This window comes from Eptatretus burgeri, chromosome 4 (genome assembly GCF_056783735.1).
Source record: "Eptatretus burgeri isolate ZD-2024b chromosome 4, Ebu_testis_v1, whole genome shotgun sequence".
NCBI classification, from domain to species: Eukaryota; Metazoa; Chordata; class Myxini; order Myxiniformes; family Myxinidae; genus Eptatretus; species Eptatretus burgeri.
Genome location: NC_140964.1, coordinates 53,276,291 through 53,348,379, shown reverse-complemented (window position 1 = coordinate 53,348,379; position 72,089 = coordinate 53,276,291). Strand labels below are relative to the sequence as shown.

Below are 72,089 nucleotides of genomic sequence, written 5' to 3'. Positions count from 1 at the left end.
GTACTCCGAGTCAGCAGAACCCCAGAGCCAACCAAGGTGAGGCACGAGGCTCAGCAAGGCTCCAAGACACAATGAAAAACAGGATCGAATCCATGCAACAACAAGCACGCTTCCAGCACAACAACCTCCACCCCCAAAAAAACACGATCTTTTTGTCCCGATCTTCTTCCTCTCCTTTTTCGACCCCGAACAGAACCTTTTTATCCTCCCGTCCTCGTCACTTCCAATCGAGCCGTTTATTGGCCCACCGCCGTCGCCTTCCGCCAATCGTGATCACGGGGCGGAGCCATCCGCAGCACTGTCCTGTGACGTCACGGCCAGCCTCCAGGGACTACTAAAAGGGGTTTACGCAGACACACTTACCCTATCCCGTGTCCCTATCTAATTACGTGACAATTATCATTTCCCCCTTGAAGAAATGGACATTTACAAGACAACTTATCACCACTGAATTGCTACTTATTACATCGAGATCCTGGTAAACTCGAACAGCATGGCATACCTAATTAAACATCCTAATTACCCTTTGAATGCATACCCCCCCCCTCAAACATAACAATATGATGGATCGGCAATCGCTTGCCAAGCCAGCCGTTAAATACAATTTGAGTTTTGAGGATCAGATAATGTGGCTTAAATAATTTGAAATTTGTCGTGAAATATGAAAACATTAAGAAATCGGTGGTTTAGTTTTTTTGTGGGTGTGCCATTACCCATCAGCTTGCTATCACTTGTCAAGCCAGCCATATCTCATCAACCATTTAATTGGAGTGCTTAATATGCTTGCCGAGCGCCCTACAGTTGCTCGAGGTACAGTTAATGTCCCGATCAGGATATGCAGTCGGCAGTTGCTACAAGGTCGAGAGAGGTACGTAGGTGTAGATTTGGATATGTAAAGGGATTCTCCACGGGTGTGTGTTCATGTCTGCATGCTTGGTTATGGGTACAGTGGTGGCAAAGTTTCATCCTGTCTTATGATGATGGGTGGAGGTTTTAACTTTTTAACCTCAGCAGTGTACGAACGATCACGTTTTCCTTTGTCCTGTTTCAAAAGCAATTTGTTTATATGAACTGGGTGTGCTTTACAAAGGTTATATCTTTTTCTCTTTGTGAGTTTCAAAGCAAAAATACATTTTATAACACCCAATGTCTGAGCTGTTAGCCGTATGAACATATTTTCAAAATTACTGAGCCAATTTTTTTTTTCGGCGCTGATCACGATGATTCACCATCTCCTTGAGATGCCGATCAACCTGCTGCAACCACTGGGCAAGTGTTTGGCCCCTTGGCCTCCTCCACTCATGAGCCTCCCTCACTGAGAGAATGACTGAAAAAGCAGGATCAGTGTCGGGAAAATGAGCCACATGTCTGCAGCCGCAGCTGATGCTCACGGACTATGCAGGTAACAAATCTCATCCGAGTCTCAGCAACCGCTCGTTTGACATGGTCTGACCAGCGATAGCCAAGGAATCTTCGAAAAGACCTGGTCCCAAAGGAGTTGTCTCTGTCTCAGATCCCTGGGCAGGGTCCAAGTCTCCCATCCGTAGAGCAAGACTGGACTCAGACTTTTGTCGTCCTGCACAGGCACCGACAGCTCCACACCCCATGATCCAGTAAATCCATGACTCCCCAGGCCTGACCCAGATATCTATTGACCTCTGGCTCACAGCCAGCGGAGACATGGATGTCACTACTAAGGTAAGTGAATCTCTCTGTGACTGAAACATCCTCACCACAAACTGGTACAGACAAGATACGAACAGGAGAGCCAGGAAAGAACATCTTTCTAATCTCGAGTTTGAACTCTCAAACTTGTAGCCCCCTCCCTCCCCCCTCCAAATCCTAGTGGCATCTCATTAAGTCTGTTTCTGGCTCCTGCCTCTTCCCTCAAACGGCTTCACAGCTGACACTGCACGTGAAAAAGCTGAATGCCGAATCTCTGTGTTTGCTTCAAAATATTGTCCCAAACCACTTTTTGTGCTCACCTTACCCAGTCGCATTCAGCTGTTCCTTGACTGTCCTTTTCTCCTGAGAAGGTGGAGCACTTGCTGTCAAACCTTGGCTCTGATTCTGAAACTGGTCCAGGTGGTATCAGCCCACGTGTCCTAAAATCCTGCTCTGTTCCTCTTGCTCACCCTCTCTTTTATTCACCCTCTCATTTGTGCAAGGTCATCTGCCTTCTTCTTGGAAATCAGCAAACATTACCGCTCTACATAAATAAGGTGCAAAAACAGATCCCTGCACCCAATCATCAGCAAGGTCATGGAATCCATCATCTCTTCCAACATTAAATCCTTCCTCTTCTCCAATGGCTTGATTTCTGATCATCAATTTGGATTCAGACCAGGTCAAAATACCCTGGATATGCTGCTTCTGTTCTCCCAACAATGGATGGAGATCCTCAATGCCAGACATGAGATCAGAGCCATCTCCCTCGACACATCACAAGCTTTCAATATGGTCTGGCACCCTGCCCTGCCCTCTTCTAATGGTATCCAATGCAATCTCCACTCATGGCTCGCAGACTTCCTTTCCTGTTGCAGTCAATGCATGGCTCTTAATGGAATTCTCTCATCCCTTCTTCCTATCCAGGCTGGAGTTCCTCAAGGCAAGGTTCTGGGCCCTGTTCTTTTTCTGGTTTTCATCAATGATCTCTCTGACTCTGGAAAATCCTCTTTATCTCTTTAACGACTCCACCATCTGCTGTACCATCTGCCATCCCTCATATTGGCAAGCAGCAGCCTCTTCACTTTGTGGACCTGAATAAAATCACCTGCTGGTCAAACACATGGGACATGTTGTTCAATGCTGACAAATCTCACGATATTTTTCCGAAAGGACCGTCTGGAAAACCCCTCCCATCTACTTTCTCACCAATCCTCTTGAAGTCCTTTCATTCAAGCTTTTGGATCTCTCTATCTGCCATGATGTTTCCTGGAAAAGTCACATTTCCAATCTGGCCTCCAAAGCTCGTTGCTGACTGGGTATCCTCCGTCGTGCAAAGTCCTTTCTTAGCACACCTGAGCTTCTGACCACATACAAAGCTTTTATCCACAGCCTGATGGAGTCCTGCTCTTCCCTCCAGGCTAGTGCTCCCGCTTCACATCTTTCTCAGCTTCACGCTGTGGAAACCAAGGCTTTTAGGATCGTTGGTATCTCCCGTGATGAAGCTGAGCCTTTGGGTCTCTCACTCTCTCAACCACAGGCAGGTTGGTGGTCTGTCTGTCTTCTACCGCCTCCTCTCCGATCTCACCCCCTCCCCTCACTGTCGGTGATCTCTCACACCTCCCCCCATATTTCCGTAGGGCGTTCAAGGTCAGTCAGCACCCCCCCCCCTGGTGAAATGACCAGAATCAAGAATCACTCTTTCATTCCTCTTTTTTTCCCACCTCTGGAACAAACTCTGACACTCTTCCTTCCAGGTATTCAAAACAGCTGTTCATCACCATCTCTTATCTTCCCCGATCCAAAACCACAATCTTTTCTACCCCTATTAATCCACCCCAAACTCACCTCCTGAAAATTCCCTACTTTCCTTCCTGAAAGTCCTTTTAGTGTCCATCTTGTTTACCCTACCCCATCCCTCTCCCTTCCACAGGTCTCCTAATGTCTGCTCACTACTGTTTTGTGCTTCCCTCTCCCACCCATCTTGTCTCCTGCTACCCTTTGTTATACGTTCTGTGTGTTCGCTCTTATACGAACCTCAACAATGTTTTCAAAAAATGCGCAGAAACCACAAGGGATAGTGAACGCTCTGGTTTTGCACCGAAAGCGAGGGTGATTCCGGTAAACAGCTCCAGTACATGACCGATAAATTCATCGGTGAGAGGAAATGTAACCACCCTCCACATAAAACAAGGGTTTACTGGAACTTATGCAACATTTCCAGGTTGTTAAATAGTTTTAATCAAAAAAAAATGACAAATCATTACCAACAGAAGGCAGATGTATGTTTTACAGAAATAAAATGTACCAGAATACATGGTTAATCATGTTTACCATGGAATCCTCTCGACTGCAGCATTTTACTGAAGTTTACGTGATATTTTATAAGTGAGGAACAATGTCTTTATTCACACCAATTACAAATGCTTAAATAGGAAATCTTTGACAACATCAACACTCGCTGATTCTGTTCTCTGGTCCTCGAGCCACAAAATGAAAGGTTTTTCCATCTCAGCGATCACACCACTCCTATTCTTGATAATTATCATCGGTGCAGATCCTTTCACATGTTCGAGCATTCTCACCCTGTGCTCGCGTATCTTATGATCGTAGACCGGTTAAGAGCATAGCGAACGTACAATCTGAAGGAGTTCCCTCTCTCAGACTGTTTTATAATGTCTAATTTCATTTCCGACTTGAGGTGTTTTTTTTTTATGCACAAACATCACTTGTTCTTTTTAATGGTGTCTTGTGTTTCTCTGACATTCCGAGGGTAACGAAAATGTGAGCAGAGAGGTTCCGGCACAGAATATTTCTGGGGAGAAGGTTAAAAACCAAATTCGCCCCCATGAAAAAGCGTTAACCCCAAAACGACGATGCGTTCACTGAAAACTGGTGTAAAGGCCCGGTCACACCTTGACGTTTTAGCCAACGTATGCCGATTTTTGAATTTTTTTTCTAAAACGCTGGCACACGTTGAATACGTTATGGGTAAGTTTTGATAACATTGAGAGCACGCTGAAAAACACTGCCATATGTCGTTGTACGCTGGCTTTAAACGTTGTACTTTTCGGTTGTCCTCAAATTTTTTCATGCTTGAAATTTCACGACGTATGCTGGCGTATGACTCACACGTTCCGCTACGCTGGCCACAAGTTGTATGCACGGTCTGCGATCGTTGACAGACGTCAACACATGCTACTTGTAAGTTAATCATAAGTTGAGACACGCCGAGGTAATGTTTAGCGTACCCGAAACTTATTTCTAACCTATGATTAACGTGTTGTTGGCACGTTACGCGATCGTTGCCACACATCGACAGACGTTACTTTTAAGTTACTCATAGGCTGAAAGACGTCGGTATAACGGATCGTCCTTGCGTCAGCGTCCACGGCCACGGCCAGGACACTTATTTGCAGCATTCTTCAAACTTTTCTTCGGCATGACGAGGATGTTCACACTTCGATGTCTAGCTTGGCTATGATTGATTCCAATTGTCCATCGGCAGCGTCTATTTAAAGTAGTCGAGTTTGAGCGTTTTAACACGTTCAGAAGAAACGCTTCAAATTTCCAAACCCCAGCGTCAAAAAACAAAGGCGAGTGACAGCAATTTAAATCGTTCATTGTAAACAATGAAAATAGTTGAGTGGTACCGTTTAAAAGTCGTTGAGTGTAAAAAAAAATCCAATTGTTGAGCGCAAGCGTCTACTTTCAATAGTGGGGTTTGAGCGATTTAGCACGTTCAATAGAAACGATTAAAATTTCCGAGCGCCAGCGCCAAAAAACAAAGGTGAGTGACAGCAATTTAAATCGTTCATTGTAAACAATGAAAATAGCTGAGTGGTACCGTTTAAAAGTCGTTGAGTGTAAAAAAAAATACAATTGTTGAGCGCAAGCGTCTACTTTCAATAGTGGAGATGCAGCCATTTAAATCGTTGAGTGGCAGCCTATGAACCTACCCGTGGACACGCGGGCGCAAGGAGGATCCATCATAACCCACACCCTCCCCCTCACACTCACCTACTACTGCCAACATGAACAAACTAATACTAATACTGATACTGATACTGATACTGCTGACATGGACATCGACTCAAAAAGGACTCGAAAACACTGTTGGGTTCCCCTTTTATGAACAGCATTTTTATATACCAATTCCCAAAACCGCTGGGAACGCGTCTTTATATGGCAGTTGTAAGCTAGAAACACGTTCATTTATTTTTTTTGTCGACCGGAAGACGTCATTGGAATACGTCTACATACGTCGATGTGTGTTGGGACTACGTAAAGAATTGGTTCAAAGCACGTCAAACATAAGTTAGAAATAAGTTTCGCGTAAAAAAGACATTACCGCGACGTGTTTCAACTTATGAGTAGCTTATAAGTAGCCTTTGTGGACGTGTGTAAGCGTCCACATATCGTGTGTAAAACTTATCCCCATCGCATGCGGAACGTGTGTCATACGCCGAGTACGTCGTAAAATTTTGAACATGTTTAAAATTTCTTGAGGTACTCTACTTACTACGACGTATGATAGCGTACTTTAGCGTTGTACTCACGTATACCAAACTTACTCATACCGTATTTGACGTGCCCCAACGTTTTAGACACATTTTTCTTAGGTCGGCATACGCTGGCAAGATCGCCAAGGTGTGACCGCGATGTTGACACTTCCATTTCTACGGCAGTTATGATTCGAATCGTTGTGCGTCAGCCTTTTAATAGGCTACGTCACGACATCGTCGGCGATGCGTGCAATGCGCTATGCCGAAGTTAGACTATCGTTGGGCATCGGTTGTGTAGGCCGACAACAGGTTCAGCATTCGTTGGTATAAGTTATCTATAACACAACAAAACGTTCTGTGTCCATTACTAATATGTTATGCATACGACCAATTCGTTATGAATACGTCCGAATCTTAAAAAAAAAAAAAACATCAAAAGTTCAACGTCAGCCAGCGTTTTACATACATTTTAATACGTTGCCATCGCTGGCTAAAACGTCAAGGTGTGACCGGGCCTTAAGTTCTCGTTAAGCGCTAATGTGAGAAAGCTTTGGTCGATTGAGCGTACGTATAAAGAAGACTCCCTGTATATTTTGTCTGTGGGCATACATGTGTAGTATTACTGAAATATTCAATGGAATACCAGAAAACGATCAAGGTTTCATTCTTATTCTCGTGATTTATGCCAATGTCACTCGTTGCAGAAAACATCTATAATCTTTTTTTTAAAAAGCATCTCTGTCTCAGCGTGCCTGCATCTGTTCCTCCCTGTCTGCCTGCCCACGTGCATTCGGCCCACAGCAATTGTCCTTTAGATTACTACTAAACAAGCCCAATCTGCAAACAATATGATATAGTTGAGTAAAGTGAGGATAGATGGGCCAGTTTCAATTCTATTAAAACAAAAAATGCTTCTAACTTCTTCCTTCTTCTTCCTCTTTCCTCCTTTCTTCTTCCTCCGTCCTTCCTTATTTCTTCTTCCCTTATAATAATGGTGAGTCTCATTCAATCCCATTCATCATATCGATTAGATTCAGAAAATGCTTGCTATATTCAATACTTTTTTTTTCTTCAACATTTCCATTTTATTCATATAACAGTATAAATATATCAACACAGTGTGTCTGGTTATACACTGCCTTTCGGTCTACTTGCAACACAGGTGAGAAAAGGATACGAAAAAACAGCTGATATTTCAATGATTTATTTGCACAATTTTTAAAGGGTGAAAGTTGATTTTTCGGCAGGTACCCCTTCTAGTTTATATTATAAGTCCTGGAAAACCAGAAAGTTAATCTTTCATGTCTGCGCCAACTCTGTATGCCATGTACGTGTGTGTACATGTGCAGCACATCAACGTTCACGGCCTGTGGGTTTCATGCCGTTCACCACTAAGGTTAAAGGGAGTGTCCACTCTCCAGAATAGCTCACCACGTTCAAGCAGCAAGCACCAGTCTTACCAACGTGGGAAACTGCTTCATTCAAACCATGAACATTTGTGCCAAGTCAGGGAAACAGCCCATGATCGGTAACCCTGTGCATGACCCAACCCAATAATATTTTGATATATATATATATATATATTTGTATACATTGTCAAGGCTCAAATGAGAGCGAACAAACAATGCACAAACAAGGGGGGAAGGAGACAAGAGAGGTGGGAGAGAGAAAGACAAAACAGTGGGGAACAGAGACATTAGGAGATCGATGGAAGGGAGAGGGATGGGGTGGGGTACACAGGGCTAACAAGATGTACAATACTTTCAGGAAGGAAAGAAGGGAATTCGAAGGAGGTAGGTTTGGGGTGGATTAATGGGGGTAGAAAAGATAGAGGTTTGAATGGGGAAGGATAAGAGGTGGTGGTGAACAGCTGTTTTGAAGGCCTGGAGGGAAGAATGGGATTGAATGAAGAGAGTGTGAGAGTTTATTCCAAATGTGGGGGGAAAAAGTGATGATTGGAACATGTTAGATGATTTGGATTATTTCAACTTCATAAATAATTGTAAATTATATCACAACATCTTTTTAAAAGGAAAACATGAAAAGCACAGTACCTTAAAAGGTACAAACTCGACCAGGCCGATCTTAAGAGGTACAAACTGGTACAAAATGAGTACCAGCTTGCTGGGAACGGTGAGCCATTCGAGTATCCCGCTTATTAGGTTAATTTTTATTCTGAATCATTGCCGGATTAACCTTTTGTGGGCCTGGTACCAAACTAATTTGGGGAAACATTGTAAAAGAAAGATGGACACAGAAGTTTCTTTAACACAGCACATAGGTTTTATTTGCAATATTCACAAGTTTAATTTGCAGATGGAGGTGGCTGCCCTTAGGAAACCAGCAATGGTTATTTCCCTGAAGGTTTTTTGTACGTTATTGTAATAATTTCATCAGAAACGGCATCAACAGACGAAGCACTGTTACTGAAGTACCTGCTTTATATTCATCTCATTGTTTTATGCTTGTGTTTCTGAGCGCCATTTAAATGTTTTTTTTTCATCATTATCACCTCTGCCACCGAAGGTGAAGGAGGTGATGTTTTCACCCCTTTCTGTCTGTTTGTCTTGTTACTCGCAAAATCGAAGATTTTTCAAGTATATTGGTTGGTTTGCGTGTGTTAAATTCTGTCTGTCTGTCTGCCTTTTTTATGTCACTGGTCTTCAGGTAAATCGATCTTCATGAAACTTCACCGCATGGTAGAGTTCGTTAGAAGCAAGAAGCCTATTGTTTGAGGTCAAAAGGTCAACATAGGACAAAGGTCAACAAATTTCTAAAATTATCACTTTTCATCCAATTGACGAGAAATTTGAAGAGGATTTTTATTTTAGGTCACTGAATTCAACCAATGATTTATGAGGTCAACTTCGGTCAAAAGGTCAACAACTAAGGTGGTATTTCTAAAATCCTCAATTTTCACCAGACTGACTTGAAATTTGAAGAGGATAGATATATTTCCAGTCTCTCAATAAAACCAGTGAATTATTTTTGATGTCCACGTCGGCCAAAAGGTCACCAGGCCGTATTTCTAAAATTGTTGATTTTCATCCGAATCACTTGATATTTGAAGAGGAGTTGCATATTTGGTCATTGAATTCAACCACCAATTGTTTTTGAGGTCAAATTTGTTTTATGGATTTTGCAAGTACCGTGCTCTGCACGACGTCGTCTTCTTGTTTGTTTGTTTGTTTGTTTGTCTGTGTGCAGGATATCTCAAAAATGTATTGGGCCAGATATGTTCTCGTGGATCAGTCATTGCAAGGCAGAGGTACGCGCTCTACTGAGTGCCCTTCTAGTTGTCTATGTAGTCCAGTCAATCTATGGTAAATTATAGCTAAACCCATCACAAGTTGCAATAACTGTTTCTCTTTGGATTTGTTATCAGAAAGGTCTCCAGAATTACACACTAAAAGTCTAGAAAAATCTATGCCAGTAAACTTTGCTATAAATGCTATTCTGTACAAAATACATTGTTCACACTTTCAGATGCCAATACAATGTTTGCTTTTCAATCTGATCTAGGTAGTGTACTGTAGATCGCAAGAGTTGTGCTCAACCCTTCAGATCAAATGTCAGCATGTTAGCCTTTATGAAGTAACACATATCGTAACATTTGACCATCCACTCTGCTGGAAAGCCCTACATGTATAATCGAGAGCGAACTAGAGAACAGCCCATTACATTCCATAGTGTTGATATTATGTGGATTCCACACAAAGATGAGCCTTATCGACTGCATTGGTACCGAATGACAGGATCAGGGCTACAGGAACTACTGGAAAACTACGTTCTATTTTAGGGGGTGTCTTTTGAAGTGTTACGGAGCGTTACAGGGGTGGAGGGTGTCACATTTGGGCAAAAAAATGTGTTACATAATATCTAAATGGCCCCTTCAGTTCAGTTCTTTTTTCATAAAACAATTTAACTGATTTTTATTTTTGTGACTTTCTTATGCAATAGTTTTATGCATCATCAAACTCCAGTCCAGTGGACCGTACTCTTGAACAGAGCATTGACACTGCTGAAGCAGTTTTTCCTTGGCTATTTGACACAATCTTGGATGGGTTTCCACTTTGTTGGAGCACAGCTGTGCCACTGATGCTGTGTCCCTTTTACCAGTACACCGGTACTTATTTCACTGGCCAGAGGAGGATGGCAGGCTGAGTCAACTTCACCTGGTGTTAATTCAGCAGACAACGGGGCTCAAACTCAGGAACCCAAGGATCCCAAGACAGCCACCCTAACCACGAAGCCAACACCAGGCTTATCATCAAACTAAATGCACGGTTTATTGAAATTTTGATAATTAAAAAATGGTTGTCGAGAAGGGGGCGGGGGGGTGGTTAGGTGATTATCCTTGTTCAAATGTGAAACTCAAAATACATTTCGCTGCATAATTCAAAACACCTCAATGTAATGGAAAACATGGTGACAGGAAGACGACACTAGAGTGGGGCCTTGTAATACCCTCTCCCACCTGGAGGTGGCACCACACGATACACATTTATATAGAGAATGTGCATCCCCATATCCCCGCCAAGACCACTAGAAAAGATGAAAACACCCCTATGCACTACTTGGGGTGATGCTGATCCTACGTTGCAAGGTTGTATGTCATCGGCCCAGAACTGCAGGAGGAGTAAGTAGCGTGACAAATAAACACAACCACACCGGGGTCCTTGAATTCTGGTAAGGAGTTGAGGGTCATTTTGAATGAATGTATATGAAGGAAATACCAAATCAGCTCATTATGTTTGAATGCCTTCGTTCACACTGAAAACCCATCGGTTATGATTCAAAAATCATCGAAAACTATCGATTCGAAGTCGATATCGCCAAGTTAAGTTTGTGTGGCGTCCATCTTTAATTTGTGCACAAAAGTGATCTTCGCCAAACTAAATTTTCCTTGACTTTTAATACATTATTCTGCACACATTTCGAATAATAAAATCGAAGAGAAACCTTCTGTTGCAATTTGTTGTGAGTTACAGTGCAGTGACGTCAGGACCAGTGAAGACAGTGCGTAAACGAAATGTAAACGACAACAACATGACAACATGATGATGGTGCTTAAAATGTATAATGGCACACCTTTCAAATAGTTTTTTTTTAATAACAGTTTTGCTCGTTGCGGCCCTCTTCTGAATGTGGGCACGGTGCCATTGTCAACTGGGCCCAGAGCACAGTGCCCTGTTGTACTCACACCTTGTGGACGAGAGGGGGCGCGGGTATAACATTAAAATTGCAACACAACCTGTCAACGGAATGTATTTATTCGTTATCACAACATTCTACTTTTATACGTCATCAAGTAGAAGTTGACGTTTAACGTCTGGACACAGACATTTAGTATAATAACAATTTTACATGTCATTGGCTGCTCTGTAACCGCATAAATATACCGGTGTTCAAGCAAAATCAATCACGGAGAAGGCCTGGTGTTGGCTTAACATCTCAGCGTCTTGAGTTCAAGCTCCTGTCTAACTGTTGAATTAACACCAGGTGGGGTTGACGCAGCCTGTCATCCTTCCGAGGTCGGCAAAAATGAGTACCACTTGACTGGTAACAAGGGGCACTACATCAGCGACACAGCTGCGCTTCCAGAAGATGATGCAGCCGAGCAGCCACAGGCTATGTCCGAATAAATAAATGAATAAATCATGGTGAAACCTGTTCTTTGAGCCTACACAAAATGAGCTAATTGACAGTGATTAGTGCTTGCACATAATTACATGAGTGTGAAGTCAAGTCGAGGCTCCACAAACCTGCTGAAGAGCACAACGATCACAGGTTGTCTTCAACAATCACGTGTTGATATGAACACTGTGACATCACAATTGGCAACCATCAACTCCTTTTCACCTCTGAGCCGCCTAACCCGAGTTTGATTCTTTGCCGAGATGATGTCTTGCAGTCAAGGTGAGGCATCAATGTGTGTGCAGTTCCTCAGACTCCTCGGATGGACGTTAAACTGGGCATCCTTATCTGCTGGCATTAGTAGGTGGACAAGTTGAAGATCCCATGGAGTCCTTTGCGAAGACTATGCGAGCTATCGTCGGTGCTATAAACAAATTACGAACGCTCTACAAGAAACTTGGGAACTGAACATACCCCCAAGTCCTGTTGCCAAACGATAAATTAAAAAGCATTAGTTGTAGTGCTTTCAAAGCAGAAAATCTGAAGTCAAGACAAATGCCAGACCCGAGCTGGAACTCATTTCTCTGTATACGTAGATTAATTGGACCTACAGCTGGTTTACCAAGTCAACTCAAAGTTTTCCAACAATAACGTCGATGGGTATTTGCTAGTGTGCGATAATCCACCGGACCAATATAACCTGTATCGTTTGAGAATGCAGCAACACGTCACCATGTACCTTCTCTCATTCTCCATACAGTTTGAGTTTGGAATGACTTACCTTCTTTCGTCTTTCCTCGAACCTCGAACTCCTCAAGGTTCAGATGAACAAAATCTCTTTTCTTCACTTTTATTTCGGACTTGGCTTCACGGTTAGGTTGTTGGTTTAAGATGGCTTAACACTCTGGAGTCTCAAGTTCAAGCCTCTTAACCATTGAATTAACACCAGGAAGGTTGACTCAGCCTATCATCCTTCTGAGGCCAGCAAAATTCGTACCAGCTTACTGGTAACAGTAGCACAGCTGTGCTCCCAGAAAATGATGCAACCAGATAGCCACATGCTGCGTATGAATAAATAAATAAAGCCTTACTTACCCACTAGTTCACATCCACCTGAGCAGGTGGACACTTCTTCGGTGACTATGGGTTTTACTGCTCCATTGAAAACGAGGCAAAAAAAGAAAACCCCACCAGATTTAAGGGATTTCGTGGCCACAAAGGTAATTGACTGCATACCAAGACATCCGGCTTTTCAGATGTCAAGACAAGACACCTGACCCTGACCCATGCCGTTTTTTTGACATGACGCCTAAACAAATTCGGATGAAGCTCAGTGGACACGTTGGGTGTGTCACAAGGACAAAGTGATTCGATTTTGGTGAAGATCCGGATCCGTCTACTAGAATTTTTAAAGTGATTCTTCATAATTGAGAGATACGCCTTAAGTAATATATAGCACGATATCTCAAAAAGTTGTGGACGGATTCGGATGAAACTTGGTGGACAGTTTTGGTGTTTGACAAGGAAGAATTGACATTTGGTGAAGATCTGGATCCAGATCCGACCACTCGAATTTTTTAAGTGATTCTTCACCATTGAGAGATTGGGATAAAAATGGAATGGAGCACGATATCTCAAAAATGTATTGGACCAGATTTGTTTTCCTGCAGTGGTTCCCAACCTTTTTCAATACACAGACCACCTTAGTGTCTATATTTTTTTCTACAGACTACTTACCCCCTCTTTTTTCAGAACAATATTTAAAAAATAATTTTTAAGTGCATATACCAGACTAATGGTGATGTCACGCACAACAAGCATTTGTGTGTAGTCTGTCAAAAAGCAGACCCTTTCAAATGTGTTCAAATTGGTGTTTTAAAATGATAACAGTACGAAACTTAAGAATTGTGGTATTATTGCTACACATTTTAAATGATACAAGTACATGTAGAGAGTAAAGTATGAACATAACTTACTCAACTTAATGAGAGCTCTGGGCTTGAATCTTCCATGCCAGTTCATCAATGCAAGGAGAAATCATGGATAGGCAGGAACACAAGTTATGTTCTGGCTGGAGCTGAGATCTGTCCTTTGTTTTTAGGGCTGTTGAGCAAGCAAATTCAACATCACAAGTACAGCTTGTTGCAAATGGATGCAATATTTTTTATTGCTTCACCTGGCAGTTCTTCAGTCCTTTTCAGTGGAGAGCCAAAAGGCCGTGAGAGATTGCTCTGAATGTTACCTTCAGGCTGCCATCACATGGCAAATCCACCAGCTGATCTTGGGATGGCAGCCAAGGTTTGTGTTTCAAACGACATCTTCGGAGAACGGTGCAGCACGGATCCACTGCCATGTGTCATCTGAAATGTCTCTGAAGTAGGTCTCAAATTGTGTATCTCAGGCATTAAAGTGAGCGGTCAAAACTGCTTTGATGCTGGGAAATCCAATCTCACAATTACTGAGAAATTCTCTGAGCAAAGGAAATATTCCAGTACTGTAATTCCATTTTCCAAGCGAGTTCGCCACACATCGAGTTTCTATCTGAATCCCATCACTTTATGGCTAAGCATCGAAACGTTCGTGTCTTTGCCTTGCAGTGAAAGGTTGAGATCATTGAGAAGGTTAAATATATCAGATAAATATGCAAGTTTAGTAAGAAACAGTTGGTCTTGGAATTGCCTTGCATGTTGCATGGCTGTAGCTTGCGTTTGTCAAGAATTTCTCCAGTTCCTTGTGCAGCTCAAATACACATTGCAAGACTCGTCCGCATGAGAGCCAGCGGATCTGGGTGTGCAGCAACAGTTGGACTGCGGTCAGCTCCCATTTCATTGCATAATGTAGGAAGACGACAAGAATTAAGTGGCCTTGCTTTAACAAAGTTTACTGTTATCACTGTATCTGTCAAGACAGTGTATAGTTCTCGCTCCAAATGGCGAGCTGCTAAGTAGTGGTTCAACTTAGCATAACAATTGTGCATTATGTGAGAAAAGCACCAAATTTGGCACACTAGTAGCCTATCATATTATGAACAGATTTGGTTATTGGGCCATCTCAAAATTTTTGATGGCAGTGGAGAATGGCTGCCACAGCCATCAGCAGCTGAATTTGAGATGGCCCAATATCCAAATCTGTTCATAATATGATAGGTTACTAGTGTGCCAAATTTGGTGCTTTCCTCACAAAATGCACAATTGTTATGCTATATTTAGCTAAGTTGCCCCACTTAAGGCTTCTCTGTGCACAATGCAGTGGGTTACTCGTACTGATGGGGTAACTTGTTTTACCTGCTGAATCATACCTTTTTGCACTCCCATCATCGAGCGTGCACTGTCAGTTCCTTTCCCAATACAATCTGACCACTTTAATCAATGTGCACACATATGTAGGAATCAATAGTTTTGAAGATTTCTTCACCATCGGTTCTTCACCAGTTGTCCGAGTTTCCAGATGTTTACAGAACAGGAAGGAAATCAACGATTTTCACCTTCCCAAAGACCCCGCACACACATCTTGACTGCTTGTAATTGAGCAATTGCGTAATTGAGCTGAACCAGCAACGTCTGTAGATTCGTTGAGTTGAACGGCGAATCTCTTACCTCGAAGATGTTGAACAAGTTGCTCTTCGATACCGAGTGACACGTCTTGAATGCGACGACAAACTGTATTATTTGAAATTGGAACGGAGGCAAGTGTGTTTTTTTACTGCTTCGGAGCCAAATAAACACTCGCACACATCCCTCTCATAGGGTATCACAAGATCTTCCCCAACTGTGTGGGTATTTTTTTGGACTTTACAATCCTCAGCGAAATCAGGAAAGATGCTTTCAAACCACTATTAAGTCAAGTTGTCATTCTACACATTGAAACCTCCTGATGGCAAAGTTCCCGTTTCTTTTGTTGGAGAAACTCAACGTGGCCTCTTTTCGCATTCCGGATGCTTTGTAGATAAATGGCGGTGAAATTTCACGGGTTTAAGCGCTTTGTTTGACAATACCGCCTGACAAATAATGCACTGTGGCTTTGGTTTATCCTCGGATCCAGTAAATGTAAATCCCAATGCTGAATATTCGGGATTATATTTCTGCTTTCTTTTCTTTGAAGGTGGCTGATGAGATTCCTCGATTCCAGTCGTAGGCCCAGGCTGGTCCCCACTACCACTCGCTTGTATCAGAAATCTCTCCATTTTGCAATGCACTGTGCTCACTGCTCACCAAGTTGAACCAGTCATGATTTTATTTTTTTAAATACACTCCGGAAATACAAAGACGAGTTAGGTGGGATGCAACATGAACAAAGAAAATGATTGCACAGTGTACATGATGTGACGTAACAATATGGCGGGCTGTGATATGTCATTATTGAACATGAACGGAAAGTTAACTTTGTATCCGTTTCGGTTAAAATATCTGCTTAGAATTGTATCAAAAGCGAGCAAATGTGGAATAGTACTGGAAAGAACATATCTATTAAAAGATGACGGACGTCGAGGAGATAAATTGAGCTACCTGCCTTTTTTTGAGAAAACGTACAACCTGAAAGATAAATTCTGTTTTTTTTTTTGCGGAATAACTTCTGAACCACCTGCCATGTACTCGCGGACCACAGTTTGGGAACCAATTAATCTACTGGATCAGGCATTGCATAGCAGAGGTATGCGCTCTACCACGTGCCCTTCTAGTCTCAATTGGTTGTCCATGCTCGATGGGATTGAGCACCCAGTGTGTGTGTGTGTGTGTGTGTGTGTGTGTGTGTGTGTGTGTGTGTGTGTGTGTGTGTGTGTGTGTGTGTGTGTGTGTGTGTGTGTGTGTGTGTGTGTGTGTGTGCGCGCATGTGTTTTAACCTGGAAATTAAGTTTTGCCTCATTCACTGGTGGTTGGTGCTTCCTGTCACCTGGAGGAAGGATTTTGGAATTTGGCCTGCATATATGAACACATAATGGCTTACTTTCCAAAATATACTGTGGGACCTCAAAATCCTCAAATGTCCAAGTGAGTGTTTGCTGATGGGACAGCAACCTTAACATGCCCTTGAAGTACAGCATACTCTGATGCAAGGCCCTGCCCCCGAAGGTAATTTGTTCCTTTTATCAGATTTAATTGTGATTAAGGATTATGCGTTGATATTTGCATTGAAAGCTGTCGTTTGTGTCGAAAACCTTCCTAATGTTTGTGTCTAAGACCGCTAATCCCTTTAAAGTTAAACCCTTTATAATGTTCTTGCCTTTGTAATGTCTCATGTGTGCTTTATAGTGGAGTCTAGCCTTACAACAGCAAGGACATGCTAGTTTTGGCACCAAAACTCAATCCTCATGCAATTGGGAAGACTCGGGAGATTCAGGGTAGAGGTTTCCCGATAATTTACGGCCAAACCACCAATCGGTGCGGAGCCGACAGGGTATGGCGATGCCACAAAGTGGGGCATCCTTGGTGCCCACATAAGGCTTAAGAACCCATGGTGATTGACCGGTTGTCTAGCAGTCATATTGTGGTCCAGTGGGAGTCCAGTCCGGGAGAATTCTCATCGTCGACATGGTCTGGTCCAGTTTGCGGGGTCTGGTCTCATTCAAGGAGTCCAGTCCGGTTTGTGCGATATGGGGAGCCAAGCTGCCAGACCTGTGTGATTGTCGTGACACCTCTCATCTACACAAGAATAACTGGGCACCTATCAGTGCGGTGTGTGCTGCCCCCTGACAGCTGCCAAGTGGGTCACTTTAGAAGTAGCATCACAGCATACCTTCGGCCCGCAGCTGGTATTTCTGTCTTATACTTCTCCTTGTCCATCTACTGTGGTGTGCATGAGGGCCCGTTAAGGAATAGTTTACTTAAGGCTCCACCAGAATAGATGCTTTTCTGTTGTATTTTATTTTGTTATTTTTGGTTAATATTCCATCCTTATCCATCTTTCCCTCCTCACAGGGCTTCACATTGTTCCCATGGGTGAGGCCCCCACATAATTTTAATGATATTTTGGATTATTCTGACTGAGGAGGAAAAGAAGAACAAATTGTGTCTTCTCTGCTTCCTCCTTTAACTTGATTCTTTTTAGACAAGCTTCTTGGCCCATGGAGGAAAGGCAACAACAGACTCCTCTCCAGCCTTGCCCCCCCTGCTCTCTCTGCGATTTGTCCCAACCACATTTCCACAGGGCGCTCAAGGTCCGCCAACAACCCCCTTCTGGTAAAACTACCAAAATCACGAATCACTGCTCATCTTCACTCTTTCATTCCTCTTTTTTCCCGCCTTTGGAATAAACTTCCTCACTCTATTCTTTCCCATTCTTCCCTCCAGGCTTTCAAAACAGCTGTTCACCACCACCTCTTATCTTCCCCCATCCAAATCCTCGATCTTTTCTACCCCCGATAATCCACCCAAGCCCACTTCCTTCAATTCTCCTGCTTTCCTTCCTGAAAGTCCCTGTAATGTCCATCTTCTCCTCGCCATGTTCCCCGTCCCATCCCCATCCCTCTCCCTTCCACAGTTCACCTGTCTGTTCCCCAATGTTTTGTCCCTTCCACTCCCGCCCCTTTTGTCTCATGCCTCCTTGCTGTGAGTTGTATGTTCGCTCTCATACGAGCCTCGACCAAGGTATACAAAAAAAATAAAAAAAAATAAAAAAAGAGAGAGAGAGAGAGAGAGAGAGAGAGAAAGAAAGAGAGAGAGAGAGCGAGAGAGAGAGAGAGAGAGAGAGAGAGAGAGAGAGAGAGAGAGAGAGAGAGAGAGAGAGAGAGAGAGAGAGAGAGAGAGAGAGAGAGAGAGAGAAACAGAGAGAGAGAAAGAGAGAGAGAGAGAGAGAGAGAGAGAGAGAGAGAGAGAGAGAGAGAGAGAGAGAGAGAGAGAGAGAGACATTGGTAGAAAACTGCATTTAGAGCAGCAGCATGGGAGTATGAGACGTAGTAGAGATCGAAGACCATATTCAATGCAGAGATGCGAGCCATGAGAGACGATAACCCGGAAGAAGCTATCTTGTGGCTTGTTGTGACGTGTCTCAGGATGTGCGAGGCCTCGTGGAGGAACTGTGTTATTGAAGTAAAGACTGCGTTGTTGGAAGCCATGTTATCATTGACATGGAAAGGATGAAGAAGAGAAAAAAAGGAGGTTGTGGGTTACACTGTGTTTAGTGGTATGGTTGAGAGGTACAATGCAATTTTGTGGCCTGCTGCTTGGATGAAACCACTTGACCATCACCTCAGACAGGCCTGAATTCCTTTCCTCTCTTAACTCCCTCTTTCCTTAATATCCTTGCGAATATTTATTTGTTGTTTTGCTTCCCCATCCACCCCCTACCGCCCCTCCAACCCCCTTGGCATTAAATAAAGACTTTGTTCTGTGCAGTTGTCGGCCCTCCTGTTCAACTTGTGTTGTGGCCTGTACTTTGTTATTTACTTAATTATTTCATTACTATCGAGTGTGAATGGGATCTATTGTTCTATACCTTTCTCCATACTGTGGAAGAAAAAAAATTATATTTAAGTACTCTCAATTATAATTGTTGCTGGTACTTTATAAATTTAATTTTTATGCTATAAGTCGAATTGGCTGTCAGTTATGCTTCCCTTTACCCAAGAGTCTTTTGACCTAAATGTTGATAAAAGGAATGTCTTGCTATGGAACAAAGTGACCTGGTTGATAACACCAACTTTTGCCATGATTATGTCATTCGCTTTTCACCTAGTAGACACTTATTGCAGTTAGAGTTCTTTTGCCAAATGCTGATCAGCCCCCTCCGCTCCCACAAAAGCATATAAATTCCAGGAAATGTAATCTTAGCTTATTGCAAATCATTGTGGATGTTTACCATCTCAGTGGATTGGACTCTGGTACCATGTTGATAAAAAATTATCTGATGTAATGTACTTTCTGTTGTGGACAGTGAATTAATTGTTTCAAACAGATTGAGTAACAGGTTTTACATCGAGTCGGTTAACTACAAAATGCGACAACAGTTTGGTGCCGTGACTTGGATGTACTAAATCCCTGGAGGCAGTCCATGGTCCGGAGGGATGGCGAATGCCAACGAGATGTCATCCCTGACTCATTGCCTGACTGACTCAGCGGGGCTGTTCTTAGTGGGTAACGTACTTTGAACGAAGGAAAGTACATGTCAGAGAATTTTATTGGAGGCCTGGGAGGATCCTGCAGTCAGAGACCGCTTCAGCCTTCGGGGCTGAACAGAGATCGATGGATGTCTTGACGGGAAGCTAGAGTCTTCGCCGTACCTTGAGTGAGTTCGGTACTCGGCTCATGGTGCTGTACTGGGTACAGCAGAGGCATTGGGGAAAGGCCAATCCCCTCTGGCCAAAGGGAGCGGGGTTGGAATACCACCTCCGTGAGGGGTTCGAGACCCAGCTCGCTGTGTGATGTGATTGTTATGTGTTATGTGGATTGATGTTATGAAGTGCATATCAACAGAATGTTAAGGTCACTTAATTAAAGTGCTGGCCAGCATTTATTGTATTTTGAGCATTTATTGTATTTTCGTTATATTAAAGTGCATATTTCATGGTATTTGTGACCTGGTAACGGTTTGCAGGATGGGAAATGGTGTTGGGAAAAGTGATGAGATTGGGGATATCGAAGTGGCATGCCACAGGCCACGCAGAGGGACATGCGCGAGATGTATGCTTGATAAATACGGACCTGATTCTGTGAGAGACATTGCAAATTGGTGCGTTTGCACTATGAACAGGAATTTGCCTTTCCCTGAGAATGGTATGTTTGATCGGGATTGTTTGAATCATCTGAGGAAAGTAAGTTCTGGAGGAGAAAGGAAAGGGCAGAAAGGCCTCAAGGCACGTACACTGGGGAGCGTACATGAACTGGATGGAAGAGTATCGTGACAGGGTCAAAAAGATGCGGCTGTTAAACCTGAAGGGTCAGCTGGAACAGTTGACCATGCAGATGCCAGTAAGACTTGAAAATAAGGCAAAGAGAAAACAGCGAGCTGCACCTGTCAGATTTGAGGATGATGGAGAAGAGTCAGATAGGTGGCCCGACATCATAGTTCCAATGGCGCCGCCGCTCGAGGACGAAGAACCGGGCGCAATGGGCGCAGTGGGAGATGATGGTACAGGGCAGGAAGAGGATCGAGGAGGAATACTTCAAGAGAAGATTAAGGAAGCTGAGACACAACGCAAAGAAAGGGATCCTCTTGGTGACAGGGTTGGAGTGCAGACCCGATACAGAAAGGCCACAGAGGCTGCGAAGGAAGGAGAATGGTTAAGTGGGAAATAGATAAGTGTTATGAATGTTTGTTGAGTTACCTGTTTGGATTTCTGTTTGTTCATTGTACTCACTGGAAGTTTGCTTGCCGTGAAATTGTTGCATGGTATTGTGTGGAGGTGTTACGGATCCGTAGGGAGTTACCTCTTTGGACGGATTTGTATGCACACTAATTTGCATTGATCTGCATGTGGTGCTGAGTGAGTGGAGAAATGGAACGTGTGCGAGTCCAATAGATTCCACTGGATTAAAATGTGCTCTATTGTGTATTGTGACCTGTGAAGCTTGTGGGAATGCATGTGTGACGGAAAATGGAGATAGAGATTGGTCGTCACCGTAGATTGTGAAGACTCTGGACAAGGTGAAATGCGCATGCCGAATCCAGGGGAAAACGATGGCGATTGACTCTGCACGCGTTGTTGATTCATTGTGCGGGGCGGATGTTGTTGAGAGTTTTTTGGGACCGGATCGAGAGGTGTGTGTGTGAATTCAATGTTGGTGAAAATCTGAATTGGAAGTGATTGTGAGCTCGATAAGGAACTGAAGATTACTGGACGATGTCATATATGAATGTCTTCTTAGAAATGATATTGTAACAACTGAAGAAACTTCAGGCAGGGAGCGAAAGCAGCCTGGTTGTCCGTGGTTTGGTGCTGATAATGTCACGAGATCTCTCCCTGTACGGGCCAACACTCTCTACTGAGACTGTGTTTAAATCTCACCTTAGCTTTCGAATGAGATGAAAGCGAAGTCCATTTAGGAGGCTCGCTATCGCCGGCATTATGAGGGAAAATCCTCTAGTTGCTCGGCCCGGCAGGGTGAAGTGCTGAGCAGCTGTTCATACTGCTTGAAGAGATTTATGAGTACTGAACCCTCCATTCAATTCGTATGCGGATTCAAAAGGGGGGGGTGTATTGTGTCGAAGTGCGCATGCCGTTGGCAAGGGAAAAAAAAAAAGAGAAATGTTTCCAAAATTTGATTTGATTTGTACTTAAAAGATGTGATCTAAATGTAGAAATGTGATTTGGAATGATGTTAAAGTGATTTGTAAAGTAGTTGTGTATGATTTGGTACCTTAGGATGATTTAGGATTTATAACCTCCCACCAGCATTCCGGTAGAGAGTGATCAATCAAATATCCCTCGGATGGACGTTAAACTAAGTGTGCTGTCTTCATTAGTCTGTGAATGTTACAGTTAATAAACGACATTTAATTGGTTGATGGATGTTAAAGACAAATTCCTGCCAAAACTACTGCTGGGAAGGCAATGGCAAACAACCCAGTGTAACCCTTTGATCGATTCAGGCAGGCAAAATTCATTGCATATATGAATGAAATAAGTTACCTCTTACAATGATTGATCTGTTTAAGGCGCTGTCACACCTTGACGATTTAGCCAGCAATGGCAACGTATAAAAATGTATGTAAAACGTTGGCGTACGCTGAAATTTTGATGTTTTTTTTAAAGTTTTGGTCGTATTCATAACGTGTTGGTCGTATGCATAACATATTAGTAACGGGTACAGAACGTTTCGTTGTCTTATAGATAACTTATACCAACGAATGCTTAGCCTGTTGTCGGCGTTCACAACCTATGCCCAACGATAGTTTAACTTAGGCATAGCGTGCTGCATGTATCGCTAACGAACTCGTGGCATAGCCTGTTAAAAACCTGCCGCACGCCGATTTAAATCATAACCGCCTGAAAATTGGAAGTGTCAACCATGCAGTCACACCTTGACGATTTAGCCAGCGTATGCCGACCTATGAAAAATGTGTCTAAAACGCTGGCACATGTCAAATACGTTATGGGTAAGTTGTGTATACGTTAGGAGCACGCTGAAAAACGATGAAGTATGCTGTCATATTTCGTGGTACGTTTAGTACGTCGTGAAATTTCAAGCATGCTGATAATTTTTCGACGTACTCGCCGTATGGGTCACACGTTCCGCTACGCTGGGAATAAGTTGTAGGAACGATACACGATCGTTGACACACGTCAACACAAGTTCCTTGTAAGTTACTCATAAGTCGAAACACGTCGAGGCAATGTTTAGCATACCGAAACTTATTTTCTCCATCAAGGCACATTTTCTTTTTTAGCAGCGTCTCGCATAGCGAACGCTGCTCATAGAGAGCTCGGCATTGTTCTTCTGCTTCTTCTTCTTGTTCTTCTTGTTCTTCTTGTTCTTCTTGTTCTTCTTGTTCTTCTTGTGAAGACAAAACCTTAATCTCTCGGACTCGGCTCTTGTGTATGCAAGATCCGGATCTCCTGAAATACTGAGCACATGTACACATCCTCACATAGACGGTGCCTTTTGAGAGCGTCTATCATGAATTTTTAAATATATTCGGACATTTGCTTTAAAGTTTCGACGTCGACGTGACAATATCCTCAAACAGAAAATATTCACAGAGGAGGAACTAAGAATAAGATGAGCAAACTGAAGAGGCAATCGGACGTGACGTAACGGCACGTGACAAAATATCGGGTTATTGTTTTTTTTGTTTTTTTTAAACGCTGCCAATACGCCATTATATGGTAGCTGTAAATTGGAAACACGTTCAGTAAGTTCTGTGGTCGTCCGCAAGACGTCAATCAAATAAGTCTACATACATCAATATGCGTTGGAGGTACGTTACACATAGGTTCAAAGCACGTTACTCATAGGTTAGAAATAAGTTTTGGGTACGCTACGCATTACCTTGACATGTTTCGACTTATGAGTAACTTACAAGTAACGTGCCTCGACCTGTGTCAACGATCGCATAACGTGCCTCGACGTGTGTCAACGATCGTGTGACGTGCCTTCAACACGCTACTCATAGGTTATAAATAAGTTTTGGGTAAGCTAATCATTACCTCGACGTGTTTCGACTTATGAGTAACAAGTAACGTGTGTCAACGTGTGTCATTGATCGCATAACGTGCCTACAACTTATGGCCAGCGTAGCGGAACGTGTGAGTCATACGCTGGCATACGTCGTAAAATTTCAAGCATGCTAAAATCTGAGGACAACCGTAAAGTACAACGATGAAAGCCAGCGTACTACGACGTATGGCAGTGTTTTTCAGCGTGCTCTTAACGTATACAAACTTACCCATAACGTATTCGACGTGTGCCGGCGTTTTAGCCCAATTTTGCATACGCCAGGCATACGTTGGCTAAATCGTCAAGGTGTGACAGGACCTTTAACGAAGTGCATCGACTGGTGAAGAAAATTGGGTTAAAATCCAGACAAAGCTAGTGCACAGACTTGCTGTCCAGTCCATTGCAGGCCTTATCAGAGGGGAAAAAAAACCAAGGTCACGAATCTCCCTTAACAGGCCAAAACTACATTCCAATCCTTTAAACTGGAACGTTTGTGCTTTACCGGCAGGGAAGAATAGATGTGTGTTCCCGACCTTGGATAGACGCTGAAGTTTTTATTTTTGATTTATTGATTTTCAAAGAAAATATTTTTATTGTCACAATGATAGACCATAAAGCTGTTTAAGCAAGGTTGGATGAATAATGCACTGTTTTAAACAGAGGTTTAAACTGTATTTATTTGTTTTGATAAAGGAAATGGATTCGTATTTGAAAGGTCAGAGGACGTGATTAGATGGCTTGAGTAAGTGAGTCGGTTATATTGCAGCATGTTGCTGTTTTGGTGAGAGAGAAATGGACAAGATGGACAATGTCAGAGATTTAAAATGTTGATGGAATTCTGAATAGTGGTGAGAGAGGTTGATTAAACATTATTTTTCCGAGATATTTCAGTTACATTGACCATGAAAGAAATGGATGCTCATCAGGTTAATTAAACAACGTTAGCATTTGGTATTGTTTAAACTGTTTGGAGAAATTTTGTAACCGTGTTGTCGAGCTTTTGATCCCAAGTGGGCACTCTGCAGCCAAAGTGTGGTCTGCAGTTCGGCAACTCGAATGATGCCATGCTGACAACACCGGCGTGGAACTCTTATGGGGGAGTGCAGAGCGGAGAGCCTGAGAAAGACTTCCACCCAGTGACTAAAACAATAGCCAAGCTACTCTTGTTTAATTACTCCTGTGAATTAATGTAAGAATGTGCAACTTAGCTTTGAATTATTTTGGGAATCTATTTTGTGAATTATAATAACCTAGCACACAGGTGTGTTTTGCACACTGTTTTGCACACACCGAGCCACAGTACACCAATGTGCTTTGACCTGTGTTGTAATGATGATTTTCACACACCTTTTTTACCGGATCGGTTGTCAAATACATAAACATGGAGGTTGTGTATGGTAACTGTGTTAATTACTTTCAGACTAAGCTCATTTAAAAAAAGGAACTTATTGAGAACATTTAGAACGAACCATCATGTTTCTTTTGGTTATAATTAATATAAACTTTTGCTTTGAGATTACAAATTGAGAAACCTTTTATCATATAAGTCTCATAATCCTAATTTAAATGTATTGGGGTCTTCAAGTGACAGACTATTCTCCTATCTTTTTCCTTACTTCTTCTTGAATGGATCGAAATTTGCGGAGTAATTAGAGTCTGTATCTTTAAACCAGTAACTTGGGACAGATGTGAATGATCAGTTATATCAGTGGGGTACGCCGCTGGTTATTAATAACTTGTATTTGTTGATTAATATATTGTCAATCACTGTACCTATGGACCTTGTTGATCTGTTAATTGAGGATAGGGAAAAGTTACTGAGAATTGAATCAAGATAATATATTAAGTTAAGGTACTTACATAATATTGAAGTGGGGTCTGCATTATTAAATTGATCGACAGATTGGTCAACATTACATATTAGGAATCATAAGTTAACTGCAAGGGAAAATCAAGTTATGAGGGAAAACAGCATGGTATTTACATAACCATAATGCAGAATGACTGGAAGAGTGGTGAGACCAACAGCAATTATGAAATCAATTTAATGGAATTAGGAATTGTACCATGTATTGTAACTGTATTGCTCTCACTGATTAGGAGCCAGTACTGACCTGACTGTAATTTAAATAAAATACCTCTACAATTTGTAGAAAGACAAATAAAAGGATAAACAAGAATTATGCAGAGTACAGAAGACATGACCATGTGAAATAAATGTTAAATCGGTAAGAATAAAGGAATTATATTATCGAAAAAAGTGCAATGATGCTACAAGCCAATTTAAATATTACCTGTGTTATCTGTCTTCTGTTTAATTGGGTCAGTATGTGATTTTTGATGAAGTGGTACTTATTGTACGTTTACTTGAGTAAGTTGAAGTATTTCTAACACTGACAACCATCTTTCATTAGTACGGAAGTGCTAAGTTAGCTGGAAATAAATAATGGTAACTGTGCAAAATTGAATTGCTTTGCATTCGGTACTTGAAAGTAGCTAATTTTCATAGTTATTGTACAGGTGACATGGAAATAGCAAATGAGATGAATGTTTTGAGTGTACATACAACTGAGATTTATGTATATTTTAGCATGTTGTTTAGGTGTGAAAAAATAATAAGGAAAGGCATAAAATATTGATATGACAAATAATGCAAGTTGAATGCTTCTGCAAGAACCTTTGTCAGTCTTGTTGAAATACATGAGCCCATGACGTTTATGGATTGGCATGTTTAATCGATGCTTAACCTCAGGGACGATGGGGAGAACCCAGATTTGGGTGATTGGGCATTCAACACGTGATCATGAAACTACCCCCTTCCTGAGGAGATAAGATGAGCATGTGGAGGAAAAAAAGAAAAAAACCCACTGAAGACAAGGTTGGACAAGTCAAACCACAACAAGGCAAAGTCTTAACGTCACCATTGCGTGGTGCCAGGCAGGCCAGGCAAGCCTGGAGGAATGTCCTCAACCACACTCACAAATTGCTGCTCTGCAAATACATCGTGAACTTGCCGTGGTTGCTTCAATGCACGACGAAGGCCCTGAAGGTCCACACCGCAAGTCATCTGCAACATGTGTTCAATGGTGCGGGTGGGGCTCGTGCGGCCATCGCGGCTGCATCCAACGTGCACAGCTCACTTGGTGAATCAAACCTGATTGCACAAACTGCTGCTGCGAGGCCCCAAACACTACTGGGGCTGGATCTCTGGGTCACCTCTCGAGTCCTTTTCGTCTCCTTAAACCCAGTGTCGAGCCCAAGCTCATACCTGCCAAGATATACCTTGTATGCAGCTCAAGGAGTGCCTCGACTGTGTTTCCCGTTGGGTGCTGCTCCATCTACACCCTGACCTGCTTATCTTCTGACTTCGGGTAGCATGTCTTTTCAATTTGTGACACATGCTGATGAACAGGCCATGAATTAAATGGAAACGCACTCACTCACCTGGTTGGGACACGATTGAAATGGTCGTTATCCAGCATTCTTCTGATATGAGCACTCGCTGCCATTGTTGATTGAACTTGTGTAACAGATATCTTTTTCTCCTCCAGGAACGGGGTATGGTGATCATGTGTAATATAATTATTCAAATTTTCCTGATAAGGAAAAAGGGGGGAATTGTGGAAGAAAATAATTATATTAATGTACTCTCAATTATAATTGTTGCTGGTGCTTTATAAATTTAATTTTTATGCTATAAGTCAAATTGGCTGTCAGTTATGCTTCCCTTTACCCAAGAGTATTTTGACCTAAATGTTGATAAAAGGAATGTCTTGCTATGGAACAAAGTGACCTGGTTGATAACACCAACTTTTGCCATGATTATGTCATTCGCTTTTCACCAATTTGACACGTATTGCAGTTAGAGTTCTTTTGCCTAATGCTTATCAGCCCCCTCCGCTCCGACAAAAGCATATAAATGCCAGGAAATCTAATCTTAGCTTAGTGCAAATCATTGTGGATGTATACCATCTCAGTGGATTGGACTCCATGGTATCATGTTAATAAAATTATCTGATGTAATGTACTTTCCGTTGTGGACAGTGAATTAATTGTTTCAAACAGATTGAGTAACAGGTTTTACATTGAGTCAGTTAACTACAAAATTCTACAACAGTACCCTGTTTCCGAATCTTAAGTGAAGGATTTGCATTTATTCACCAGTGTTTGACTTGGTACAGTCAAGCACAACTGTGCTTGAACAGCATACAAGGTGACAGTAGTTTTAAATCAGCACCACCGTTCAGATGATAATTCCACTCTGTCACATCTGATTGCTGACATGGCATGATCTACAAACGGGCAACGTAGTGATCTCCCAAGCACATCAACTTGGCCCTCCGGAGCCAGTAGTTACAGAACCCCGAGTGCCCCCTTCTTAAGGGTGAGGTCGTAACACTTTACTCTGTTTAAGTATGTTATGAAGTAGTCACACAGCAGAGAACACTTGAACATGAGCTTTAATGGGTATTAAAGGTGAAATTTACAATAAGGTTTGCATTCACCGAATGTCAAATAAGCTGAGATAAGAACACTCACAGTCAATCATTGGGAATAAAGGAGCAGATAATGTTTTGGGTTTTTCTTAAGAGCATATTAAAAGTCAAATTCTTGCCTTTCCAAATCCAAATTAATCAACTGACAACTCCTGTCGTTTATAACGACGAGGGTGAATTCACTTTTTTCTAGCACACTGGAACTTTCTTTTCTGTGATGGAACTAAAAATACAAGGAAACAAATCTCAGATTAGCATACATTGTGGATTTAACACTTTTGAGGTTACAAAGCATGCTTAGTAGTCATACATAGGTGCTTTCCTCTTGCGGAAATCCAACCAGCCTAAGTAGTCATTGTTTCTCAAGTGGTGATTCTTTTCTTGTGAATGAGCACCTTGAAGGGGATGAAAAGGTAGGGCTTTAGTAACGTTTTCTATCACCATCATCACTGAACATGTTTTGCATAACTTACCTTCTTCTGATTTTTCCAAACAAACAAGGAAATTTGATGCAGGGGAGGGCATAGGTGAATCCTTCCCTGCCAATAGGTGAATTCAGGATTTTGAAAAGAGAGGTAAGAGCAAAGTGGAGGAGAGGATCTAAGATTTTCTAGTGTATCGAAACATAGTGGCCTGAAAAAGTATTCACCCCCACCCAATAATGTCCCATTTAGATGAGTTACATATTATTAGGGTTGGGCACACATCGACTTTATCTCTGTTGTCCCGTTGAAAGGAGTGTTTTTTATGGCCATTTTTCCTGCTGATCACGAATCCGTTGAAATTTTTGACCTAGGATGATGTCTTAGGTTGGTAAAATGCAAAAAATCAAAATGGCCACAAATTTACCCACTTTTCAGGTAAAATTTGATAATTATGGCTTACTAGGGCATGTAATATGTCATTTCTTATGTTTTCAGGGTCGCTGATATCGATAATCATACTTTTAAACTTGTGCAGGTCAACCAGACTGCCCCACAATGCATATTGCGATAAAATCAGCACAAAAATGTGAGCGTGACCCAAATTTCAAAGAATCAAATTAAGATATCACAAATTTCCGTAAACTACTACTTTAATCATCACCTCAACATCTCAACATTCAAAGCACTTTTTTCAGCAATATATCGACATCGACAGAAACATTGTCCTCTGGTTTGACAGCATTTCTGATAGATGTTTTCAGTTCGTCTACACTGAACTTCTCAAGCGTGAAAGTTTTTGTTCCGTCGGTACATTCCACTCTACGCTTCTGGCGTATATCGGGCGCCACTGTCGATCTAAGGTTGCCTATTTCCTTGAGTAGTTGTGATTCATTAAGTCTCTCAAGAGAGTAAAGGGAAATAGGAGTCACTGGACCTCCATGCTTCTTACACTAGAAGTCTCAGCAGACATCAATGTTGATTATCTGTAACGTCTAACGACACGAAAAACGTACAACATCAAAAACAAAGGATATAGTTGATTAATCAATTCAAAATTCGTTATGAAATTGAAAAGTGGGTATTTTTCATCGAAAATACCCATGTTTAGCGATAAATCCATACAGCCATCATGTGTCACTGTTTTGACCTCATATTCGATATCAGTGACCCTGAAAACATAAGAAATGACATAGCACATGCTCTAGTAAGCCATAATTATCAAATTTTACCTGAAAATGGGTAAATTTGGCGGCCGTTTTGAATTTTTGCATTTTACTAACCTAAGACATCATCCTAGGTTAAAAAGTTCAACGGATTCGTGATCAGCATGAAATTTGGCTATAAAAAACACTCCTTTCAAAAAAAGTATGGTTGTATGCCCAACCTTACTATTATGTAGAAACAATTTTTCCAAATGAACTTTTTTATTATTAACTGAGATCAACCAAAACACTGTGAGAGTTGAAGGAGTTTACATGTCAGGAATACCCTCAAAAAACATGTGCAAATCAAAATTCACTGGTTGTAAAAGTATGCAGCCCCTGAGGTCAGGACTTGCTGGAAGCAACTTTTGCAGCAGCAATGACTGCGACGAGTCTTTGTGGGTCGGTCTCGACCAGCTTTGTACAGTGAGATGGTGAAATATTTGTCCATTCTTCACTTGAAAATTGCTCTAGATCTGCCAAGTTTAATGGGGATCGTCGATAGATTGCAATCTTTAAGACTCATCATAAATGTTAAATTGGGTTCAACTCAGGACTTTGACTGGGCCACTCAAGAACATTTATTCTTATTCAGCCACTCCAGTGTGGCTTTAGCTTTGTGCTTCGGATCATTGTCCTGCTGAAATGTGAATATCCTTCCCAGTTTCAGATTCATGGCTGACTCAAGCAGGTTTTCATCAAGGATTCTCCTGTACTTTTCACCGTCCATTGTCCCTTCTATCCTGAAAAGCTTGACAGTCCCTGATTATGAAAAGCAGCTCCATAACATGATGGTGCCACCAGCATGCCTGACGGTAGGGATGATCTTGACTGGGTGATGTGCAGTGTTAGGCTTGCACCAGACGTAACACTGAATTTCGCTTTGAAGTTAAATTTTTGTCTCGTCTGACCACAAAACTTTTTTCCGCATGTCTGCAGTATCATTGAGATGCTTTTTTCACAAACTCCATTCGAGCTTTAAGATGAGTCTTTTTCAGTAATGGCTTCTTTCTTGCCAACTGTTTATGCAGACCAGATTTGTGAAGGCAACAGGATATTGTTGAATGATGGACACTGACCCCCATCTCGGACAGAGTGCATTCGGTAGAGCGCATACCTCCGCCACGCAATGCTTGATCCAGAAGAACATATCGAGTCCACTAAATTCGTGAAATATTATATATATATATATATATATATATATATATATATATATATATATATATATATATATATATATATATATATATATATATATCATTTATGGCCCAATCTCTCAATGGTGAAGAATCACTTTGAAGAATTAAAAAATTCTCCTATCCGGATCTGAATTCGGATCTTCAACAAAATCGAATCAATTCGTCCTTGTCAGACATCCAACCCATCCACTAAGTTTCATGTGAATCCGTCCAAATTTTTTGAGATATCGTGCTATATCTCGGCTTTAGCCGTATCCCTCTTGTCATTTTCTGTGACTGATTATTATCATTGTTTGGCATACTTTTGTTGCAGCCAGCCATATTGCTTTCCTCAAGAGGCCATAGGGCCGAGGCTGCTTGACTGGTCACCGATGCCACTTGGTGGAGTCATGCCAAGAAGGTATATGCTAGGGTTGAGTGTCTGCCTGCTCACTTTGTCCTCACTGGTTTGCTTAAATAGCTTGCTCTCGCTCGGAATCGTTGACAGGGGAGGTATGGTCGACCAAACCCTTTGGTGAAGAATCACTTCAAAAAAAATTATCGGATCTGGATTCGGGTCTTCACCAAAATTTAATCAATTCATTATTTTCACACACCCAACGTGTCGACCAACTTTCATCCAAATCCATGCACAACTTTTTGAGATATCGTGCTACATATCATTTTTGGTCATATCTCCCAATGGTGAAGAATCTCTTAAAAATTCTCTGATCTGGATCCTGATTTGGATCTTCATCAAATTTAAACGTTGCTGTCCATGACCAGTCACCTACACACACAAAAATTTCAGATCGATTGCTTGAAAACTGTGGCCAAAAATCATGTGACAAACAGACAAACGTGATAGACTGACATCCTGTACTTGAAGTAAAAAATTTTTGTCCAGTAACAAACAAACAGACAAACAGGGGAGAAAATATAACCTTTCACCTTCGATGGTGCAGGTAATAAACTCAAGTGGCATCAAAAAGTGCAAAAGTTTGGAGTGAGATTAATACTTTTACACTGTGTGTGTGTGTGTGTGTGTGTGTGTGTGTGTGTGTGTGTGTGTGTATGTGTGTATGTGTGTATGTGTGTATGTGTGTATGTGTGTATGTGTGTATGTGTGTATGTGTGTATGTGTATATACATGTGTATATATATATATATATATATATATATATATATATATATATATATATATATATATATATACGTAATTACATATATATGTGTATATACATGTGTGTATATATATATATATATATATATATATATATATATATATATATATATATATATATATATATATATATATATATATATATATATATATATATATATATATATATATACTGTATCTTCTTCTTTCGGCTGCTCCCGTTAGGGGTCGCCACAGCGGATCATCCGTATGATCCGCATAGTGATTTGGAACATGTTTTACGCCGGATGCCCTTCCTGACGCAACCCTGGTCGCCTCTTACGACACAGGGATATGGTACACCTATTTTAACTGGGGTATACACCGGCCCAGTATACTGGTACTCATTTCACCGACCTCAGAAGGATGACAGGCTGAGTCAACCCCTGGTGTATTAATTCAGTGGCCCAACGGGGCTTGAACTCAGGACCTTTTGGATCCCAAGCCGCTGCTCTAACCACTGCGCCAACACCAGGCTTTATATATATATATATATATATATATATATATATATATATATATATATATATATATATATATATATATATATATATATATATATATATATATATATATATATATATATATATGTATTTGTGGATTTCAGAATCGGATCCGCCTAATGCAGACAACATTCAGTGCCTCAGACAGTTATTTCCACAAATGCATGTTCAGGATCGACCCATCCGCATGTCTGCTGGGATTCTAACACTTTGATGCGTTGGAGAAGGGTATAGAACAGATTGCCTTTCTTATGGGATGGTCTTTTCCTCTTTACAATATGTTCATGCACGTGAGATAGCCGTTAGCCCAAACGGAGGCTCATCTATCCCCTTTCCATCAGGACACATTGGCTTGGAGGTGGAAGATTTATTTACAGTTTGGACTTACAGGACATTTGATTGAGCACACCGCAGGCTTTTCCTGAGCAGTTATTCTGATGGTCAAATACGGCTGTGGATCATTGACCTCACCCACATATCTTTCATCGACGTTTGGCATCCGTTGACGTTTTATGAGCGCTTCACGTTTTGGCTCAGTAATTCTGGCAAATGGCTGCTTTCTGCCGTTCGTGCAGCACCCCAAACGTGGCATCGTAAGCCAGGCCTGTGTTGATTTGGGGTTGCATCTCGCTCTGATAAGGAAGGAATGATAGTGAGGTTGACGGTTGGTCATGTGCAATGATGCGCCAATCGGCAAGGTTAATATGGCTGAAGTCTGCTTGAGGCTCCGCCCACACTGGTCGCCAACAAAAGGATGAGAGGATCGTTTTCCTGACAACTTTGTGACAGCTGGGTGACGGTTCCTTTCAGTTCCAGTTATTTGGTGAGTTGGTGACTTCCTGACAGCTTTGTGACAGTTGGTGACAGCTGGTTACAACTCACAGCACCCACAGCGCCTCACAGCTCCTTATTGCTGTCCGTTGTTTTCGGTCCTGATAGCTCCTAATGGTGGGTGATGGTTGGACCGTTCCTGCTGGTTCTGCTCATACCTGATTCTTGGCATCCCTGGTTCCTGGAGGTGACGACGTGACGTCGATTGGTGTTCGAGCCTGTTTGCGAATGGGTGTATGGCGAGGCAGGGCACTGGAAGCGGATCAAGGCACGCTCACACATTTTGGGACATTTTATTTGATGCACGATGACTTCTACCTTGATAAGACGAGACCGGATTTCTTTCCCCCCTGAATGATCTGCTGGGTTCCCCTTGTCAACGCTTAATCAAATGTACACCTATGTGTAAATATATATATATATATATATATATATATATATATATATATATATATATATATATATATATATATATATATATATATATATGAATGATATACAAGGTGTCCCAAAAGTCACCTTGGGATTTAGAAATCAAATAACATTTCTGTTTTTTAATAATTTGTTTTTATTTTCTTTTCACAATTTAGATTAACATTTGGAAATTACCCATGGAAAAATTCACAACTGAACAAAGAACCAAAATCGTGGAATTTTATTTAAAATTTCACCGATCAATTGTTCTCACCCAAATTGCATACTGCCGACACTTCAATGCCACAAAACCACCTTAAGATCAGAAATTTCTTGGCCATCACGTTCTCCTGATTTGACACCTCCCGATTATTTTCTTTGGGGTTACCTAAAGGATCGTGTATACATCAATAACCCCCGTACAATTCAGCAGCTCAAGGACAACATCTGTGCAGAAATTTGAGGGCTGCAGCCAGAGTTATTGTCCACTGTTATGGAAAATACTGTCGAAAGAGCCCGCCTCTGCGAAGCCGAAAATGGAGGACATCTAAACTGCATCATTTTTCATAAATAAAGCAAATTTTTCTCCATTTTGTAAATTTTCCTTTGGTATAAAAATAATCATAAATTATTTAAAAAAAAACAGAAATGTTATTTAATTTCTAAATCCCGAGGTTACTTTTGGGACTCCCTGTATATGCATATATATATATATATATATATATATATATATATATATATATATATATATATATATATATATATATATATATATATATATATATATATATATATATATATATATATATATATATATACCTAAACCTAAACCTATAACTACATATAAAGCCTGGCGTTGGCTTCACGGTTAACGTGATGGCTTGGGATCCTAGGATCCTGAGTTTGAGCCCTGTCTGCTGCTTAATTAACACCAGGGGGTTGACTCAGCCTGTCCTCCTTCTGAGGTTGGCAAAATGAGCACCAGTGTAGTGGTAACAGGAGCACTGCATCAGTGGCATAGCGGCACCCTTAACCAATGATGCAACCAGCAGCCAAAAATGCAGCACACCATGGGACATGTTTTTATATATATATATATATATATATATATATATCCCAAGTCCACCTTCTGCCAGTACCCCAGGCAGATGCCTGCCCCATCTCCATCTTCGTGAGATGCCGATCAACCTGCTGCAACCATGAGGCACGTGGTCGGCCCATTATCCTCCTCCTCATGAGGTGCCTTTTGCGCTCTGGCAATGTCACGCATTGGAGGATTTATTTATTTATTTGGTATGTGGGCGGTGTACTTTGAATGTACCTCTCCTTGTTTTTCTTGTTTTTTTGGGGTTTTTTTATCACCACCTCTCTTCCATAGTCTCGCTCCCTCTGCTCTCAGTCCTCCGACCTTTCGAAGCTCCTCCAGCAGGCACTTTTTCTTCCCGTAAACCCCTCTCTTGATTAAACTCCCAAAATCCAGGCTTACTACCCACCTCCACTCTTTTGTTCTTCTTTTCTCCTGTTTGTGCAAATACCTTCCTGAGATGGATTGATTGCATTCTTCCCTCCAGAACTGTAAGTCGGTGGTGCATCACACTCATGATATCCCCCATTGCTAGCCACATGACCCTTTATATGCCTTTTCCATAATTCGCTCAACCCACCTATTTGTAGATTATCAAGCTCATACAGGAGCTTAATTGGATATACAACACATACATGCAAGGAGATGGGACAGGGAGACATCACCATACACTTACATCAGTTGACATGGGGAGAAATAGAAATTTGACAGACCAACAGGCTTTCAAACTGACTTTGTGTCCTGTGCAGTATATACAGCATAATTTTATGCACACGTTCTTTGTTATATAAAATAACGTTTTATACATTGCTGCAGGAATGCCTAAATGTCAAAAGCTGCGCAATTGAAACTGATTACTGTGTAAGCTTGCCAGCAGAACTTGTTGCTACCTCGGGGGCCACCCTTCAATTGGAAATAGTCCACCCTTCCCATTGTGAGTCAAAAGCTTGATGTTGGCTTAACGTTAAGGTGGCTGTCTTAAGATTTTATTTTTTTGAGTTTGAGCCCCTGTCGTGCCGTTAAATAACACCAGGTGGGATGACTCAGCCTGTCATCTTTCTGAGATCAGCTAAATGAGTACCAGCTTACTGAAAACAGGGAACACTGCATCAGCGGCACAGCTACACTCCCAGTAATGATGCAACCAGCAGCCAGCCACTGGCGACATACGAAATAATAATAATAATTATGAGCAAAGCATCTGCATGCCACCTCATTTTCAGTGATACCTGTAGTCAAAATAATTTAGCAAAGTCCAAGTACCATTTCATTGTTTGTCAGCAGGCTCCTGTCATTCTGCACTCTGGTTTGGATCCTCTCCATCTGTTATTCTCTCCATCACGTATTGCTTTCTTAACAATTACCCTCCTTTATACAGGCGAATATATCTCCACAAGCATACCAGATCAAAACTGGTACCCTACCGTCTTGCGGTGTTGCCCGATAACGCTCGAGAAGCGCTTGCAGCTGCAACGCACCCAGGGCTTCATTCTTGTGTGCCGAGCCCTGATTCCCCCAGTTCACCGCCCTCCGATCCTCTCGCATCGTTTCCATCGGATGAGCCAGGCACACAGCAAGTCCAAGAAGCAGCACCAATGCAAACAGATATACACTGCCGTTCATGGTCGCACTACGTAGGGAAGGCAGGACAACGTTAACGTAACCAAAGAGCAAAGGTATCAAAGCAAAGGCTCAAATATATGCGACAGTTGGGTGTTGGAGCAAGACCCTGGGAAGAAGGAGTGCTGGAAAAGTGACAAGCCTAAAGGGTACTTATTGTATTTTTTGACATGTCGGGTATTTTTCACTTTCACATCAAAAATATCGCAAAACCTGATTTGAACAATTGTGCGCATTGTCAGCGGTGAACCACTGAATAAGCAGGTTCGTCTTCATTTCAGCATTGTGTGTACTTTGCAAGCGTCTATTGATTTGGCACCATTGGGCTGGCAAGGTACCTGAGAAGTGTGCGCACTCACCTGTAAGCTCTTCAGCCTGCGTTCAAATCTCGACCCAGCTTTAAACTGTCGTCCAGGTGTTTCACAGGCAGGGTGATACATCAAGGTACGTGCCGTCCCTCGGAAGGGCGTTAAGTCGGATGATCCGTCTGACAACATGAGATGGTGGACGTTGAAGATCCCTAGCTCTTCTATAAAGAGGTGAGCTTTCGCCGGCACCCTGAACAAATTACAAATTCCTGCCCCAACTACTGCTGGGAGCCAATGACAAACCACCGAGTATAACCCTTGCCAAGAAACAGCTTCAACAGCACCGACTGTCACAGAGTATGGTACATCAGAATCAGAATTACTGCTGTAGAAAAAAAACCCCCTTTAAATTTGGGAATTGTTGAGATTGAGAAATAAAATTAAAATGGTTTGCACGTCTTGTAGTGGGGCAACTTAGCATAACAATTGTGCATTTTGTGAGGAAAGCACCAAATTTGGCACACTCGTAGGCTAACATATTATGAACAGATTTGGATATTGGGCCATCTCAAATTCAGCCGCTGATGGCTGTGGCAGCCATTTTCCACTACCATCAAAATTTTGAGATGGCCCAATATCCAAATGTGTTCATAATATGATAGGCTACTAGTGTGCCAAATTTGGTGCTTTCCTCACAAAATGCACAATTGTTATGCTATATTTAGCTAAGTTGCCCCACTATTGGACAACTGCGAGACTTTCGTTCGATAACTTTTCAATGCCTCTTGGAATTTATTGATTAAAATCAGGATGCGGCTCAGACCCATCATAGAATGGCAGATGAAGCACCACACGAACTCCACCACTTGTGTAATGGAACCACTAATTCCCATATTGTTGTGGGGGTGACCCAGGGACCGTTTTTGGACCAAGATTTTCTCTGAACCAGCTGGCCAGACCTGATGGAGTGAGGAAGATTTACACCAGAACATACATATGCATCACATCCAGCATCCATCCATTGGGACCATACTCTGTGGAGAGCGTTGGTGCTGCCAAAGCAGTCTCCTTGGCCATTGGACACAATCCTGGACGGGTGGCTACTCCGTCACAGAATACCAGCAAGCTGACACTCATTTTGCCGACCTCGGAAGGATGACAGGCAGAGTCAACCCCACCTTATATTAATTTAACAGCCGAGAGGGATCTGAACTCAGGATCTTAGAATCGCAAGCCCACCACCCGGACCATTAACCCAACATCAAGCATATATCCAGTAGCAACACGTGAAATAGACATGCTATTCAGGTGAAGAAGCTATCTAAGCACGTGCATGTAACTGCAAGGTGTTATTTACCTGTCCTGCGGTTCTTTTCTTCAAGCGTGTTCAGATGGTAAAGGTGCGGTTCTGGAGCGACTCCTGCCCTTGTCTGTGCATTCCACCGAGTCAGTGGCAGAAGGCAAATCTGGTCCTGCATTTATAGGCGGGGAAAGCGCAGGGAGAGCTGGTGGGCTGATGGTGGAGGGTCGTACGCAATGTCGACACACCCATGCACACTCGTGAAAAGTGTGCAGGATGTACAGGCGGGTTTAAAATTACATTTCCAAAGTCTTTTTCTACATCCTATCATTGTCCAGCACAGCAGACAATGTTAACATGTTGCGTAAAGATCGAGTCAAGATCAAAATGAAAACACAGAAGTCCCCAAGTGGGACAGACGCTCGTCTCCCCGATGGAGGGAGGTTGTAGTCGGGCTGCATTGGGTGATAAAAGAGGCTCTTAAAGGGTTTTAGGGTTTTAAAGGATCTTCGGGTTCCAAAGGGTTCTTAAAGGTCAAAAGGGTCTTGGAGTTCCAATGGGGTCTAAAAGGGTTGGAAGGAGTCGAAAGGGAACCAAAGTGTCAAAAGGGTTTTTAAAAGGACAAAAAGGATTGTCCCCTCTCTGCCCCCACTTCAATTCTTTGTCACCCCCTCCTCCTTTCTTTCCGTTCTTCAAAGGAAGATGGCATTCATGACATTAAGAGGTTAAAATTAACTTAAGAGGTTAAATTAAATAACGCTTATGATGAAATTAAGAGGTTAGAATTAAATAATGAGGAAGCATCGATGATATAGTCGACCGGGCGTAGTGGCGTGCGCCTGTAATCCGGCTACTTGGAGGCTTGGGTTGGAGGATCGCTTGAGGACGGGAGCTCTATGAGAGGGTATAGGGCAGCCCTGAATCATGGCGAAACCCAATCCTTATCCATGTGTCTTAAGAGGCGACCAGGGTTGCGTCAGGAAGGGCATCCGGCGTAAAACCTATGCCAAATCAGTATGCGGATCATAACGGATGATCCGCTGTGGCGACCCCTCACGGGAGCAGCCGACAGATGAACAACAACATCGATGATATAGTCTCACGATACATGATGGCATACAAACATGGATTACATATTGAGCTAATAAAGTAATTATCTCAAGAACTGGATGGAAATTATAAAAGGGCTCCATTAGTTTTTGAGATGTCGTGCTGTGCATCGTTTTTGGCCCCATCTCTCAATGATGAAGAATCGCTTAAAAAAATACAGGACCCGGATCAGGATCTTCAATAAAAATCGAATGAATTCACCGTTGTCACACAGTCAGTGGTTAGAAAGAGCTTTTATCTCTCTCTCTCCCTCTCCCTCTCCCTCTCCCTCTCCCTCTCCCTCTCCCTCTCCCTCTCCCTCTCCCTCTCTCTCTTTTCCACGTCGGCTGCAGGCTCGCTGGTGATTCCGATACGGGACAGGCAAATCCGACCACAGCGGCTGCAGACTAAGGTTTTGTCTGGAATGGTTGCCAAGGCATCCCGGTTCTTTCTCCTTCTTCTTTTGTCTTCAAGGCTGGCTCTGCGGCAGCACTCCGAGGAGGAGACTGCCTGGCAGACTGAGCGTCTCCATTCATCTCGATCGGCAGTGAGGGTTGACCACTGGCGGTGGTTAATTTGGCAGACGTGGAGGGACTTCTTCAGGGAGTCTTTGTAGCGTTTCTTTGGAGTGCCCACGTCACGGTGGCCAGAGGACAGCTCTTCATACAGCACAATCTTGGACAGGCGGTGATCCTCCATTCTGGAAACGTGCCCTGCCCAGCATAGCTGAGTCTTCAGCAACATGACCTCTATGCTGTTGACCTCCACTCATTCAAGGACTTCAATTTTGGTGACGAAGTCACTCCAGTGAATGTTGAGGATGGAGCGAAGACAGCGCTGGTGGAAACGCTCGAGGAGTCGTAGGTGGCGACGGTAGGTCACCCATGACTCGGCACTGCACAGGAGTGTGGTCAGTATGGCTGCATAGTACACGCTGATCTGTGTGCCCTTCTTCAGATGCTGATTATTCCACACTTGCTTGTAGAGTCTTCCAAATGCACTGCTTGCTTTTGCCAGTCTGTTGTCGATTTCCTTGTCGATCTTGGCATCTGAAGATATGGTGCACCCCAAGCAGCAGAACTGGTGGACTGTCTTCAGCACCGACTGGCCAATGGAGATGTGAGGAGGGTGTTACTCTTCCTGGAGTGAGGGTTGGTGCAAGACTTCTGTCTTCTTCAGGCTGACTTCAAGTCCGAAGAGCTGCACAGCCTCTGCGAAGCAGGATGTTAAATGCTGCAGGGCTGTCTCAGTGTGAGCAACAAGGGCAGCATCATCGGCAAACAAAAGCTCTCGGATCAGTTGCTCCATGGTCTTTGTGGGGGCCTGAAGTCGCCTCAGGTTGAACAAGCTGCCATCAGTGCGATATCGGATGTAAACGCCATCTTCATCATCAAGATCTTCTGTGGCCTGCTGGAGCATCGTGCTGAAGAAGATGGAGAAAGGGGTCGGTGCAAGGACACAGCTCTGCTTGACACCGTTGATGATAAGGAAAGGCTCTTAGAGGTCGTTTCTGTATCTGACCTGATCACGCTGGTCTTCATGGAGCTGGATAACCATGTTGAGGAACTTTGGGGGACAGCCAAGTCTTTCCATGATTAGCCACAGTCCGCTTCTGCTCAACATGTCAAATGCCTTGGTCAGGTCAACAAACGTTACACACAGTCCCTTGTTCTGCTCTTTGCATTTCTCCTGGAGCTGTCTGAGGACAAACACCATATCTGTAGTGCTCCTGTTGGTTCTGAAACCACACTGGCTCTCTGGGAGATAATCTTCAGCAATAGCTGGTATCGGTCCGTTGAGCAGGAGTCTGGCAAGGATCTTGCCTGCGATAGACAACAGCGTGATTCCCCGATAGTTGGAGCAGTCCGACTTCTCCCCTTTATTTTTGTACAGGGTGATGATGACTGCATCACGGAGATACTGTGGCAGCTTGTCCTGCTCCCAACAGCAGATGAAGAGCTCATGGAGTTTGATATGTAGCATTAGGCCCCCATGCTTCCAGATCTCCGGTGGAATGCCATCAACTCCCGCTGCCTTGCCGCTCTTCAGCTGTTCAATTAGTTTGGTGATCTCGTCGAGAGTTGGTAGCTCATCCAGTTCCGTTTTCACTGGCTGTTGGGAGATGCGGAGAATTGCTGCATCTTGAACAGTGCGGTTAGCACTGAAGAGAGCTTGAAAGTGTTCTGACTAGTGGTTCAGGATGGATGCCTTGTCAGTGAGAAGCGCCAGGCTGTCTGTGTTGCACAGGGGACACATTTCTTGGTGTGTAGGGCCGTGCACTGCCTTTAGGGCTTCGTAGAACCCTCTGTAGTCACCAGTGTCCGCGCAAATCTGAGTTCTTTCTGCGAGATTGGTCCACCACTCGTTCTGGATCTCTCGAAGCTTCCGCTGGAGGTTACTGCATACAAGGTGGAAGGCAGCTTTCTTCTCAGGACAAATGGCTGAGCTAGGTGGGCCTGGTGAGCAGATCTCTTTTTCACCAGCAATTCCTGGATCTCCTGGTTGTTTTTATCAAACAAGTCTTTGTTCTTCTTTGTAACAAACCCGAGGATTTCTTCAGAAGTCTGCAGAATGGCAATCTTCAGGTGTTCCCAAAGCGTTTCAGGGGAGGGGTCTGTGGGGCAGCTTGAGCCAACAAGCCTTGACTCTAAGCCTGCTTGGAAGTCAGATTTCACTACAGCTGACTGAAGTCTGCCAACCTGGAGCTTCCTTCTCGGGGGGCCTCCTTTCTTTGGTTTGGGTTTAAGGTGAAGTCAGAGTTTGCAGCGCACAAGGCGATGATCAGTGTGACATTCTGCGCTGGGCATCACTCTGGTGTGCAAGACGTCCTTGAAGTCTCGCTGGCGCACTACGACATAGTCGATGAGGTGCTAATGTTTGGACCAGGGATGCATCCGTGTTGTCTTCAGGCTGTCTTTTTGCTGGAAGATGGTGTTTGTGATGGTGAGTTGCTGCTCTGCACAGAACTCCAACAGCAAGCGCCCGTTGTCATTGCAATTACCAACACCATGTTTCCCAAGGGCTCCTTTCCAAGCTTCAGAATCTTTGCCCACCCTGGCATTGAAGTCACCAAGGATTATTACTTTGTCGTCTGCAGGGGTGCTTTGAAGGAGGCTACGGAGATCAGAGTAAAACTTGTCCTTTTCTGCAGGCTCTGCTTGGAGAGGGGAGAGTACACACTGACCAGCGTGACGTACTGGTTTCTCAGAGGGAGGCGCATGGAGATGATGCTGTCAGAATGACCCGTTGGCAGGTTTTCAAGCTTGGAAGCGATGGAGTTTCTGACCATGAAGCCAACGCCTGAAAGGCGTCTCTCTGTGGCTGGTTTGCCTGACCAATAGAGGAGGTATCCGGCGCCGTGTTCAAGGAGGCTGCCTACCTCTGGGAAGCGGACTTCGCTAAGAGCTGCGATGTCGATATCGAGTCGCGACGGCTCCTGTGCAATTAGAGCAGAGCGACGTAACGGACGGTGACTGTCATCTGCATCAAGCATGGTCCTGATGTTCCAACATGCTATTTTCAGTCCTTTTGCACCCTTAGAGGTGGGTGTGTACCTTTCTGTCTTTGAAGTTGCTCGACCGCATTTAGTCGATGCCCGTTGACCGCTGCTAGCCAACTGGGATGAAAAGGAGACGAGCTTTGGTTAGGCCACCTTTTCGAGGCCCCTCTCCATGTGGAGCAAGCAGTACTGTCCCTGAAAAGGGCTGCTTGGTCGTTTAGGGTGAACTGAGTAATGACGTCGTCTCCAGGTCAACATCAGGCAATCAATATCCTGAACCGCCTGCATGCAGGATTGGGACTACGGCTTCCAGTGTCATCATCCACCTGCCATTTTCGCCCCTTTCCCATCACTACAGGACTTTGAAGGGGAGGGGGGGCTCGGACGTGGATGTTTCCTTTGAGCCTGCGCAGTGTCGTTTTAAGGTGGAGTTCATTGTGTGCAGTACTGGCCCCACCCTTTGAACCCGGGTTCATCTGCCATGGCCTAGCAAACTGGGACGGTGACAGCGAGGTCCTCGGGTCGTAGGTTTGAAATCAGTTTTCCTTCTCCGAGATGAACTGCCTGACAAGACTAACGAGCTCCATCTATCCCAGACTCGTGGAGGGTGAGGGCATCTCACTCCCCATGTACACCCAAAAGGACCTGGCCACTGCCGTGTGTGTGTGTGTTTTTGTATTTTTTTTTAATTTGTAGAATTTGTTTTTCACTTGGAAGTTGTGGGTTTTGATGTGAATGCAATTTAATTCCAGGCTATAAGGCAACACAAGGTGAAGATTTTGAAAGGGGATGTGGACTTTCTATTGGCACTGTATGCAAAAGTGTACAGCGCACTCAGTTGGGTATTTCTTCAGGAGGAATTTCCTCCTCCCCATTGATGCCAACCAATGGGGATTGTCCATGTTCTGTCCTAAATGATGATTGTCAAGCAATGAAGTAGCACGACTCATTTGTCAAGCGTTTGGTATGACTCGGCCAGGGTTTGAACCGCAGACCTCTCAGACTCAGAGCAGACGCTCGAACCATGACACCACTTAAGTCTGATGAAAATAATCAAAGGACATTTTAAATATTCAAGGTGTAAGATAATTTAATCAGGTGCAATGTGGAAGTTTCACACTTGTTTGCATCTTGTGGGCACTTTGTGCAAGTGAAGCGATTGACCAAAAATGTCCTTTTGTCTGCATGGTCCAGAGTGAAAGAGCTTTCCTTTCTGTAACCCCATTTCGTCAATGCTCCTTCGATCGTCTACGTTCAAGCAAGTGGTGTTAACTCAGACAGATTGTCCGAATTTACCATCCTGTTTATTGGCTTGGAATTCACCTTTGGCAGAATTGTAATTTCTTAACCCATTTTAGTGGGATTCATCATATCCCATCACAGGCAGATCAGCTTAGTGGTTAGGGTGGCTAGCTTGGGATTTCGGGTCCCAAGATCGAACCCCATTGGCTGCTGAATTAACACCTGGTGTGGTTGACTCAGCCTGCCATCCTCCTGTGGTCAGTGAAATCAATACCAGTATATTGGTATTGGGCCATAGCGTCAGCGGCATTGTCGTGCCCCAACAAAATGATAGCTACCCGGCAGCCAAGCTGCCAAACACAAGAAGAAGACAGGCAGATCATATTGTATTAGTAGGGCAACTTAGCATAGCAATTGTGCATTTTGTGAGAAAAGCACCAAATTTGGCACACTAGTAGCCTATCATATTATGAACAGATTTGGATATTGGGCCATCTCAAATTTTTTGATGGCAGTGGAAAATGGCTGCCACAGCCATCAGCAGCTGAATTTGAGATGGCCCAATATCCAAATCTGTTCAAAATATGATAGGCTACTAGTGTGCCAAATTTGGTGCTTTCCTCACAAAATGCACAATTGCTATGCTATATTTAGCTAAGTTGCCCCACTATATGTCCAAAATGATTTTACAAAGGTCGACATGCAGCTCGCCTTAGTCGAAAGCCTTACACGAACCTTATTGAGTAAAGAAGTGAAAATGAATGATTGGTTCCATACTTCAAACACTGAAGTCCAACTCGACTGCACTTTTACCTGTAGTAATTTGGCTATTCTCCACAACAACACGTTGAATGCTTGCTTGAGTGACGGCAGATGGTGATCAAGAATGTGAAAGTGCTCAAGATCACTTTCCAATTCACAGCAATTTTGGACTCACCGTGTCATTTAAACACACATCGACATGAAAAACAAGCATCACCAAATTGTAAAGACACTATACGAGGTATATCAACATGTTTGATGTTCTCCTTATTAGGAAGTATTCATATACACCTGTTCCATAGCACACTTCACCCTGATGTCCACAATGCTGGCTTTCTCCAGACCAGCGACATGACGGGACTTCCTTCATACCTAACGGTCTCAGTGCAAGCAATACGATTACACGAGACTTCAGCATTGAATTATCATTTTTACATGTTAGACAATAAAATCGTCGAGCACTTCAACATCCAACAATCCTAGTATAAAAGTTTGCAAAAAAAATCCTGGCAATCTTCCAATCCAACCTAGCCTCGAGCTGTTTGTGCTGATGTGGCTGAGCAAATGAATGAAAGCTTTTGTTGCTCAAAGGCTAACGACATTTTGTATAGGAAAGCTTTTCTTCCTAATAACAGAGCGGCATCCAATTAAACTTTCTTCTGGAGAGTCAGATGGGCTTAAGCAAGGAAGTGGATGTTGACATTTCCAATTTGATAATGAAATCTGATAAATTTATGGACAGCACAAACAATGCACCTTCCACTCGAAACTCTTGAGTAAAAGGGATATGAAATGAAAGCACCTGGAATATGACAAAGGAGATGTAGGTCGCATGGTTGTTGTGAATTGAAATTCCCACTATATTTTTGCGCTTCGCAGAAATCTCCATGGTTTTTCTTCCAGGGATTTCAGATTGTATGGGCAAGTTGTGAATGCAATATGCCGATCGCCATTGAATTACAGGACTTTCCAAATAACATACGAATGCTAAACGAGGCCCTTTGCGTATTTGTTGCGTGCGTTTCCAAGCGACTCGGTTCTGTGCGCCAGGCACTTTCAACCTGCCGTTGCTGGTGCAAAATCTGAAATTGAAATAATCTTTTAAAACATCATTTTCAGCATTTAGATAAAAGTGACAATTTTAAAATGTTTAACCATAATTGTTGTGTTCCTGAATGCAAATTGGACTCACAAGGATATAGTAGTGCAAGGAATATCCATGGATGAGAGTGAGAGGTGTTGATTTCTTGTAATTTCTTGTTAATTCAAGCAAGCGGCCATAGTGAGAAAACACACACACACACACACACACACACACACACACACACACACACACACACACACACACACACACACACACACACTTCTTCTTTTAGCAAAAGATGCAAAAATCTCATTTCATTTATCATGTGGCCCCAGAATCAAAGATTTTTTTTTTTTTAATCACAGCACTCCTGTAGTTCTCACCTCCCAACATGATTATTAGTAAATATCATCATTTATACTTACCCTGTACATGGACAAGTCCCAGATATGTAATTCCCATCGGTGTTCAGAAGCACCTAAACCAGATATACAGTCCATTCAGTGGTAGCAATCCATCGTGCGTTTGTGTAGCACATACCCGCCCACTCGGGGATTGCACCGGCCCACATGTTCGGGGGCTTGCAGTCCAGGCAGCTGTCCATTTGACGAGCTGAGAAAGTTCACCAAGACTTTCATTGTGCAGAGGCACAGCCCTTTTTCTCAGCTTCTTTTCCAAGTATTTTCAGCTTCTTTTAGACGTTTTGAAGCATATTGAACAACATAAACACATTGTATAAACTATAAAGTATACATTAACTGTTTAGAAATGTTTTAAGCACTTGCTTTTACACTTGTGCCTAGCAGTGGTTTGTCTCTGCATAAATAACAGCAGTAGTCCCCCCATCATATTAGGGTTTAAACGCCCCTGATGGTGCGTCTCCATTGTGCCGATATCTTGGTGGAACCTCGATATCTTGCTCTGTGGTGTCCCCAGGAAATTGTGGACTTCCAGTTTGAAAGTTTCCCATGCAGCTATTAGCTCCAGTGGGTTCTGCTTTGACTGGAAGACTGGATCGGACAATAAGTCCCAAATTTATGGTCCAATAAATATTCCAGCCTTCAATTTGGCATCAGTTAAAATCGCTCCAAATTTTTCTTTCCGCTACTTCATTAGACCTTCCACAATGATTACCTTTACAAAGTACTTCATTAGGCCCAGTTTCATATATGCAGTTGCAGAATAAATATTCTTTGTGGATGTATTTAGTTGCACATTGAATTTTCCTGGAGTATGGTCCGTTCTTGCTGGCCATTGTTTGATCTAGTAGTGATTTGTATCATTTCAGCTATTCCACAAGGATAACAAGCACATGTGTTTGACATACCCAAGTTGCAGACCAAGCAATATGCCTGTCACTTTTACGTCACCACATATGTTCCATTTGTGATCAGCGTATTTTGTTAGCTACAGTAGAACTTCCATGGACTCGTACATCACTTTCATGCCAACAGCAAGTGCCATGGGCACGGATGGCTTTTCATTGCGATTGTGGAGAACCACCACTATCTGGCTGCGCTTGCTGTAGTCAATGAACAACCACTATTCATCAGAATGGTGTTCATAGCCTAGTTCCTTCATGAGGATGTTCACATCAGTGCAGAAGCACACACTATTCTCCATCTGATAGAACGTTGCCAAGCTGGCATGGCGTTCATGAAAATGAGAGATTTTGTGCCTTCTGCCAACAAGTTCCACTCTGGCAAACATGAACCCAACAATTCCGCCTTTTGCTGAAACAGCTCAAGGTTCCTGAGAAGGTCATTTAACTCTTCCAGGGTTAATCAAGTGAGGTTATTTCACTGACTTCAACTCTGCTGGTTCGTAAAGCCCAGTGTCATCAGTATCATCACTACCATCATCATTTTTAATGTCAGCAACAGCTGGTGGAACAGGTACAAGATTGTCCTTGTCATGTGGCACAGGTTTTAGTGCTGACTCACAATCTGGATGTTATCTTGTTTTTCTCATTCTTTGTGAAAACGGCCACTTTAACCATGCAGAAGTAACCGTCATTCAGATGATTCTTCGGCTCCCACCACACCATTTGGATGGTGAATAGCATCGACATTCGTTTCTCATTAAACCATTGTGTCAGTCTGTCGGTACAAACAATGTAACCGACACTATATGGCCAAAAGTATGTGGACACCTGCTCATCCAACATATTATTCCAAAATCATGGACATTAATATGGGGTTGGTCCCCCCTTTGCTGCTATAACAGCTTCCACTCTTCTGGGAAGGCTTTCCACTAGGTGTTGGAGCATTGCTGCGGGGATTATGCTTCCATTCAGTCACAAGAGTATTAGTGAGGTCGGGCACTGATGTTGGGCAGTTAGATTTGGCTAGCAGTCTGCATTCCAATTCATCCCAAAGGTGTTCGATGGGGTTGAGGTCAGGTCTCAGTGCAGGCCGGTCAAGTTCTTCCACACCGATCTTGACAAACCATTTCTGGATGGGCCTTGCTTTGTGCATGGGGGCATTGTCATGCTGAAACAGGAAAGGGCCTTCCCAAAACTGTTGCCACAAAGTTGTAAGCACAGAATTGTCTACAATATCATTTTATGCCATCGCGTTAAGATTTCCCTTCACCTGAACTAAGGGGCCAAGCCCGACCCATAAAAAACAGCCCCAAACTGTTATCCCTCCTCCACCAAACTTTACAGTTGGCACGATGCATTCAGGCAGGTAGCGTTCTCCTGGCATCCACCAAACCCAGATTCCTCTGGCAGATTGCAGATGGTGAAGCACGATTCCTCACTCCAGAGAACGTGTTTCCACTGCTCCAGAGTCCAATGGCGGTGAGCTTTACACCACTCTAGCCGATGCTTGGAATTGTGCCTGGTGATCTTTGACTTGTGTGCGGCTGCTCAGCCATGGAAACCCATTTCATGAAGCTCTCAATGAACAGTGTTTATGCTGACGTTACTTCCAGAGTCAGTTTGGAACTCGATAGTGAGTGTTCCAACTGACGACAGACGATTTTTCCACACTACGCGCTTCAGCACTCGGCGGTCCCGTTGTGTGAGCTTGTATGGCCTACCACTTCCTGGCTGAGCTGTTGTTGCTCATAGACGTTTCCACTTCACAATAACAGCACTTACAGTTAGTTGACCAGGACAGCTCTAGCGGGACAAAAAAAATGATGAACTGACTTGTTGGAAAGGTAGCATCTTGTGACGATGCCACGTTGAAAGTCACTGAGCTCTTTCGTACGGCCCATTCTACTGCCAATGTTGGTCTATGGAGATTGCATGGCTGTGTGCTTGATTTTCTACACGTGTCAGCAATGGGTGTGGCTGAAATTGCTGATTCCACTAATTAGAAGGGGTGCCTGCATACTTTTGACCATGTAGTGTATGTGTGATGTCCATGTCTTGTTGTTGGTCGCTCACCTTGCAACCGAAGTAGTGCTTGTATACGACCTTGAGATGATTGATAACGTTTTTTCCGTTGGTGACGAGGCGTATACTTGCCACGTACGTCGCAAAAACAGTCTGTACTGTTCCGATACGTTCATCTATTCATATCGATATGAAATGTTATAATATTCAAATATAATATTATTGTAGTATTGAAGTATACATCATCACACCAATTGAAAGCCTTTATCTCTGAGCAGGGGTCAGCTTTTTGCGGGCTCCAATCATGGTACCCTTTCTTGCGGCAATGTTTGTATGGCCGGATGCCCTTCCTGATGCCAACCCTTTCGTCGCCTTCGTCAAGCAGGGATAATTACCAGTATACCGGTGCTCATTTCGCCGACCTTCGGAAGGATGACAGGCTGAGTCAACCCCCCTGATGCTAACTCAGCAGCCAGCGGGGCTCGAACTCAGGACCCCAAGGATCCCAAGCCACCGCCTTAACCACTGAGCCACACCAGGCTCATATAGTATCGAAGTATACAGAGTATTAAAAAGAACACTCAAAATACATGACATGGGAGTTCCATTTTTTTTGTTCTGCACCTAAAAAGCCTTACCTGTGGGGTTAATTCTGATTTCAGATTCATAGTCAGCATTCTCGATTTAGTCTAAGACACATACATTTAACTCGGTAGCAAATTTGTTATTGTCCAGTAATTGGTGGAGTAGTTGCCTACTTTGTGAGACTTCTTGGTTGCCAGATGCCATTTTATATACTTCTTTGAATAAATAATCGATCTCTTCTGCCATAATCTGATGTAGGGTATATGTCTGTGTGTGTGTGTGTGTGTGTGTGTGTGTGTGTGTGTGTGTGTGTGTGTGTGTGTGTGTGTGTGTGTGTGTGTGTGTGTGTCTCGTGAGTAAACTCCTTTACTGTTGCAGAGATCGGGATCAAAGTGTCACTGTGGCCGTTGCCACAGGAATTCGGATCAACAGGCAAGACATGTCACATCCAAACCTTCGCTACCCTGAGGCAGTGGTTTGAGAAGGGAAAACGGGTCAAGTAAACATGGAAAATTACACAAATTCTCTGACTTGAAGCATGCGTGCATGGACACACACACTCACTCCAAAAAAGTGTAATTTAATCTGTCATTCAATATTTGTGAACGTAAGCAACTGCGAATCTTGAGAGATATAATATTTTTCAAAAATAATTTATTTATTACCTTTGCGTCGCTTAAATTCTGGAATGAACATCAAATATGAATCTATGTCTCATGTATAAAATGCAATTTTCAAGGAAATTGTCTACTGTTTGGATTACATTGATTTTTCCGGGTTGTTTTAAATATCGGATGTTCTCATTTTCTGGGAATATGAAGGGTGGTCACAAAGTTCTAGGAACAGGGTGTTCGTTGGCACAATAAAGCCCTTGCTTTTGCTCATTATAAACTTCATGCTTGTTAGATGCTTTTGCTTTCACGAATCTGACATTGTTTGGCATTTCAGAATGTAATCCAGAAGTTTGCCACATCAAAAACAATTTTACATCTCACTTTAAATATTGATGTGACCGCTTAGAAGATGACCTCAGGTCAGGACGGCCAGCAAATGCTACCGTCCCACATTTCCCAATTAAGTCAAGGTATTAACCTTGTTAAAGTTGTCAAAATATCCGCAGATCTTCGAATTTCTCAAGGTGGCATTTTCACCATCATTCACAAACACGTGAGGGTATTCAATGTTGCTCAAGATAGGTCTCCAGAAACCTCAACGCTCATGAATGACAAAAACTGACATCATTTCGTCAGCTTATTCAACTCTCAGGTGCAGATCCATCCAGCCGATTTCATTGCTACTCATATGCTAAATGATGATGGGGTGTGTTTTCACCACTAAGATCCTTAAACCAAATTATAATCGATGCAATGGAAACATCTGTGTCGGAGTGGCGACCCGTCCAGGATTGTGCCCAATAGCCAAGGAGACTGCTAAGGCAGCACCAACGCTCTGCACAGAGTATGGTCCCAATGGATGGATCAACACCTTCAGCTGGCAAAATTGGGACTTTCATTTTTGTGATGCAAATGGATTCTGCTGAATGACTACATGACTCAATTATGGGAGAATATTCTGCCAAACTAATGGAAAAATTGCAGAAAGCCATCAAGGACAACCAACGAAGGATGTCTTCCAAAGATGTGATTCTTCATCATGACAACCAACCTGTATACAAAACCGAAGGACAACCAATGAAGGATGTCTTCCAAAGATGTGCTTCTCCATCATGACAACCAGCCTGTACACAAGGCTGAAGGACAACCAATGAAGGATTTCTTCCAAAGATGTGCTTCTCCATCATGACAACCAGCCTGTATACAAAACCGAAGGACAACCAATGAAGGATGTCTTCCAAAGATGTGCTTCTCCATCATGACAATCAGCCTGTACACAAGGCTGAAGGACAACCAATGAAGGATCTCTTCCAAAGATGTGCTTCTCCATCATGACAACCAGCCTGTATACAAGGCTGAAGGACAACCAATGAAGGATGTCTTCCAAAGATGTGCTTCTCCATCATGACAACCAGCCTGTATACAAGGCTGAAGGACAACCAATGAAGGATGTCTTCCAACGATGTGCTTCTCCATCATGACAACCAGCCTGTACACACGGCTGAAAGACAACCAATGAAGGATATCTTCCAAAGATGTGCTTCTCCATCATGACAACCAGTCTGTATACAAGGCTGAAGGACAACCAATGAAGGATGTCTTCCAAAGATGTGCTTCTCCATCATGACAACCAGCCTGTACACACGGCTCAAAGACAACCAATGAAGGATATCTTCCAAAGATGTGCTTCTCCATCATGACAACCAACTTGTACACAAGGCTCATGTTGTGCAGACTACCATCGTGTTTGGGTGCGTGAAGTCTCAACTGCGTGACGGCCGATTCTCCAACGATGAGGAACTTAGTGAAGCAACTGAGACGTCATTATCATCATCTTACAGCCGTGGCTGAGACAACTGAGACCTGGCTGAAGGAGAAATCTGAAAATTTCCATTCTTCAGCTGTGGACTCTTTAAAGGAGGAATGGAGCATTGCAGTCAAGGGACATAAAATTGAAAAAGAAACAAAAGTTGGTGCGGTGAGGACTATTGTATCATATTCTGATCATTTTTACTGAACTTACCTCGTAAATATTGTTCAAAAAAACTTCAAATACTGAATATTAAATACATGAATATGTACAGTGCCTTAAAAAAGTATTCACACCCTTCGACTTTTTTCACATTTTGTTGTGTTCCAGCCTGAATTTAAAATGGATTAAATTTAAATTTTTTGTCACCGATATACACAAAACACCCAATAATTACAAAGTAAAAACATGTTTTTAGAAATTTTTACAAATTAAATAAAAATGAAAAGTTGAAATGGCTTGTAGCAATAAGTATTCAAACCCTTTGCGATGACACTCCAAATTGAGCTCAGGTACATCCAATTTCCTTTGATCATCGTGGAGATGTGTCCACAACTTCATTGGAGTCCATCTGTGGCCAATTCAATTGATTGGACATCATTTTGAAAGAAACACACCATTCTATACAAGGACCCACAATTGACAGTGCATGTCGGAGCAGAAACTCTTCCATGAAGTCCAAAGAATGTCCGTCGAACAAATCTAGGCTTTATGGGAGAGTGGCTAGACAGATAGAATTGGGAGGAGGCATAGATCTGGGAAAAGGTATAAAACAATTTGTAGATGTTGAACGTTCCCAAGAGCTACATCATTAGGGAATGAAAAGAATATGGAACTACTCAGACTGTTCCTTGAGCTGGCCATCTGACCAAACTGAGCAACTTGGCAAGAAGGACCTTGGTCAAGGATATGACCAAGAACCCAATGACCACTGACAGAACTACAGAGTTCCTTGGCTGAGATGGTAGAACCTGCTAGAAGGACAACAGTCTCTGCAGCACTTCATAAATCTAGGCTTTATGGGAGAGTGGCAAGATGGAAGCCACTTCTGAGAAAACGGTACATGACAGCACGCCTGGTGTTTGCAAAAAGGCAAATGAAAGACTGAGAGCATAAAGTAAAAGATTATGTTATGTGGTCTGATGAGACGAAAATTTAACTTTTTGGCCTGAATGCAAAGCATGCCATGTCTGGCAAACACCAAGCACAGCTCACCACCCATCGAACAACATACCTATCATGAAGCATGGTGGTGGCAGCATAATGCTATGGGGATGCTTTTCAGTGGCAGGGACAGAAAGATTTAAAAGTATCTAAGAAGGAACAGCAAATGGAGCCAAATGCTGGCAAATCCTTGAGGAGAATCTGCTTCAGAGTGCAAAAGACCTGAGACTGTGGTGAAAATTTACATTCCAACAGGACAATGACCCCAAGCATACAGCCAAAGCAACATTAGAATGGCTTCAGAATATGAACGTGAAAGTCCTTGAGTGGTCCAGCCAAAACCCAGACTTGAATCACATTTAGAATCTATGGAAAGACTTGAAGATTGCTGTTCACCGACGCTATCCATCCAACTTGACAAAGCGTGAGCAAATCTACAAGGAAGAATGTGAGAAAATCCCCAAATCCAGATGTGCAAAGCTGATGCAGACATACCCAAGAAGACTCGAAGCTGTAATCACTGCCAAAAGCTCTTCTACAAAGTATTGACTCCGTGGGCTGAATACTTATTGTTTCACGACATTTCAGTTTTTCATTTTTATTTAATTTGTCATAATTTTTAACATGCTTTCACCTTGGCGTTATGGGATATTTTGTGTATATCAGTGACAATTTTTTTTTAAACTTAATCCATTTTAAATTCAGGCTGTAACACAACAAAATGTGACTGAAGTCGAGCGGTGTGAATACTTTCTGAAGGCACTGTATATCCGCTTGTCTTTAGAAATAATATTGTTACAAGTATGGGGTACAAAGTAGTTATTAAATTGTAAGGCCTTCGCATAGACCGTGTGCTTGCGAAGGATAGATCATTGGAACTGTATCAAAGACTTTGTGTTTCGGTTAAGTTGTCCTGTTATTGTAGACCATGGGATGGTGTTGTTGTTCGCGTTAGAAGTATCTCGGGGAATGATATCACGTGTTTTGGTTTTCCTGTCTGAACTGATGGGGAAAGGAGAGGGGACCCTCGAGAGGGTCATTTATATAAGGTTGTCACCAACACACGTTACATCACACCACCCCTCCCCATGGCAAAGAAGAGGGCCCAAGCTGCAGTTTCACTGCTGATGTGAACGCCATCACCTGGAGCAGGCACCACCTGGTGGGGCTGATGGCGAGAAGGCACCATCTCAGTGGCTGCACTGTATCACGTGGGAGCAAAGAGGAGATGGTGAGGATAGGGGCAGAATGGGAAAGGATATCAGTGCTTCCTATATTGACATTCATGCTCTTTTGTCCAGGATGCTCATCAGTGCCTGAGCTCTGCCAGGGATCCTTCGCTGCGATTTCTGGGCAGTCCGAGTGTGCTCTGCAACTTTCCGTGCCTTCTTTCATTCACCCTGAACTTTAAAAATGCATTGCCTTGTTGTGTGTGTGTGTGTGTGTGTGTGTGTGTGTGTGTGTGTGTGTGTGTGTGTGTGTGTGTGTGTGTGTGTGTGTGTGTGTGTGTGTGTGTGTGTGTGTGTGTGTGTGTGTATAGCAGAGAGTTTGTGCCCTTCAAATAAATGTCAATGCGTGTGTGTGTGTGTGTGTGTGTGTGTGTGTGCGTGCGCACGTACACGGGTGGGTTTCAAAAGGTGGAGGCCTACCAGGTCTCAAAGTATCCACTAACTGTGTGTGTGTCTCTCTGTTTGTCCAGGCCATAGCTTTTTTTTAACCATTTGAGCTTTTGTCATCGAATTTTCAACAAATCTTTATGATGAGAATATGGAGGAAAACTTTTATACGTTGCCAGCAATGGCAACGTATAAAAATGTATGTAAAACGTTGGCGTACGCTGAAATTTTGATGTTTTTTTTTTAAGTTTTGGTCGTATTCATAACGTGTTGGTCGTATGCAAAACATATTAGTAATGGGCACAGAACGTTTCGTTGTCTTATAGATAGATAACTTATACCAACGAATGCTTATCCTGTTGACGGCGTTCACAACCTATGCCCAACGATAGTTTAACTTAGGCATAGTGCGCTGCACGTATCGCCGACGAACTCGTGGTGTAGCCTGTTAAAAACCTGCCGCATGCCAATTTAAATCATAACCGCCTGAAAATTGAAAGTGTCAACCACGCAGTCACACCTTGACGATTTAGTCAGCGTATGCCGAGCTATAAAAAATTGCCGAACCTAGCTGGCACACGTCGAATACGTTATGGGTAAGTTGTGTATACGTTAGGAGCACGCTGAAAAACGATAAAGTATGCCGTCATATTTCGTGGTACGTCTCGTACGTCGTGAAATTTCAAGCATGCTGAAAACTTTACGACGTACTCGCCGTATGGCTTACACGTTCCGCGACACTGGGAATAAGTTGTAGGCACGATATGCGATCGTTGACGCACGTCGACACAAGTTCCTTGTAAGTTACTCATAAGTCGAAACACGTCGAGGTAATGTTTAGCAAACCGAAACTTATTTTCTCCGTCAAGGCACATTTTCTTTTTTTCTCCTTGGCTCCGTGAAGGCACGTGACGAAATATCTGAAGTTGTTGTTGTTGTTGTTGTTGTTGTTTTTATTATTATTATTATTATTATTATTATTATTATTTTATAAGTCTCTCACGAATTTTAAAATATATTCGGACATTTTCATTTAAGTTTCTACATCGACGTGACAATATCCTCAAACAGAAAATATTCACAGAGGAGGAACTAAGAATAAGACATGAGCAACCTGAAGAGGAAATCGGATGTGACGTAACGGCACGTGACGAAATATCGGAAGTTATTGCTGTTTTTTTTTTTTTAAACGCTGCCAATACGCCATTATACGGTAGCTGTAAATTAGAAACACGTTCAGTAAGTTCTGTGGTCGTCCAGAAGACGTCAATCAAATACATCTACATACATCAATATGCATTGGAGGTATGTTACACATAGGTTCAAAGCACGTTACTCATAGGTCAGAAATAAGTTTTGGGTACGCTACGCATTACCTCGACGTGTTTCGACTTATGAGTAACTGACAAGTAACGTGCCTCGACGTGTGTCAACGATCGCATAACGTGCCTCGACGTGTGTCAACGATCGTGTAACGTGCCTACAACACGTTACTCATTGGTTATAAATAAGTTTTGGGTAACCTAATCATTACCTCGACGTGTTTCGACTTATGAGTAACTTACAAGTAACGTGTGTCGACGTGTGTCAACGATCGCATAACGTGCCTACAACTTATGGCCAGCGTAGCGGAACGTGTGAGTCATACGCTGACATATGTCGTAAAATTTGAAGCATGCTAAAGTTTGAGGACAACCGCAAAGTACAACGATGAAAGCCAGCGTACTACGACGTATGGCAGTGTTTTTTCAGCATGCTCTTAACGTATACAAAACTTACCCATAATGTATTCTACGTGTGCCGGCGTTTTAGCCCAATTTTGCATACGTCAGGCATACGTTGGCTAAATTGTCAAGGTGTGACAGGGCCTTAAGACCAGTCACTTTGCTGATGGGAATACCAATCTTTGCATAATTGCAAAACAAACTAAAAGGGCACTCGCTGCAGCGTATACCTCCGCCACGTCATGCCTGATCCATGAGAACATATCAGGCCCAATACATTTTTGAACAAGAGAAAGAGCAATCAGAGATTGCAAACCCTTGCCAGGACTTCTTTTGAGTGGTGTATTTTTATAGGTTTGCAGGTAGATCCAATTTGCTGCCAAACCATGTGACCTATGATGTCATATTTGTGACTCTTTTGTTCCTCATGGACAGGCGGTCATATTTGTAAAGTTTCGCCTCGATCTTTTCAGCCATTTCAGAGAAGATTTTTGGTCTACAACATAGGTGGAATTTCTAAAATCTTCTATTTTCATCCGTTAGATTTGAAATTTGAAGAGGATTTATATTTCAGGTCACTGAATTCAACCACCAATTATTTTTGAGTTCAACATGGACCAAAAGGTCAACATAGGCGCAAGGTCAACAAAAATGGTGGGATTTCTAAAATCATCAATTTTCATCCGATTGACTTGAAATTTGAAGAGGATTTTCATTTCAGGTCACTGAATTCAACCACCAATTATTTTTGAGGTCCACATCGGCCAAAAGGTCAACATAGGCTGGATTTATAAAATTGTCAATTTTCATCCGATTGACTTGAAATTTGAAGAGGATTTATATTTCATGTCAATAAATTCAACCATGCAATTTGTTTTTGAGGTCAACATGGATCAAAAGGTCAACATTGGCCCAAGGTCAACAACTAGGGTGGTATTCCTAAAATCCTCAATTTTCATCCGATGGACTTTAAATTTGAAGAGGATTTTTTTTCACGTCACTGAATTCAACCAGCCAATTATTTTTGAGGTCAATGGAGACCAAAAGGTCAAAATAAGCTCAAGGTCAACAACTTAGGTGAGATTTCTAAAATCGTCAATTTTTATGCGATTGACGTTAAATTTGAAGAGGATTTTCATTTCAGGTCACTGAATTCAACCACCAATTATTTTTGAGGTCAACTTTGGCCAAAAGGTCAACATAGGCCAAAGGTCAACAACTTCTGTGAGATTTATAAATTCCTCAATTTTCATCCAATTAACTTGAAATTTGAAGATAATTTATATTTCCTGTCAATTAATTCAACCCTACAATTATTTTAAGGTCAACAGAGATCAAAAGGTCAACAACTAAGGTGGTAGTTCTGAAATCCTCAATTTTCATCCCATTGACTTGAAATTTGAAGAGGATTTTTTATTTCAGGCCACTGAATTCAACCACTAATTATTTTTGACATCCACATTGGCCAAAAGGTCAACATAGACCAAATTTCTCAAATTGACAATTTTCATCCGATTGACTTGAAATTTGAAGAGGATTTATATTTCAGGTCACTGAATTCAACTAGCCAACTAAATTTTGGAGGTAAACATGGACTAAAAGGTCAACACAGGCCAAAAGTCAACAACTTCAGTGAGATAATTAAATTACTCAATTTTCATCCGATTGACTTGAAATTTGAAGAGGATTTATATTTCAGGTCACTGAGTTCAACCTGCCAATTATTTTTGAGGTCAAATTTGTTTTATGGATTTTTCAAGTATCGTGCTCTGCACGATGTCTTCTTGTTTGTTTGTTTGTTTGTCTGTCTGTCTGTCTAGGTCATAACATTTTTACCATTTGAGCTTTTTTCATAAAAATTTTCCAAAAACCTGTTTTATGAGAATATGGAGATCACAAATGAATAAATTTTACATAAATTGATCACAATTGATAAATAAATGATCACAAAAAATAAATTGTTTCTAAAAAAAACAAAAAACATAGTTGTTGTTTCCATCAAGTTTAGTTCGAGTATAAAGCAGATTGGATGGATTTTGCATTTTGGGATGCTTTCTAGTCTGTCTATGAAATAAAAAAATCTGTCTTGAGTATATTTGAATAAATTTGCAACGGTGTGAAATGTTCTGTAGATTTCTGTAAGAGGTGATATGCAATGATGTTTTTAGAGATCTAACGATTGATCAAATATTGAAATTCGAAATTTCACTTCTGGATTTGCTCGTTTACTTAAATGTACTCGACCAATCAAAGTAATGGTTTCGTTTTAGGATGTACTTCTTGAATTCTTACCCAAAGGCAATTCTAAAGTGTTTGTTCCATATATCTGGTTCACTTTGTCATGAGTTTAATCCAAACCAAGTGGGTGCTTGTTATGCAATCCAATTAGATTCTGTAGCTGTACATAGTGCATGCGATGCAATTGTATTACAGAATATGTTGAACTGAGGATAACAATAATTCTTCTGAAGCCTTTCCGGGCTGGACACTCATTATTTTAGGAGTGACGAGCCGGAGCTCAGTATGAAAGCCACGTTTTGGCCCATCTTATACGGTTGAAAAAGGAAACGGCTATCTACCCGCCACCATCTGGGTGGTTTGTATAATGCTGTGCAACGTGAAAATGCAAAATCACTGGGCATGCCTCAAAATGTTGTTTGGTCGTCAGAATGACAAAGCCCGAATCACGTTTGCATATTGTAACCTTATTTATTGGCAAGTTTCCAGGATAATCTGTCCAAGTTGCATTTCTGTGGCTCCAAAAGATACAGTGAGCCATTTTTTTAAATGACGTTGTTGTTGTGAAATCTTTTTTGCTGAGTCGACAAATGACCTTCATAAAAACAGATTTACTTCTGGGCAAATTGCAGCAATCCACCAGTCTTTTTTCACATCATTGATGTTTTTATTCCAGAGGCCATAATGAAGGCTTGATAAAGAGTCGGAATAAAGTTGCATGAGCATGCATTTGTCAAAAAGATCTGTTGAGATTTGATCCTCTGATAAATTATCGATTTGTTTTCTCACTGAGGATGTTATAACAGAATAGAAAAGGTTATTGAGTTTAATGTTAGAAATTTAATGTCTCCTGTTTGTAGAAACAGTTGCCAAATCATCCGAGGGAGCTAAGAATTTTGTCTGCGTCTTCTCTCGATCAACTTCACCCAAGAATCAAGATATATGTAACCTCACCAGTGAAAGGGTCTGTTAAATCGAACCTTAGCAGGGTCTAACCAGAGAAACCTTTGATGTCCCCACATAATACAATCCACTAATAAATGTGGCAAGGTGTAGGCCTAAAGCGAAAAGGCAAAAACAAAAAAACGAGATATCTGTGATCACAAAGCGATCACCAAGGTTAAGCCTTCCCCCTTCCCCGGCTTACCCGAGGCAATCACCCATTACTTAACCTTGCCCCAAGATCCAATGATGGAATGTTTTGTTCGGACTGCCGAATGACCCTGACCCTCAACATTTAGGTAGGTCTAAAAAAAGTAGGTCAAGGACACAAATCAAATATCAGGTGCACAACTTCAGTGCAGGTACACGATGACACAATAACACATTGGAAGGCAAAGCAATGGCAAAATTGAGCAGACAAAAAGTCGTTTTTTGTTGTTTTTTTCAGATTGTCATATGTCCTTTATCACATTATGTTTTTCAGAGCAATATTTGACCTTGTGTTTTAACTCGGAGGGATGTGATGTAAAATAAATGTAAATGTGCCTTGCTCTTGGCTATGAAGAAAGGGCAATTTTGGCCTGATCACACAAACCTTCGTCAAGTTATGGTGAAAATGTTAAAATGTCTATAACTTGGTGAAGCCCTTAAAATAGGCCATGGTAAAAAAAAAGTCAAACCTGCATACTTTCTATTCACATTATTGATAAAAAAATTAATTCCAAATGTCGCAACTGGCTCTGAGATACAGCTCGGAAATTGTGTGTTGTGAGTGCAAGAAGAAGAAGATTTTTTTCTTTTTTAAATGGTGGTTTAGCACTCCGATGTGTCCAAGAAACTTTGTGGTACCATTAAAAAAATTGGGGTCTAATTGTAGAAACAAACCCAACAGCAATAAGCTTTGCCCTATATGATAGGGCGAGGCTCAACAACAACAAGGTATGCAGACATGACCGTGATGGCATGCAAATGCTGCAACAAAATGACAACACCGCCTTCACTATACTAAGAACATAAGTTGACATTACTAAGTGATCTCAATATCTATCTATACCAATAAATGGCAATGTGTGTGTGTGTGTGTGTGTGTGTGTGTGTGTGTGTGTGTGTGTGTGTGTGTGTGTGTGTGTGTGTGTGTGTGTGTGTGTGTGTGTGTGTGTGTGTGTGTGTGTGTGTGTGTGTGTTAGTGTGTCTCCTCGTCTCCTCCATAACTCCAAAACCATAAAAACCTAGCAGCCTGAAACTTTGCATGCATAGTAAGAAAATTCCAAGGGAGTGCAAGAGTGAAAATTGGGTGTTTGGGTTAATTTAAACACCCCTTTTGAAGACAATTAACGGCCGTAATTAATTATATCCTTCACCAGGCGATCCTCGGCCACATTGCTCTCTGGGATCTTAAGGCGTTTCCTGGGTAACCTCGTCGGGGTCTGAAGCCGCCATGTTTTTTGGCCTGCTCAACCATGCCTTGACTTGGAACAGGCCGCAACGATTTTTTGAGGATAAAGTTTTTTTTCACTTTCCTCACTCATATTATCGAATGCTTGTTCATAATAGCTATGAATCACTCTATGCATCGCTTTTTTAAGTTATATAGTTTTCAAATTAAGAGCTTGGAGCAATTTCATACATTATGTAATACAATTTTTCACGATCTACTCTGAGGGACCAATTAAAGTACATCATGGAAATATTATTTCGGGTTTGAGGATCGGATATCGTCCAGACTAAATAAGTGTGGAAATCTCTTCTGAAATATGTTAAATCAAAGAAGCAACGAGTCATAACTCCAAACATACACAAGAAAATGTGAAATTTCCAAAAAATTAAACTTATCTTTAACCTCCGCCATTGAAGATGGACGGAGGTTACTGTTTTCACCCCTGTCTGTTTGTCTGTTTGTTTGTTTGTTTGTGAACAGTATTACGGAAAAACTCCTCGACGGATTTCGACGAAACTTGGTGGGGGGATTAGGTTTGGTCCAAGGATCATGCCATTAGATTTTGGACTTGGTCCAAAATCCAATATGGCCGCTATGGTGGCCATTTTGAAAAAATATTTGAATTTTTGTTTTTGCATTTCTACATGTTTTAAGTGATTTCCACCCCCCCCCCCAAAAAAAAATTGTTGGAGAAAAAAAAACAGAAAAATTTGCAACTTTTTTTTCAACAAAATTTCGATATATATATTTTTTTTTTTTGCATTTCTACATGTTATAAGTCGTTTCCAACAAAAAACATGCCAAAATTATAATTGCAGCTGATTTTGGAACTTCAGGTGGATATACCCACGTAAAATCAATTTCAGTCTCAAGGAATCGAGTTATGACGAATAAATTGAGTATGTAAAAGTTAAAAGTAAAAGGGAAAGTTGCAAACTATAACTCTGTGAGCACTGTTGACGTCAAATTGAATGAATAGGATATCAGGTTCACTTGAGTGACCTAGCAGTATTGGCGGCAGAGGTTTTGCACTCTACCGAGTGCTCCCCCTCTAGTTTTCTCCTGTTTGGAAAATTATATTGAGTGAACAAAAAAAATAGGAATGTCCCTAAATTAACTCTTCATTTGTAGGCTTCAAGTGGCAAGGTTTGTGCTCCATCACCCTCGGAGCTAAATGATTTAATAGATTCACTACTGGACCTCATGCTCTGTACTCCGCAGGGACTGCCGATCCATAGCATCTGCCAGATCTGTGTCTATATTTTCGAAGGTTTCACGAGGTGCTCTGAAGGGAATCAAAGCAAATCTGGATAAAAACGGCCGTTTAATAAAAAGTTATAACGTTTGCGCGGACCACAAACCGATGTACCATGTGATACGTGCACAGACGAGCAGGAAAAATGGTGGATTTATGGATTAATTTTATTTCATTATCTGCTGCGTGCACAGTGAAGACCGGCTTTAAAGTCAAAGGGATCCTTTACAGCTTGGCCAACTGTTCCAAATCAACCATTGAATTGGAGTGCTGAAGCCACTTGCCGAGCACCTTTTGTCAATAGCGGAACTGCACTATGTCATTCTGAGTGAATCGTTCACTCACTGCGGGTGCTTTTGCCATGCCACATCATTCAGAGTGAGTGGTTCATGCTCCATCACCCTGAGCGAGTGGTTTGTGCTCCATCACCCTGAGTGAGTGGTTCGTGCTCCGTCACCCTGAGCGAGTGGTTTGTGCTCTGTCACCATAAGCGAATGGTTCATGTTCCGTCACCCTGAGTGAGTGGTTCATGCTCCGTCACTCTGAGTGAGTGGTTCTTGCACCGTCATTCTAAGCGAGTTGTGAAATAACACCTGATTTCTGAGCGGTTTGGCATGTTGACATGTTTTCTAAATTCCCAAGGCAATTTTTTGCTCGAGAAGAGGACACACACACAACCTTAGAGGTCTATTTTCAGCTGAAGGAATGTGGGAAAATTATTGAGTGATATTGAGAGATGCCATAAAATATGAGACCACATCACAATAAAGAAAGTGAATTTCCAACATCGGATTCCAATTCATGTAAATGCTGTTGCTCAAGAATGAAAAATAAATAATATGCATAACGAGATTCATGTTTAGCATATTTCCATCTGAGCACATTTGGCTCTTGAAGTGAGGAACCCGTAGGTTCAAATTCCATATGTACAGTACTGTTTGTCCATTGTGTAGTAATGTTGATGCAATTCATTAAAAAAAGTACACTGTGGATGACATTGTCCTGCATGTGATTTATGGGCAAACTACACCATGAGCCTTAGATGAAGATAAAATGTCTAAAGTGAATCACTTTTACAATCTTCAGTTTGTAACAATGTTTAAATAGATCCTTGGTTTTGGACATCATTAGAGCGAGGTTGGGGAGGAAGAAGGCACATGGAGGTAAGGAACATTGTCGTCAGTGAGCTATCATTTAATGAGCACGTCAGCTAATTTGCATCACTTTCTTTAGCAGTGGATGTTAAACTAACTCTGTTTTTTCTTTGCTTGTACACACTTACTAATATTGAATTTTCCATGGATTGGCCAGCATATTCTGGCTAAATGAAAACGTGATAGCTAAGTAGGCAGATACCCATTTCCGAGATGAATGAAAAAGGCCAATACATTATTAATGATGTGCTTTGAGCAAGACAAAACTACAAAGTTGTAAGACTGTGTGGTTGGTGGTGTGGATAGCCAGAAGGGAGTTTTGTGTCCAGATATCGAGTATGGTAAGGTGGTTCAACAGGGATATTTCTGTGCTCATTATGTGATGTGATTCATGCCATGTTCACAAATGTTTCTTTTGAATCCTCCTTTGATTTGAAGTTGCAAGAGTCTTTTATGTCTATGAGCCATTCAACAGTTGAATGTGAATGTCAGTGGGGAAAGACAAAGATCAGAGGAAGAAATATGTATAATTTATAAAGTGTCTCCGATATCTCCCGATGATGAATCACTTCTGGGATAATCTAGTACAATTTTTTTTATGAATGCATATTGTTACAGCCTGGGGTTCGAGGTTCACCACGAGGGGAAGCACTCAAGTTCCTCCAGAACACTCGGTCCTGATGTCACCATGCACAGATAACTCCACGCTTTGGTGGGTTGTTAAGCAACCACGAACGCCAATTGGTACCACCAATTCAAGGGAGCCCAGTGCCCTTTATGCGTACTTGACTTATCTTACCTGATCAGGTGCAGATGAGCAGAGCTGCCAAGTATGCACCGGCTTATGTGTAGAGCCAAACGGTGGGATAAAACTTCCCGGTTAACACGACGTGCGGACTATGCTCGACCAATGGAGGAAAGGACACTTCAAACTGGGCACATTCACAATAATAGTCAGCTGTTGTTTAGCCCTTTGAGGTCACTGAACAACTTGAGGAGCCCTCAGAGGTGCAGGTGTGCCTGCGGGCCCATCATAAATTTCAGTTGGCTTCTGCCAGAAAAGAAGATAAATGTTCCCCTGTCCTTCCCAACTGGTGATACAGGAACCTTCCTCAGGCAATTCGCATACCATCGTGACCCATACTGCAGCTGATAGGTGGCTGCTCCCAACCTCTCAACAATATGCAATGGTTCTGACCAGCGGCTGTAGCTTATTGCAATGCCGGGGCAGCCGGACACACACCCAGTCCAACTCCTGTAATGTCGGTAGTTTGGCCCTTTTGGACTGGTCAAAGTTCAGCTTCATACACTGCTACCGAGTCTCTACCTGCAAACATGTAGCTAATGATTCAGGATTATCCTTGACAAAGCTAAGTTAATTGAGCAGGAGTTGTGGTTTCCTTCCCAGCATCAGTGAAGATTCGGATACCCCTGTACATTAGTTGTGTGCTTGGAAGTTATGTACACATGGAAGTGTCTGAGTGTTTCAAGGAGAGTTACTTCAAACTGCCAGCCTTTGGTCAGGTAAGCACAGACACAGTTCTTTAGCATCTGGTTGAGGTACTCCACACCTCCATTACCCCTGAGGATGGTATACAGCTGTTCTGATGTGTTTGATAGCTCTCTCTGCCAGGTAAGTTGTAAAATCAGAGGAAATTAATTGGGGCCCATTGTCTGGGTAATGATATCCAGGAGACTCCATTGGGCAAACAACAAATTAAGCCTTTGAAACTGATTGAGTGGTGACTGACCCCAGTGGGATAGTTTCAGGCCACTTTGAATGGAGATCATACACCATGAGTAGGTAACAGATATGGACTGGTGCACCATGCAGTTCTCTACAGAGGTCCACCTGGAAATGTTTCTAAGCTGTGGATGGCCACTGCACAGGGGACAGAGAGGCAGTAGTTGCTGGAGAGGATTTGCCGCTGAGGAAACATGCAGTGCAATCTTTGACCATCATTTTGATGTCATGATCAATGGTGGGCCAACAGACAATGTCCCTGCAGTGCTGTTTAACTTTCACTACTCCAAGGTGACCCTCATGTGTCATTCGCAAGAACTGCGCTTTAACAGTTGCCGGAATCAGGATGCAGTGACCCCAGGTGATACAGAAATCCTCCCAGCAGGATAATTCTGCCCTCACTCTGTAGTAGGGTTACAGCTCCCCTTCCACGTTGGATGGCCACCCCCCTCTAATGTAGATACAGAGCATGGTAAACAGAGTGTTGTCCTGGGACTCTTTACAAGGCAGTTCCATGGAAATAACAGTGGAAAGGGGTGCATGAAGCAATTGTACTAGATCAGGTTCAGTGTCTGTTACCTTCTGGGCCATTGACGGTGGAACAACCACTCTTGACAAGAAGTCCACAACTGTGTTCTGGTGGGCCAGCATGAATTCTAAAGTAAAATTGTACCAGTTCAACCGGTCTGCCCACCTGAGTAGTCGTAGTGGTTTATATCCTGAGCCACTAGTGGTCAAAGGTGCTGAGAGAGCTTGGTGGTCGGTTAATATTGTGAAGGCTCTTCCATAGAGGTAGATATGTCAGCGTTCACATGCCCAAATTATATCAACACCTCCCTCTCACCCACTGAGTACTTTTATTCAGCCGGAGTGAAGGAGCGGGAAGCAAGCACCACTGGATTCTACACACCATCATGAAACTGCAACAGTACAGCAAGCAGTGCAACCACCGAGGCATCGCAGGTAACCATCGTGGATGCTGTGAGACTGAAGTGTGCTCTTGTGGGGGCAGAAGTGAACTGATGTTTAATCTTCTGTACAGCGTGACTACAAGCCATGGTCCACTCCCAAGGTACCTCCTCTTTGAGGAGGTGGTGTAGTGGGGCTGTATTGGAGGTAAACTGTGGGAGGAAGTGGAGATAATATGTTGTCATGCCCAGGAAGGATTCCAGTTAGGATAATGACTGTGTTTCAGGAAGGGAATATAAAGCATCAACATATGATAAGATAGGAGTGATGCCTTGCTCTGAGAGTTTGTACCCCACAAACTCTATCCCTGGAACACCGAGGAAGCATTTCACAGTGCTGAACATGACATGATGGGGAGAGAGTTGACCAAAAAACTCGTTGGGCATCATGTTGAGGCTGGGTAGCACCATGCACCACAATATCCTCCAAGTAGATTGAAACCCCAGGTATGCCAGCTCGGAGAAGAGACATTATTTTCTGAAAGCAGCTGAGAGCAGAGCTGAGGCCAAAAGGCACGGACTTGTCACGGAAAACCCCCACGTGCTTGACAAAGGCTGTGAGGCCTCTGCTGTGAGGTCTACCAGGGGCACTTGTAAGTAACTTTGCTTTAATTCCAGTTTTATGTAAATGGCTGAACAATGGAAATGTGTGGTGAGTTATTCTGTGATGGGCAGGGGATATTTATCCGGAATTATGGCCTTCTTGACTGCACGCAGATCCACACGCAGTCACATTGTTTCTGTGCAATGACCCGGGTTCGAAACCCAAGGGAATGCGTTGATGGATTTGATGATGTCAGAGTCGAGAAGGCACAATAGTTAAACAGTGACCTGGGAGAGAAGCACCCTCCGCAGGGGTTTGATGACCGGTGCTATGGCAGAGTTGACTGTAGGCTGGTGTACAGTCAGTGATGCACCACATGCCTGTAAACAATGCAGGTAATGTGTGGTAACAAGCGGTCATGACCTGCAGGATGTCCGTGCCACAGGAATCAGCCAGCCATAAGTGAAGACTGTGGAATAAGTCTCGCCCTATCAGATTGGCACACGTTGTGGTGATGTATAAAACTGAAGGGGCAGCAGTGTGGTTTTTGTACTACACTGGGAGGTTGACAGTGTTCCGCATTATAATTTTGGTGTTGCCATAACCTGCTGGGCCATTGAAGTCTGTTTCAGGGAAACATGATTTTTTTTTGGCACAACTTGCCTTATTTAGAAGCGAGGTTTTTGTGCCTATATCAACCAGAAGCGGAATCAAAATGTCATTCGCATAGCATTTGCAGGTTTTAAATGAAGTAACTGGCTGGGACACCGAGTTGATTGTGACTGGTGACGAAGTTGCTGTGTCAGATGCCGTCGCAGGTGGGACGGGTACTGCGAGGTACCGTCTCGCAAAGTGATGCAGTTTTTGGAAATTCTGACGGTGTTAGACGTTTTCAGGGAACTCCAGGGACCGGGTTGCTTGTTTGAGTGATCCACAGTTCGTGCAATGCCTGGAGGTATTTTGTGCAGGCACTTGTGCTGTCGTATCCAAAGATGGCACTGTCGAGCTGCCTGCTCATGTATGCTGATGTAGCTTCAGATTTGCTTCACGATATCCACTGCTTTCCTCAATGATAAATCATATGATTCTAATAACAGGCACTCCCTCAGCTGTACACAAGACGTGTTTTCAATAAACTGATCCCTTATTAACACATCCTGCAGTCCTCTGAATTTGCAGTGCTGTACTAGCTCTCTCAGTACAAACATGAATTGGAGCATTGATTCACCCAGCCACTGAGATCGCTGACAAAACTGAAAGCGATTGAGGAGAAGACTCTGCCGGGAACCAAAATGTGCAGACAGTGCATCAACGGCTGTATGGACAATGTCATTTTCAATGTAGAGAAAATCAACTTGCCTTCTGACCCAAGTAGTGCAAAAAAATGGCTCGCTTATGTGCGGTCGCCATGTCTTGTAAACCCAGTGCAAGTAAGTACGTTTCAAATGACTGATACCATTGGCGCCATGGTACTGTGGGCTCGCATGGAACCAGCAGGAATGAAGCAGGCAGAGGTTACGAAATATCAGCCATCCTCATCACCAAATGTTGCACACCGTAAGGCCAAGACATGTGAACACCAACGGTTTAATCACAGTTTTTACAAGTCATCACAGCATGGCCATTTCGCCTCAAACTCCGTGCCTATCTGAGCACTCTCACACGCCAAAGGCAAACGTCACTTCCATTCCCTATGACGTCACTTGCCACTTTGCAAACATAACACTTGTTTGTTGCATACATCAACTCTTTTGTTTGTCTTCTATCATTTGTAGAACTGCCTTCTTGAGGCTGTTCAATTCCAGTCCTCCCTCCAGGGCTTAAAGCAAGCAGTGCAACACCCATCGATATTCACCATATTTTCCAATCCCATTAACCCTACTTAACACAACCCTCTTACTTACAGGTAAGTGTTTTTCTCTATATGTCTGTCTGTATGTCTCTCTCTCTCTCTCTCTCTCTCTCTCTCTCTCTCTCTCTCTCTCTCTCTCTCTCTCTCTCTCTCTCTCTCTCTCTCTGTCTCTCTCTCTCTGTCTCTCTGTCTCTCTGTCTCTCTGTCTCTCTGTCTCTCTCTCTCTGTCTCTCTCTCTCTGTCTATGTCTCTGTCTCTGTCTCTCTGTCCCCCCTCCCACTTTGCACAGCTGTTCGCTTGTCATGCATGTGCAATCGCAGGGTGCTGTTGCTCAGTCTCTGGCGGTACGTGTGGAGCTTGTATTGCTTCTCCTCTCTTCTTATTGTCTAAATGTTTTAGTTTTTATTTCTCTACCCCTTTCTCCTTGGTTTGTCTTGTCTATTGAGAGAGAGAGAGAGAGAGAGAGAGAGAGAGAGAGAGAGAGAGAGAGAGAGAGAGAGAGAGAGAGAGAGAGAGAGAGAGAGAGAGAGAGATATATATATATATATATATATATATATATATATATATATATATATATATATATATATATATATATATATATATATATATATATATATATATATATATATATATATATATATCGCACACAGTGGGTGGTGTTCGGGTGTTTTTCAGAACCTCCCGGTTTTGAGGCCTTTGCTCCATCTGACGTGTTTGCTAGTTTTAGCCAACGCTTTTTGGCTGCCTTAAATGATTCTTGGACCTCGTCCATGTTATTTTCTTTTTCCTCCACTTGCGAGCACCGCTTGTGGTAGGTTTCTTTTGTTGATTTAAACTCTTTCCTTCTGTTAAAATTACTTTTAGCTATGGCAAACGTTCATTTGAATCATAGCATGGACGAGTCACTTACTCGTAAGAATGGCCTCCTGTGCGATCCCCTGAGGAAGGAAAAGATTGAGGACGTGCTCCTGGCATTCGGTAAAATCGTTGGTTTTCACAACATCCCTGCAACCTCTCGTATGAACAAGAAGGTCGTTGTGTTTGTTTCCGAGGTGCACATGGTAACCTCCGTTGTGGAGCAAGGCCTTCTCATACACCCCAACCTGTTTCTCTTTGTTTCCCCATTAGACACACCTGCGGTTAAGGTGAACGTGTCTAACGCTCCGCCTTTCATTCGGAACGATGACTTGTGTACTAAATTGAGCAAGTTCAGTACGATTGTATCAAAAATCACGATGGTGCCGATACACTCAGGAAGTGGAGAATGTAAACACGTGATGACTTTTAAAAGGGCACTGTACATGATATTGCCTGAAAATGAGCAAAAGCTAAATGTAGTTTTAAATGCAAAAATTAACAGCCATGTATATAGAATGTATGCCTCCACGGATGTCATGGCATGTTATCATTGTGGGGCATACGGTCATGCAAAGAACTCCTGTCCCGTTTTGATGAGATCATCAGAAAATCAAGGACAGGAGATTGCAGATCCCCCTCCCCATGTCATGGGGTGGGTGAAAGGGGAGAATCCTCTGTTGAACCCCTACTGGCTCTCCTTTACACCTCATTGTCTGGGTTATCCTTGTCAAACAGTCCGAACATTGTTACTTCAGCTTATGCAGATGACCTGTGTGTTGTGGTCAAAAACCCAAAAGATGTCAGTGAGCTATCCCGTTGTCTTGCCAAATTAGAACTTGCCTCATCAGCAAGAGTAAATTGGAACAAGAGTGTAGCTCTTTGGCTATACCTAAATACACTCTCCTCATCACACTCTTCATGTGCACTTCTCCCAACTCTTCCAGGTGGAATGTTTTGGAAAACGGATGGGTTTAAATACTTCGGAATCCATTTGAGAACTACAAGCTATATGCAAAGGAATTGGGATGGGTTCCGAGATAACCTTAAGCAGAAACTATCAAGGTGAAAAGGAATGCTCCAGTTCCTGTCACTTATAGACGATAGGGCATGTGGTCCTAAGAGCTTGTCTTGTGGTCTCCATCTCCAGACTAAATAAAACTTATTTTATAATTAAGTGAAATATTTTTTATGAATTGTCGTTCATATTCCCGTGTCATCGGTTGGAGCATTTTGTTGAATTTTAGGTTAGAATAACTAATATTTCGTCGGTAAAATAATTATCACGATCTCGATATTTATTCAATAAAATTGTACGTTTCATTTATCAACGTTGCTGCGATTTTTCATTTTTGAAAAGGAGCCAATTAGCAACATCGTACGAGAGTGCTGCGGTACGGCGAATAGTGGGTCACGTGTGTAAACAGATGCTGTTTGATGAAAAGTATCGGTGAAAATGGCATCAGTTGGTGTCAAATTTGGTGTAAAAAATAGGTGTTATGCACATGTTCCAGGTGCCGGTGGTGATATTGTGCCATTTACCGAAAAAGGTGGAGAACATTCGTGAGTGCTGTAGATATTTGGAGGGATTTGGTGGGAAACCAGGCCGATTTAGTGAGGTCTTTCGTCCGCGATCATGGTCTACACTGCAGTGCATGTGAAAGTGCATTGCCGGTCCCTGAAACTGGGGGTTGCCACGCAGTGTGTTACCGGTATTTCACTGATTCTACCAAGCAAAAACGTGCCCAAACTGCTAAACAGAAGCATCAGAATGTCACCCAATCATCCGGTAAGTTTAAAAGTAGCCTACAAATACATCACGAATGAGAAAATTGCATGTACAATCACGTAGGGAGGCCGATGATAGTGCGTCAGGTCAGTCACAAATGTTGTGATTTGTGTAGTCTACATGAATCATAAAATGTGGAACTTTTGTTTTTACATGTAGTAGATCATTTCCATATATCTTCGGGCTTTTTCAATATTCTGACATAATCCTGCCCTACAAAAGGTAGATGCCTACCATAGATATCCCTGTTGGAGGATTTATAACACGGGAGTCTAGGGTCTCGGTAGGGAGCCAACCTGCACCCTGCAAGA

General features: G+C 42.5%; 1 protein-coding gene across 1 annotated transcript; it reads right to left on the bottom strand.

Moving 5' to 3' along the window:
* Window positions 1-28,341: 28,341 nt before the first annotated feature.
* Window positions 28,342-38,651, bottom strand: LOC147028071 (uncharacterized). The gene is made up of 5 exons (XM_085878083.1): window positions 38,519-38,651; window positions 36,658-36,863; window positions 28,736-28,790; window position 28,670; window positions 28,342-28,618 (listed from the first exon to the last, which is right to left on the bottom strand). The coding sequence occupies exons 2-5, from the start codon at window positions 36,854-36,856 to the stop codon at window positions 28,496-28,498; spliced, it is 378 nt and encodes a 125-aa protein (XP_085734209.1). The 5' UTR covers window positions 36,857-36,863; window positions 38,519-38,651; the 3' UTR covers window positions 28,342-28,495.
* Between the last annotated feature and the right edge of the window lie 33,438 nt (window positions 38,652-72,089).

Coding starts and splice junctions, on each gene's coding strand:
- LOC147028071 (XM_085878083.1), bottom strand. CDS start 36,856: ATGAACGGCAGTGTATATCTGTTTGCATTGGTGCTGCTTCTTGGACTT. Junction 28,791..36,657: donor TCGGGCAACACCGCAAGACG/GTAGGGTACCAG, acceptor ATCCCCTTCAAG/GTGCTCATTCACAAGAAAAG.